General features: G+C 32.5%; 6 protein-coding genes across 20 annotated transcripts; 2 read left to right on the top strand and 4 right to left on the bottom strand.

Moving 5' to 3' along the window:
• The first annotated feature begins 3786 nt into the window (after positions 1 to 3786).
• Positions 3787 to 6392, top strand: LOC129316064 (NAC domain-containing protein 76-like). 3 transcript variants are annotated; one of them, XM_054960314.1, is made up of 6 exons: positions 3787 to 3972; positions 4242 to 4474; positions 4576 to 4782; positions 4974 to 5245; positions 5586 to 5717; positions 5877 to 6392. In XM_054960314.1, the coding sequence occupies exons 3-6, from the start codon at positions 4614 to 4616 to the stop codon at positions 6234 to 6236; spliced, it is 933 nt and encodes a 310-aa protein (XP_054816289.1). In that variant the 5' UTR covers positions 3787 to 3972; positions 4242 to 4474; positions 4576 to 4613; the 3' UTR covers positions 6237 to 6392. The 3 variants fall into 3 exon arrangements, with proteins under 3 accessions (XP_054816289.1, XP_054816287.1, XP_054816288.1); XM_054960312.1 differs by having other exon boundaries at positions 3789 to 3972; positions 5586 to 6392; XM_054960313.1 differs by lacking the exon at positions 4242 to 4474 and having other exon boundaries at positions 3789 to 3972; positions 5586 to 6392.
• A 20657-nt stretch (positions 6393 to 27049) lies between these two features.
• LOC129316894 (uncharacterized) lies at positions 27050 to 34786 on the top strand. The gene is made up of 22 exons (XM_054961293.1): positions 27050 to 27324; positions 27671 to 27834; positions 28409 to 28488; positions 28599 to 28685; positions 28781 to 28831; positions 28923 to 29040; positions 29304 to 29360; positions 29470 to 29534; positions 29714 to 29797; positions 29888 to 29938; positions 30023 to 30085; positions 30330 to 30376; positions 30532 to 30601; positions 30685 to 30747; positions 31700 to 31789; positions 31866 to 31904; positions 32027 to 32254; positions 32328 to 32413; positions 32653 to 32701; positions 32783 to 32863; positions 32963 to 33056; positions 34202 to 34786. Exons 2-22 carry the CDS (start codon positions 27717 to 27719, stop codon positions 34405 to 34407), a joined length of 1827 nt encoding a protein of 608 aa, XP_054817268.1. The 5' UTR covers positions 27050 to 27324; positions 27671 to 27716; the 3' UTR covers positions 34408 to 34786.
• LOC129316893 (ABC transporter D family member 2, chloroplastic-like) lies at positions 33244 to 42252 on the bottom strand. Of its 13 annotated transcripts, XM_054961281.1 has the most exons (12): positions 41852 to 42249; positions 41528 to 41765; positions 41302 to 41393; positions 40288 to 40614; positions 40010 to 40174; positions 38625 to 38853; positions 37944 to 38188; positions 37533 to 37854; positions 36342 to 36610; positions 35635 to 35865; positions 34118 to 34559; positions 33244 to 33586 (listed from the first exon to the last, which is right to left on the bottom strand). In XM_054961281.1, the coding sequence occupies exons 1-10, from the start codon at positions 41945 to 41947 to the stop codon at positions 35710 to 35712; spliced, it is 2139 nt and encodes a 712-aa protein (XP_054817256.1). In that variant the 5' UTR covers positions 41948 to 42249; the 3' UTR covers positions 33244 to 33586; positions 34118 to 34559; positions 35635 to 35709. The 13 variants fall into 13 exon arrangements, with proteins under 13 accessions (XP_054817256.1, XP_054817257.1, XP_054817255.1 ...); XM_054961282.1 differs by having other exon boundaries at positions 33244 to 34559; positions 37545 to 37854; positions 41852 to 42252; XM_054961280.1 differs by having other exon boundaries at positions 33244 to 34559.
• A 1234-nt stretch (positions 42253 to 43486) lies between these two features.
• On the bottom strand, positions 43487 to 43930 carry LOC129315227 (uncharacterized). The gene has a single exon (XM_054958799.1). The coding sequence runs from the start codon at positions 43928 to 43930 to the stop codon at positions 43694 to 43696; it is 237 nt and encodes a 78-aa protein (XP_054814774.1). The 3' UTR covers positions 43487 to 43693.
• Positions 43931 to 45266: 1336 nt separating this feature from the next.
• LOC129316076 (uncharacterized) lies at positions 45267 to 48467 on the bottom strand. The gene is made up of 5 exons (XM_054960327.1): positions 48089 to 48467; positions 47392 to 47526; positions 47224 to 47261; positions 47002 to 47068; positions 45267 to 45949 (listed from the first exon to the last, which is right to left on the bottom strand). Exons 1-5 carry the CDS (start codon positions 48293 to 48295, stop codon positions 45554 to 45556), a joined length of 843 nt encoding a protein of 280 aa, XP_054816302.1. The 5' UTR covers positions 48296 to 48467; the 3' UTR covers positions 45267 to 45553.
• A 6304-nt stretch (positions 48468 to 54771) lies between these two features.
• On the bottom strand, positions 54772 to 57772 carry LOC129314817 (serine/threonine-protein kinase AGC1-7-like). The gene is made up of 3 exons (XM_054958250.1): positions 57586 to 57772; positions 56311 to 57220; positions 54772 to 55802 (listed from the first exon to the last, which is right to left on the bottom strand). Exons 2-3 carry the CDS (start codon positions 56655 to 56657, stop codon positions 54941 to 54943), a joined length of 1209 nt encoding a protein of 402 aa, XP_054814225.1. The 5' UTR covers positions 56658 to 57220; positions 57586 to 57772; the 3' UTR covers positions 54772 to 54940.
• Positions 57773 to 61969: the final 4197 nt, after the last annotated feature.

Genomic DNA, 61969 nt, shown 5'->3' on the forward strand with positions numbered 1-61969 from the left:
TGTGTGTGTGTGTGTGTGAGACCCACCAACAAGAATTGTTAATAGAATTTAATCACACGACCTTTTGGGTTGTAAGTCAAATTCTTATTAGCTAAACCAACTTTTGTTGGTGTAGGTCTGACTTTTCTAAATCCAACTAAATCAAATTTTATTATTCAAAAATCTGCTTAATTAGTTTTTCTTTTAAAAAAAATTGAGAGAGTTAATGATATGCTGTGGGAGCAGCATGGAAGAGAACACGGAGCCATGAACCTGAAATTAGAGATAGATAAGAGAAGTCATTGGATTCTGGGATGAATAATGAAATGCCTGAAGAAACATTAATGTTTGATGCAGTGTCCGTAAAGATAACGGCACCACAACAAGCTCAAGTGATTAATTAAGAGTGTGGTAGATAATTATAATTAGGGTTACAATTAATTTCCATGATTCATCATTACACATGTACGTGTTTGACCAGCTATGTGCTGATAATTAACACTGTCATCTGAAGATGAGAGAAGTAATACGCAGTGAGGTAGCGTGAGAATCCATTCGATCGGTATGAGAGTGAGTGAATCAGAAGTGAGCAATCCACATCCATCCCTCATAGGCTTTTTGTTAATTGGGATTTTTTGGTCGTTCAAAAAAAAAATGGGATTTTTGTGCAACCGAGACCTTCATTTCTGTCCTTTTTATTCCATCCCCACGTGCTTCACCCACGCGCTTTCACAGGGCTTCCCCCCCCCCCCCCCCCTCTCGCTATATATATAATTTGCAAAAGTAATTATATATAGTCTCTTATCCAGTACTTGACCCTAATTTTGGAGCTATATTTGATTTTGGCTTTTCGGTGTTGCTAAAAAGAGTGTTATCAGGAGTAAGAGCTGGCCTACTTGAGTGTAGATTAGATATTGCTAGATGCTAAATAGTAAAAAAGAATAATAACTGTGATTAATTAAATGCTTAACGAGTTGCTTTTGGCAAATGCGTTCGTAATTACTTTTTCTTGGTTGATTTACTCACTTGAAATTATTATTGACTACTAGACTAGATCTCAATCGAAGTCATCTTATGGGATGCATGGACTCAAAATTGAAAAGTCATACTTCTTATGATTCTAATTATGAGGTATGTATTTTTCAATGATTTTTTTAGAGAGAGTACGTAGTACCAAAGTATTGAAAATCGGATCATGAAACCGATCAAAATAATAATTCAAAGGTCAATAGTAACTAACTGTGTCAACCTGACCGTTCATAATTCAAGTGATATAATTTAATTAAAATATATAAAAATATTTATGTATAAACCTGAAAAGGGTAATAATAAATTAAAATAAGTAAATAGAATGTTCATGTATAAATCATAAAATTAAGCAAATCAGAGTGACTAAAGCATAAATTTGATCCGACCTACCTGTTGTCCAAAATTCTTACGAATGATATGCAAACTTTAAATTAGAGTTACTTCGCAAGCCTTAAAATATCACTAATTATTCCATATAAGCATCGGATTCTTCGACTTGTTTCTTATCTTGCTTAAATAAACTTCAAATCTAAATCTCCCACCAACCCACCCACACACACACGCGCATACGCACACGCACACAAAAGACTATTTATATATATTTAACTATCTTATAAGACAAAAGGTCCCGGTGAATACAATACTTAGTAATTCACGTACGTTGTTGTGAGATATATATATATATATATATATATCCATGGCCATATTGTGTGTAAAAATTTACAGAAATATTATGCAGGAAGGAATCAGCAAGTATAAGTTAATTTAATTTGTTGGCTTTCACCACATTTCTGCATTGTTTGTGTGCGTGTGTGTGCACTCAAGACAAATCCAACCTAAAGATGGTCAAGGATATGCTGATATTATCCATGGATCACGTACTAGCAAACAAGCGTGGTCTAAAACTTCGAACGACCAAACAAAAATTGCTTTCATTTTTTCTGGGACTCAAGATAAATACCAACATATATATAAACAAGCGAATATATTAATTAGTTCAAACTTAGAAAATATCATAATCTGGACAAAGTTACGGTCTAGCTAGACACATTCCCTATGTAAACTTGTGGGGTTATATAAATGGTCGACTTATTTGGCTTCTTTAGCTTAATCCATTTTCAGATATTTTTAATATTATCTAGGATCCGGAATCACGATTATGCATGATGGCTGCATCCCAATAACCCAAAAAAATTAACTTAAATTCGTGATTCATTATTTGAATAATTAAATTTATAGTAGAGATGTTCTTGGCGATGAATAATAATGACTATATATGGGATATATAGAACCCCTAGGGTTTGACTACACTGAATTTGATGCAAATTCTCCACTTTTATGAGCATGATTCAAGGCTGGCCGCTGGATTCCTTGACTCCATATTTGCAAAACCCTATGTATGAAATATTAAAATATAAAAATAATCAAGATCAAGCAACATATATATATAGAGAGAGAGAGAGAGCTAACTCTTAAGGTTAATAAACGACGGGTCAAAAAGAACTGTTGAGCATATTTTATATAATATAAAAATAATCCTAACTAAGCACACGCTCACTTGTACAGACTCAAACCCAGGGAATAATTATAGCATAGATAATTGCAATAATAAGAATAATAAGAATGAGGGAGATTAAGTATTTTGGGAAGAGCTGAAATTGCTTGTATATCGTTATTCTTTGACTTGATCATGTGTCTCTGAACAAGGGAGTAATTTGAGGACAGCTTATCGATTTATTGTATTTTAATGAAGTAAAAAAAACAACAGCACGCATTTTAATTTATATTAAAATAAAAAATGAAGGAAAAACTAAAGAGAAAGAGTTAGAGTACGTAAATGTGTATATGGATATTACTAATTGACAGTTAAGCAGAATTTCTTCATTGTTATAAGGCGATTCTTAGGGAAGCAAGGTCTCCTATTCGACCAACATTTACCAAAGCCTATTTAATTAATTATTTCACAATGCATTCATACGTACTTAAAAATTAAATTATAATGATACAAGTACATATACACAAGAAACATAGAACACACACACTCCTCTAATTTTATTTGTAAATCACTTCTAATATATTTTATCAATATCAAAAAAAGCCTTAAACTTTATTTACTCTATCTAAAAATTTAATAAGTTCTTAACTTTACTCCTATTAAATATACACATTTTAATAACATATTTTTTTCTCTTCAACATTAATGAAAAAATAAAAAAGGAAAGTTTGTGATAAAAAATCAATAATGTAACTTATAAATGAGATAAAAAAAATCTTTTTTCTCTGCCCTATAAATAAGACCGAAGGGAGTATATAGCCCTTTAGCTCCATATACATATTGGCCTAATGAATTCTATTTATCAGGTATAGATATATTAATAAATCTAATTACAATCAAATTTTGTTAAAAAAATTATATGATGTAATTAGCACTTACGTTCATGTGATTGATCATTTATTTTTTTATAATATATATAGATAATTTTGTTGTATCATTGTCTTTTTTTAATCAACCTGTTTCAGTTTATTTTAAAAAAATACTTTTAGAAGTAAAATATATTCATGTTATAAAAAGTGTGCCTTTGATTAAGGACCCAGATAAAAAGGAGTCAAGAAAACCTTAAAGCTCCTCACGCCCATACTATAAGTATAAAACATTAAAACTGTACCTTTGATTGCTCATAATTCTTGTTCATTTGGTTAATGCAATATAATACAATATTTATTTATTTCTGTGCCCATTCTTGGTTGTCAGTCCTTGATGGTGAAGCTAGGTTTGCACTGATCCAAATACATCTCTCTGCGTCTCCTTCTCTCTTAAAAACCACGTCCGTGCCCTTGAAGCGAAGCAACTGAGTAGCGGCAACGTAAGCTTCGCATCGCTGTCTGCTCTTTTCCTCTTCCTTGTCTGCTTTCCTTTGTCCTTCACACCGACTCAATCCTTGCTTCACATACAGTTCACACAAGGTTTGTATTTTTCTCTTCTTGTACTCTTTTCATTAAACTTTTAACCTTTCTCCGCTTCGTTCCTTCTTTTTTCTGCGTCTCTTCTCTTTTCGTGGTTATATGACTCGGAACTTTATGCTTCCTTAATGGCCCAATCTAGCTGATCTTTAACTCTCCAGTGTTGGTTTCAATCAGACCCCATACTTCATTAGATTTGGGTTAAAAGAGAGTAGCCCAAGTTTTGTCATGTAATTTCATGCAGTTTTTTTGGTTCTTTTTCTTTCTTTTAGGGGAGGGCCTCATAATGAAAATCAAGTCATGAATATGAGTCTTCATCACCACACACATGAATGAGGTAGCTAGATGGAACTGTGTTTCTACATAGGATTGTGTTCTGATGTAAACATCATGCTCAACAAAAAGTTTTTGGCTTCGTATACGTTCTTATAGCAGACGCTTAAACCAAGATATGTGTATCAGTTTTCATACAGTACCAGAAGGTTTTATGGATCCACCACAAATGGTATAGTTGGTTAATTTACTTCGAGTTGAGCCATGGACATATATATGCATATGAAATCAAAGTATATCACATAGCTGTGTGAAACCTGCTTTGTTTCTCAGGTGATAGAATCATCAAGATCAGATTAAAAAGGCAGAGAATGATGCAAGGAAGTGGACACATAGCAGTGCCTCCGGGGTTCAGATTCCACCCTACTGATGAAGAACTTCTTTACTATTATCTCAGGAAGAAAGTCTCTTTTGAAGCCATTGACCTCGATGTCATCCGAGAAGTTGATCTCAACAAACTTGAGCCTTGGGATCTCAAAGGTCTGTTTATATACATACAACACACACACACACACACACATATACACAGTTGCATATAATCTACTAGTACTGCTTATATATGTTTCATGAGGTTCTCATCAGTCAGTCGCAATATGTCTAACTACATGTAAACCCTAGCAAAGTGAACGTCTAGTTAGCGTGATAAAGCATGGCTGGTTTTATGTGTGCAGAGAAATGTAGGATTGGATCAGGACCTCAGAACGAGTGGTACTTCTTCAGCCACAAGGACAAGAAGTACCCAACCGGAACACGAACGAACCGGGCGACGACGGCTGGATTCTGGAAAGCAACGGGGAGGGACAAGGCCATCTACCTGAGCAATTCCAAGAGGATAGGGATGAGGAAAACCCTAGTGTTCTATACTGGCCGTGCTCCTCACGGCCAAAAGACTGACTGGATCATGCATGAGTACCGTCTAGACCAAGACGACGCTGAGCTTCAGGTACCTCATACATCTCTAACTTGGTATTTCATCATCAGCCACAGAGTTGTGCGTGTGTGTGTGTGTGTGTGTGTGTGTGTGATATTGGAGTTCAGATCATTTTTCAGACCACGATTAAGTATATATGCAAGTGTTGTTATTTTGGGTTTGATAGGTTAAGCTTTAGTTTGTGAGAGTTAATTCACCTTGTTTTTAGGGCGTAGACTTTATTACGCACAAAAAAAACCTGGATATATATATACATATATATATATAAACTGCTTATTTTCTGGGTTTAATATTTATAAATTTATAGCAAGAATCTGGGAATTATACACTTGGTTTGTGAAATGTGAAACAGGAAGATGGGTGGGTAGTGTGCAGGGTGTTCAAGAAGAAGAACTTTAACAGAGGATTTCAACATGAAATGGAAGATGAGCAGATAATGAGCCACATGGCATCAACAAGTACTGCTTCTAGTAATTGCATGAAGGTACTTGAACCACTGAAACACCACCACCACCTTCATCATCATCATCATCAAGGACTTGTTCTACCTTATGATGATGACCACCATAATAATAATAATAATAGTAACTATAATAACAGTAATTATAGTAGCTGCTTTAATGCCTCAATGCACCTACCACAGCTATTCAGCCCAGAATCTGCAGTACCACCCATTCTTGCAACCTCCTCGTCGTCGTCAACTGCGACGATGAACCCCTTGGACGTCCTTCACTGCTCTCACAACTTACTCAGGCTGGCTTCAACAACTTCTTCTTCTTCTTCTCCTGGGGGACTCATTAGTAGTCTCATGCAACAGCAACAAGGTGATCAGAGACTCAATAGTGGAGACTGGTCATTCTTGGACAAACTCTTAGCTTCACAACAACAGCAACAACACCAGCCAGTGGTTCCTCATGTGGGGGCTTCTCATCCTCCTCCTTCTTCATCCCACAAATTCCCGTTTCATTACCTTGCTGGTGATCAGAGTGACATCTTGAAGTAATAATCTTTCTCCTCCTCCTCCTCCTCCTCCTCCTCCTCTTCTTCTGTCATGTGTTTTATGAATTAATTACCTCCACCAGTTAAGTTATATTCAAGTCCTGTTGATTAGATACTTGTCGAAATTCTACTATCAATTATCCAGTTTGTTAATTTGAAATTCTACTCTCAGTTATCGAATTTGTGCGTGTGCCTTTGTGTGTGAGAGCGAGAGAGAGAGCTTTAAAGTTTAAACAGGGAAGAACATGTGTGTGCATGTGAGTGAGTGAATGAGCTTTAAAGTCTTAAACTGTGAAGAAAGTGATGGATACATCAAAAATGTGAGAAATCCCAATCATGCATAATGATCATCCTAGAGAATTTAATTAGTCTAACTTGTGTGTGGTCACACAGTATCAAGAATAATTTATAATTATATAAATTCGCACATTTAGTATTGCATTTTAAAATCGGTTGGCAATAATAATTATTCCTAGCTTGCATGCAAAAATACAAAAAGATCAATGCATGTTCAATCGTATATTCCTTGCATTCATTCATTCTTATTTGCATTGGATGTTATATTATTATTAAACCGGCCTCACTCTAGTGATTTTTTCTTTTTGAAAATAATATATATAAAGCCGTGTTTCGGGGGGGGGGGGTTGTGATACGATATAATTATTGAGTTCATGATCATTTTGTTTGCTATTTATTGTAGTGTGCGTGTGAAATGTAATGAATTATGGAACTCGGAAGCAAGATTATGTGTGACTATAGGTTTTAATGTATGAGGTCTTGTCAAAACTTTTTTCCCATTCTAACTTTCATTGAAGCTACATGAATCACTTTTCTTTTTATTTTTATTTTTTTGATAAAATCATTACAAATGGCTGGTGAAAATAAATTTTCGGTATTATGTACTGGGGATCAAATAATTAAATCGGTTTGAATCATCAATCAATTTTAAAAAAAAAATTCCACTTCTTTGATCTCATTTTGACGGCTCTAAACTAAAAGAATTAAAGATCAGAAATAGGTAGAATCTACTTTGGCTTCGATTAGTTACTTCCCAATTATTCCCGCACTTTAAACGTTCACATATACGAGTATATACTTAGTACATAAAAAAAATTAAAAAAGTGAGTATATATACTTAGTACATAGAAAAAATCAAAAAAAGTGAGTATATATACTTAATACATAGAAAACATAAAAAAAGTGAGTAGAATAAATTCATATCAACATTATTTCGTTGACCTTGTGGAGGGCATCTGGTCCCTCAAACCTCTCTCGGCAGAACACACACATATATTCCTATGGCATAATCGAAGCGCACTTTGATTAATCTAGTCGAGAAAGTAAAATTAACTTATTTTAAAATTTCAAGTTCTAATTTTGAATATGTAATTACATTAAATAAGTATGTTAAAGATATTTTTAAAATACTCATAATAAGTGCGTGCCATTTTATGTGCTGTTTTAGTAACTGGGCTTGAATCAAATACTAATGAACATGATATTCCTTGGATCAGGGTATGTATTGAATTCTAGTTTGGATGACTTAAACCGAAATACTATTTTACTAAGTGGGCTTGGGTTTAGTACTGATAAACTCAACCTTCGGTGTGGTCGCGTAATGAGAATTCTAATACCCCCAAATAGTTTGTTATATGAAAAGGAAAAAAATTGTTTTTTTTAATACTAACTTACTGGATTAGATTCAGGTATTATGGGCTCTCCCAAAGACGTTTTACTCATTTTATTTTTTTAATTAATCAAATTGTGCATGGTAAATAGAAATTAGGTTGAGACGAGTAAATACTATATTATAAAATATATTCCATGCACAATTTTCGCATAATTCATAAGAAAAATAATTTTTTTAGCATAACTATATCTAGTATCATATTAACTAATTCACATGCATATATTATTACACTCGTTTAGAGGTAATAGGTTTCTCAACGTAATTTATTTTAATCTACAAAAGTTCAAATCTCAACCTTATTATATTATATCGAGTGACTTTAATTCGAGTTAACCTAAGGCGCAAAAGAATACATATAATATTAATTATCCAGCAGCAGACAACTAATAAGCAAAGTCATACAAAGTCACATTAATTAAATATTATATGGAGTAAAGGTGTTCGTCCAATTCTGATCCTTAAATTCGTCGACAAGTGACTTCACTCAGTGCAAGCTTAGTTGGTTGGCAGAAATTAAGGGAGAAAAAAAGGGGTGTGTACATACACTCAGAATATAAGAATGAGAACAAATTAAGGAGAATGAAAGGTGGCCAAAAAGTTTCACACGGCTTTAGAACTCTCAAACCTAATTGGTCTACGTATACATGCAACCCCTTGTCATCTATCACTAAAAAGAAATCAAAAGAAAATTAATGAAAATTGAATCTAGCAAAAATGGCTTCCATTATAACATAGTGACTTAAAATTTGAATACTAACTGAAAGATATACTCACATTTAGTATTTAATCATATCTCAAATATGATAATTTGCTTTCTAGAAATACATTTACACAATCAAAAGAAACAAAGCATGGATTGTTACATGAGATATTTCCCTTTTGAAAAAAAAATGAACAGCATATATTAAGCTCCCAGAGTTGTATATTGCATTTGATATTAGAAAAAAGTTGTAAAAAGTAGGAATCAATGGATTGATTATAAATATGCACCTTTTGTTCGATACAGTTTAAGTGATCACAAGCTTGCGTCGCTATAGTATCGGCAATAAATAGCATTATATTAAAAAACATCAGAGATGGGGAATTTCAAAGAAGATTATGTAACGATGGGGCGCCGATGAATGTAAAAGGAAGGATGACAATAAAGTCCTGAAACTGATAATTTACAATAATTAAGTGTTTGATAAAATTAAAAAATATATAAATATTAATTCAAATAATTACAAATAAAAATTTTAACTATAAATAAATGTTATATTTAAATTAAAATTTATTATTTATAGTTAAAATTATTTTTAAATTTATAATTATCTGAATCAATATTTATAATTAATTTTTCAAAAAAAAAATTATTGAAGACTTAAATGTCATAAATTCACTGTTTTTAGATTTTAATGTCATTCTTTTCATGTAATAAAGGATTCACACACACACATATATAAAAGATTAAAATATGTGAAAATAGAAAGCCAATTTTACAGGGACCTTTAATTTATGAATTGTATTATTAATTTTAATTCCAAAGACACTTGACAAATGACAATGTTATTAGAAGAGACAAACAATAATAGGGAATGAGCAGGGCGCTAAATTTAATGGTGATAGCAAAGGCATCAAAGCATGTCAGGGAAATCGGCAAGCAAACAATTCAATTAGTTGTTTGCGAAAATGTTTGTTGCACGCAACGCAAGTCGCATATTTTTCTCTTCATTTTCCTTCATTTTCTCAATAGTTACCGTTCATTAATTTTATTATTTAAAAAAATTATTTAATAAAATAATTTAAATGATAAAAATTGAGGAAGTGGAGACAAATGAAAGAAAAAAAGTGGAGACTCATTTCCAGTCGCATAACTCGTAGCACGGTGCTACCCTGTAGGGGTAGGTAGCCAGCCGCCCTTGGAAGTGGGACCCACATGATTGCCCTATCCAGCAGGGCCACGTGCAGCACAAAATTTTAGCGATTACCGCACAAGGACAATGGCAGTCTAAGGCATTGAATTTATAACACTTTTATTCTTGATAAATTTTTAAAAAAATAAATTAAAGGTATTAATTCAGATCATTATAAATTTAAAATTTTTAATTATAAATAATTATTTATATATTAAATATAATTCTTAAATTATAATAAAAAATTTTGTTTGTAAGTGTTTAAATTAATATTTATAATTTATTTTGTATAAAATTTTATTAATGATCTAACTATTATTAATTTATTTTTTAAAAATTTAACTGATATTCTCCCAACCACATAGGGGTTTCATGCAAAAATTTTGATTACCAAAAGGATCGTGCCAATGTAAAAATAATACTAAAATGAAGTTCTATGGGTTTTCATTGAAAAAAAAAAAGCCGAGTGCATTCACCAAAATATCCTCAGCTAAAAAAATTTAAAAAATTCTCTTCACTGATCGATGGTGGTGGTCTAGACAGCAATGATCTAGCGGCTGGCCAACTTGCGCCGCCGGCAACCGTGGGAAGAGGCTTTTGTTTTTTTTTTTTTTAATGAGGGCATCTTTTATATACGCATGCTAAAAATTATTTGCAATTAAAATCTACGGAATTTCATATTCATTTTGACATCTCATGAGACTTTTTACTATTAAAATTCTTATGTGGGATATCTGTGTGGTTTCCCTGATTTTAACTTTTCTCTCATGCCTAAATGAAAAATAATTTTTTAGTGTAAAATAAATTTAGATGAGTTAAATCTTAAAAATTTACTAAAATCAGGGCATATACGCCTTCAAGCGTAGAGTTTGAATTAGCAATCAAGTGTAGGGGGTGAAATATGTAATTTAGCTCTTGAATTTTTTTCTCAAACAAAAAAATATGTAAATTTATTAATCCTAACCCTAACTTTTTTTTTGGAGCTTATTTGAGTTTGCTTGATATTATTGACTTTATAAATCTAAATGACAAATAATTTTTTGTATAAAATAAATTTAAATGAATCAGATCTAAAGACTTTATTAAGGTCAATTAAAAAATGCTTCATTGATCACCAACTAACAATTAGGTCTAGTTATATTAATAATAACGAGATTTGAACTTACAATTTTATGAATTATAGATCATATCCTTATCTAACAGTCATTTAGTAAACCCTAAATGTGAGGAATATTGTCTAGGATGATATGCTAATTGAGAGCGACTTTGATGAATGACTTGGGGAGAATTTGGATTACCCATCACGTGGGGAGTGAATATTCTCCTATATGAATTTCTGACCTTGAAAGAATAAAATCTAAATTATAGTGAAGAACACTTTCAAAATTTCGTGCCTATTACGAAACTAAGCATGTGTCATATTCCCAAGCTAGGTAGTTGATTTGGCATACGTAGTCAAGGAAGACATCAGAAATAGAAGTTATAACTAGCCTAACTTGTGGGAAATTGTGATCCTCATTGAGGGAGAATTCAGGATCTCCCACATGCACACACATGATGTTGTGAAATCAAATTTCTTTACTCAATCTCCATATAGATATACATTTAAACATGTGGGGCCCTAACGCATTGCAAATTGAATCCTATTTAATGCGCAGCCATATACTCCTTTCAATCCTGTATATTAAACGCCTTCTAAAAAAATAATATGATTTATTTTATAAATCATCAGTAAATGATATTATTTTGTTTCAATTTAAATTACTCTTAAAAAGTAAGAGAGTGACAGACAAAAAAATAATATTATATAATTTTTTATTTTTTATTTGAGAGTTATATTTAAAATTTCACTTATTTTTATTAATTATACTTTTGGTGCATTGGTGTTGATAATATTGACAAGAATAACTTATAAATAAGACTGGATAGAATAAATAATAAAATTTAGCATTAATGCCATGAAATACATAATAATATATTAATATTGTTTGTAATTTTTTCTATATCGTTCTAATTTTATAGAATGTCCCTAAAGGCACACACCAAATTAACTAAGTGGCATGACGTTAAGGGCACGCCAAGCTCAACTTAACGGTGGCCATAGTCGCACATGAAGATGCCTCCTTCATGCAAGCAACTATTCCATTAATGCACAATCCTGTACCTACGTTCCATGTTTCTCTCTTTTCCCCTTTCACATTTTTGCATTCCTCTCTTCGATCAATATATTTATATGCATCATATATATATATATATATATATATATATAATGCCGCAAAAAAATCTCTTCATTTTTTATTGTCGTTGATTTATATGTTCTAATCCTGCCCAAGCTGGCCGGATGTCGTCTAGCCAAATCAAGACAATACAAGTCAAAACTAATTGCCCAATTTAAATTTGTATTGATACGTACCGTTAATAGTTGAGTCGTCGATGGGAAGAGATCTGATATTCTTGAATAATACAAATGATTCAAACTTATTTAATGGAAAAAACCATGTTATGAAAGTTACTTTCTACTTGATCTAATAATATAATACTCAAATATTATGGATTAGTTGGTAGTACCGATATCAAATGATTGTACCCAAAAAAAAACTCGAAAAAAATTATGGTGGAAAAAACTATATTGCTAATCAAGAAAATTTTTTCCCAACGAACAGAAACTTTGCAACGTAAAACTTTCGGTCACTAATATTTTTGCTTTTTAAGTGAGAACAAAAATAAAGAGTAGAGTGGTCAAATTCATTTTTTTTATTTGGTCTAATGATCAATAATTGAACACATGTATAATTTATTTTTTTCCCTAAAAGATGCACAGGAAAACAAAATTTTTAAATTCTTAAAGTTCCACCGAATTCGTAGTTTGGACCCTATATTTTAAATGGTATTATTCTAGTTCCTACGGTATCAAAGTATCAAATAAATGGTCCTCGTATACTTTGAATAAATTAAAATACACATGTAAGTTAAATAAAGTTGCATCCAAGATGTGTTATTCTTGTTTTTCACTATTACTTCTCAAACTAATACTAACTGTGAGGTTGGATTTTCTTTCGGTAGCAATACCGAATTTATTTTTATGTTTTGAAACCATTTCCATTTGATGTTTATTTGACATATTTAAAATATGAAGACAATTTACTAACAATGAAGGTTGGGTTTAGTGAAAAGACTAGCCTCTCATAATATAGTGAACAAGTATTTAAATCCTCATTGAGAGAAGTGCCTACATTTAGTATTCATAAGAGGACACTTATAAACAATCCAAAAATATATATAAAGATGATTACCACTTAACTTAGTTTGGATATGTAGTAATAAGGAACTCTAATTATTATTTAAATAAGTGGTAAAAGTCTGAATTTCAACTCTTGTATTTATAATAATGTAGTTTGGAGAAGATTACCTTTTGGCCTTAGGAAAAGATTAACTATGTTATTGACGGGGTATGCTCTTTGTACACGCACAAAATATAAGGGCAATTTATTTGACATTTTGAAATTTTAGGGACCAAAAATATCGATTAAAATGTAGGGGCCCATGTAAATTGGATGAATATTCAAGGCCAAAAGTTTCATTTTCTCAAGATACAATCTTTTTTTTTTATCCTTACTAATTAATTAAAAGCATGTACATTATTGTAATTTGAACCGAGATGTTAAGATTGTTCTTCTCTCTGAATGAGTAAAGATATTTAATAAAAAGAAATATTAATTGCAATATATATCTATAGAAAATTCATTCAATTAATATGATTGTTGAGAGATTATAGGTTTCGGCTAATAGGACATTGAAAAGTGGATTCCATAACATGCAAGTAATTTACTTGTCATTATTATTTTAGTTTACTTCCTTGTGATTATTTTGCTTTAATGTACACTTAAGTCGTTTTAGTTACACGATTTAATCATTTCATTGGACCACTCTGTAGATTTCCCCCGCTCTTATTTAAGCTAAAAGATCAACCCTATTCATGAAATACTCAACATTGTAAATAAGGTATGATATAACGTTAGGGAACAAAAGTCAACCTCCAAACCAAACTTAATTATTTTTTATTGAAATATTTTCCAGCAGACATAGCTAGCTTTGCCACGTTTTCATTCGACGCAATTTCATTCGAAGTGATTTAAAAGAATGTTAATATATTTTTTGCAACAAAAATCATCGTGCTTCAAAGGAAGAGTGTTTAGGGAAACAATTATTTATTTGATTTGTGTGTTTCTCTTTCGTGTTTTCTATAGTAAAGTCGGAGGGAGATTGTGCGTTTGGTTCTCATGCTTAACTCTTCTTTTAATTTAAAAATCCATGCAAGTTTTCATCTGTAAATGTTTGTATTATTTTATTATTACTACTCGCATTCAATAATTTTTATTATTATATACAGTATTTAAAAGCTTTGTGAACTAAACAAACTCTCAGTTTGCTTGGGATATCCTCTTCGATCTTTTTTGTAAGAGACATTATTTTGAAAGGTCTGTTTGATCTTTAATATAAGAAGCTTTTGACAGAATTTAATGTTCATTGTGATTTTCACAGGTACTCTTTAATAGTTTTAACCATCTATCTCTTTAATTTTATTGGAAAGAAAAAATTGGATATAAGAGTTAACAATTATTAAGGATATTTTTGAAGTGTATGTTACAGTAATTTTAGATAAAATAACAACTTGAGAAAATATAAGCGTGTGTGAAGAGTAAGGCGTCTTACATTACATGGAATTAGGAAATTGAGACAACCCATTTTCCCATACTTGTAATGGGGTCAAGATTAGAAAATAGATTAAGGGGGAAAAAAAAAAAAGCTTACAAGCGAACTTAAAAGTCCTAAGACAATAGGTTAAGCTTGGGTTGGCCCATAAGCCATATTTTTTTTAATTTAATTATTTTTAAATTTTTTTATTCTCACTGTCTAGCCCTAACTTCTTGTTTATACCCAAGTTCTAATCAAGTTCTAACCATTAACAACACATATAGACTCTCTCTTAATTAAGTCTTAAGTTAGGGGGCCGAGAGAGACATTACCTACATCCATAACCCCTTTTATTATATGTGTTTTGTTCTGTTTTTATTCATGCTTTGCATGTAAACTTTAGACTCTACATGTGAATCTTCAATTAGATTTTGTATTTTTAAAAATTTAAAAAATAAGCTTTCAATCTAACTCAAAGTCTGATAATTAAGATTGAGTTTTGAAAACTACTTAATTTAATGAAACAAATCTTTGGGCCTCAGGCCCTTAGCCCGATTGAGCTAGCTTAACTCATTTCTTAATTATAGTCTTACATTAAATAAATTTAAATATGTCACAAGGAATACATAAGTAACAAAAAACTTATAAACTCAGTTTCTAGACATGGTGGCGTGCATTATTAAAATTCATTTATATATTTCTTCTCATCACGTTCAATTAGAATAAAAAGGCACAATAGATCTTCACCAAACCCAACACCTTTTACTTTAAAAAATTACGGCATAGTTTTTGTTATGTGTTTGAGTGACATACTTTGTTGTCTTGCCATTAAAATTCTCTCAATATATTATAATTAATGGTCTATTGGTCTTAGTGGATCAGGATTATATGACTAATTATTTCCCCTAATCACATACGCAATTCCGGGAATCATATAATAAAGTTTAAAGTAAAAATATTTGTGCTTACTAATCCACAGTTTTTGAAATAATCGGAGTCAAATTCATTCTCATTCCAGCGTCTTCTCAAATGTTCAGTTAAAAGTTGGGATGAGATTTAGGCATGTGATTGAAAATAATTTAAAAGTGACAGAAAATAATAAACAGATAATAAAAAAAATAAAAGGACTGTCGGCAATAAAATCACGAAGGTAGAAGTATAAAACTTTCTAAAATATTCACGACTTCATGTTACTCTCTTGTACTAGTATATCATTTGCTTCAACACAACACATATAATTTAGGTATGGAAATATTTGTAGGTTAAATAAGCGTAAAAGAAAAAAATATATTATATAAATAAAAACAGAAAAGCATCTTTAAATATATATATATATATATATATATATATCAAAATTCTGGGGAAGAGCACTCAACCAATTTTTTTAATTTTTTTTCATTTAAGACCTCAGTCAGTTTTTATATTAATTACTTGACACTTGATAGGACATGTTACAGGCCAAGAAAAGCAGATCCTTGATAGGATAAGAATAAAGGTGAAAAAATAATGCACAAAGTTGGAGGAATATGCGCTCTCACTTAGTTACATGTATTGGATCTTTCAACGGTTCTCCGTCAAAATGAGGAAAAATAGTATATATTAAAGGATAAATAAATAAATAATTACTCCCTAAATTTTATAACCAGTAACATTATAAATTTTAAATTTATTTCTTATATAAATTATTTTTTTAACTTTTAAGAATAATATAATTTAGTATTTTTCATTAACAATAATTTTTATTCATTTTTTGTAATTTGCTTATCCTTATCAATAATTTTTGAGTTTTTATTATAATTTTTTGATTCATTCTCTATAATTTTTAAGATCATTTTCTATTGTTTTTTTAGTTATTGAATTAATAGTTAAAGTTAATTTTTTATTAATAACAGTAGTTAGATTGCATCATTTTTAAAAGTTGAGAGAATAACTTACATAGTAGATAAATTTATAATCTATTATGCTATTTGACTTAAAGCTCAAGAAATAATTTTATTTAATTTACACCATATTAAATATTTCTTTCCCATAATACCTATATGTTTATTGGCACATATATTTATTTCTGCACATTAAACTTTAATCATTAAATGGTGGGGTGTTTTTGAAAAAGTATCGTATTGATTACGAATAACTTTTTATATAAAAAAGAGAGATTATATGAGTTAAATTTAAAGATTCATTGAGGTTATAGTATAGTTTTGGACTCAAAAAATACTTATAAAAATATTAATAGACTGTCCACTAACAAAACCTTCTTATTAACAATAAAATTTGAACCTATAGTTTAGTGAATTATATTTATAAATTAAATCCTTATTAAGTGAATTAATTTTTATTGGTTTACAAATAATTAACTTGTCTTTTTTTTTAACGAATTAATCAAAACTATAGTAGATAAAAGACAAAATTAAGTGGATAAGATTAAACAAAAGTTTTAGGAATGTCAAAAGAGTGTTTTCTTTTGAAGATTTCATGGATGGTTCATCCCCCTTTAGCAAGTCCACTGTTTAGTACTTTAGTGTTTATATAAAAATATTATAATATTTTGTGGCCAAGTATTATATTATATTGAGGATAAAGGACTTGAAGATACTTGGATTGGAATCAAAGGAAATTTCTCGTTGCCGTCAATGGAGACAAAATAAAAACGTACTAAGTCACTCTCTTTTATCCATTTCAGCATCAAATTTCTGTCGTGTATACGTGTCATCCATTTAGGTGTTTACTTTGGCATAATTTCTTCATTTCCATATTATTATTTTTATAATATTAATCTATCTCTCCAACTATAATTTTTTCTTTTACAATATAATTAATCTTTGAATTTGATACCTCAAAAGATATCGTTACAACATTTAAGAACATATTGTGCATAACCACATGCACTCAAGTCAATTGGTTAGAGTTTAATCACCTTAACTAGATATCTTAAGTTTGACTTCTGGATATATATTCAACGTGATTAAATTTTCTTTGTGAATTGTGCCCTCCAAAAAAGTTCCTGCAAGCTGTAGACTATATCAGTTTAGATCAAAGGCCTACGACATTAGAGTGAAAGGGTTAAAAAAAAAAAAAACGTTGTGCAAGGAACTCCTCATGCTGTGATAAAGAGAAAAAAAAATGTTGTCATTTTGAATAAAATTTATGTCTTTATTTAATTTCAATTATTTTAATTATCTTTCACACATATTTAAACATATTGGTAAGTAATAATTATATGGTAGTGTATGTCATTCTGAGTTCTTACAAAAGAATAAACTTCAGCCATGTGAATTAGTTGGATGGTTAAAATTTATTTAGAATTTTATTTAACAATACTCGTATTTAATTTTATAATATCATATATCGTATGTGATGTTAAAAATTATTTAGAAACACTTATTTGCCTAAAAAATAAGAGATCCTGGATCTTTATAAATTTGTCTCAATTTTATGTACCGTATATTTTGTTGGAATACTAAAATGTGTAATAAAATAAATATTTTTATCAGAGTTAAAGGGCAATTTTGTTTCCTGACTATTCATGTCAAATAGCTTAATTTTCCCTTTACTGTTAAATAAGTTTGATTATTAGTTGATCCAAAAAATTATATAAAATAATTTTAAAATTTACATTAAATGACTCTATAACAAAATTAATATTGATTAAATCCCTTAAATTATAAATAAATTGTAAGAAACTAATATTATTTCTCATCCATATAAGAAACCAAAATACTAGTTGATCAGCCACTTTAATTAATTACCATATTACTGGCAATAATACTTGTAAAAATTATTAAATACTAAAGTATAAATGTTTTAATAAGATATTATTAAAGCAAATGTATATTTTTTAATTAATTATTAGTGTTGTTACCAACAATGATAATTGATAATCATTCAATAACCTATCAAAGAAGTTGATCAAAATGATATTTTAATCTTTTATATGATAAGAAATAACATCTCTTGTATTTATTTGTAATTTTATGGACTCAATCAATATTAATTTTGTATAGGATATTTATTTATAATTTTTTGAGTCTTTTTTAAAAACTAACTTTTAGGTTACTTTTTATTATTTTTTGAATTATTAACATCTACTAATTATATGAGTAATATTATATTATTTTTAATTATATATTGAAGGGGAATATTGCACTGTAAGAAAACCTTTTTAATATATTAATTTTGAACACGTGGTTCCTAACTATCAAAAGGGACCACCCAAGACACACCCAACTATTGATTGGTTTAAAAATAGTCCACCAGATTCCATCTCTTCTAATATTTTTTCTTATAAATTTAAAGATAAGACTATTTTATCCGAGAGTTTGAACAAAAGTTTGATTAGAAAACCTTGTATATAAATTTTAAAATATAAAAAAAAACGATGCTTGACTTAGCAAAAGCCAGGGTTGATTGCCATCACAGTAGGACTTGAATTTAATTACTTTAATTTTAGACCAGCAAAAAGTTCAATTTCATTGTCAGGATTTAAAAATAATTAAAATTCAATACTTTTTATTTAAGTTGAAATCATGAAGATTTTATTTCTTATAGAAATTTATTATTGTAAAATAACTTGATGTAATTAAATTTCTTCATCATTGTCACTCTCTTGGTCAAAAGAACAAAACTGGTTTAGGGATTGAAGAGTCAAGGGTCGGTTATACTAATAATGCTTTAGAATTTTGTCAAAGCCAATTTCAATTCATTTGATCAATTTTCTTGGAACGTGACTCACTCCCACGTATGATATGTGTGGACTGAAAGCAAATGAATTTGTATTATTTTTTAAAAATTCCAAAAAAAAATTGTAGTCTTTTTGACTTCAAAAGGTGAGAAGTCCTTAACTAAACCATATAGCATGCTTTCCTCCTATTGATACGGTGAAATCTGATCTATAATTGATAAATATAGGAGTAAAGTCGATTCATTATTCTTTAAGATTGGTGACTATATAATATATTAATTTTTTTTTTTTGTGTGTGCAAGCGCTTTTACTATTGATTATTATCATTGGCTAGCGCCACCAATCATCACTTGCTACCATTTGATTGGTTGCCGTCACTCATCAATTAACTACTTCTTTAGCTATATCATTGACTAACTATCATTGGCTGTCATCATCATTGTGACCAACGACCACATCATCAATTATTGCCAACTAACATTTATTGATAGCGGAGTGGCAACTAATATGCAATATTGGTGATTAGAGGTAGCTAGTGATGATGGTAAGTGAAAACTGGTTGCAACTTTGATGGGATACTAAAAGGTAGCAAATGGTTGATGATGATTAGTGACAAGTGGTGCTTAACAGGGGAAAGATATATTTTAAAAATATTGTTTTGAATAAATTTTTTTTACTCTTTTTTTTTCAAGTTAAAATAATGAAATGTGGTTTTTCAAATTCCAAATCTGCCCATAAAGATAGACAAATTTAATTCCTCAAAACTACGTCTACACAATTACATGTTTGATTTGTTTCGGAAACTACATGAATTTATCATTAAGTTTTGTCAAGCTAAAATAGATCAGATATTCAAAATATTCCTTCTCAACATTGCTAAGCTAATCATCTAAACCTTTCACTAACATAGACACACTTCATGTTACTGATGTTAACTTCTCTCTTTCCTTTTTTGGCTTTAGTTATGATATACAAGCTTTCTGTCAGACTCCATGCATTGCAATGTACGGAAAAATTAAATATACATGATTTTCAATAAGCGCAAAACTTATGTATGATTTAGATGAGACAAACATGTCTTGTTTATAAACATGAAATCTTTAACAATTCACATCATCATTATAAATTGAAAAAACGTATAAATTAATTTCAAATTCAGTATAACACACTAATAAACATGCCTAAACGAGTGGCTTGTTAGAGACTAGGATGGTATGAATCAGGTAAGGACCTGAATATGGTTTTCAATAATTAGCAACCAGTGGCATGTTGTTTTCTAACCACCCTATGGGCCAGAATTTTATTTACTTTTTTATTGGGTTTTCGGCCACCGTTAGTTGCTACAGTTACTCACATGATTTTTTCAAATAAAACAAATTCATCATACAAAAGTAAAAAAGATTAAGGGAAACTAATACCCCGGAATGAAGAAATTAGCACATAAGATCTAATAAATTCTTAATTTAGTTTGCGGACTCAAAGGCCTTACATACAAATATGTTTTCTAGTTAAAAAAACTCATTTGCCTTTCGTTTGAAAAAATAACATTGTGTGCAAAATATTATGTTGTTAATATACACCTAAAAACTTATACATTATATTTGAGGGGCGAAAATATATTTTCCTGTAAAGTCTTTGGGATTGCAGAATAAATTCAAAAATGTATTGGATTTTAAGTGTACATTTATTTGATTGAAGGCCTTGGATGCCATTCTCCCAAAGATTAAAGCACAAAAACATTGTGAGAGGTCCAGAGTGAGAAGCTAAAATTTGAAAAGGAATAATCATCATTTAAAACCCTAATGTCAAAACATGAAAGTAATTAAACCTTATTTTTTGTAATAAGCTTACTGTGAATGCAATCAGGCCTCAAGGAGGTTGATGAAAAATTATGGTTTTCCTGGCAATCAAGGGTCCACCATAAAGCTGATCGGAAGTATATTTGATGAATACATGCACAAAAAAATACTAGAGGCCTTAGGTTCAAACATAAGAATGCAACAATGTTGGTTGTAGAACTTTCATCTGGAAGAGTTATAAATTAATTTAATCCTCTGAATTCTCATTGAGTTCTTTCAACTTGATTGAGACAAGCTTAAGATACTAGATATTATAAATTATAGTAAATAATACTCTCATGATCCTATTTACTGGGCAGAAAGGACATTTGTTCTGATTATATTCATAGGATATTTCAATGATCATTTTATCTATCTTTATCCTCCTATCTCTATTAAATGCCGGAAAAGTTATTAAATATTAGGTTATTTTAGTTTTAATAAAGTATGTATATTAAATAAAAGTAAAGACAAAAATTTATTGAATTTTTATACAAAATTAATAAAGTTTGTGATTTTTCTTGATTACAGCGAAATATATACTAAGAGTGATATATAAATATGGCTAAAAAGAATATGTATTATTTTTTAAAACTCAGTAGCAACCAACAAGACGTGAAAAATGCAGCACGTGGGTGTCCAAAGTCTTGGCAGCAGGAGCACGCCTCAGTACTAAATTCAAAGGATTCCTGCAGCCTCAATCCTTGACAACCCACGAAATTAAGAATTATCCATTTAATTAAAATAAGACTATAATTCAAACAAAAAATATATATTTTTTGTTCACATTAAATGACAGAATTATTATTATCATTTATTATTACTTAGAGGACCCTCTCGACAACGACTCTGACGTTTTTCAACCGCATCCACGAATGAAAGTTTGGCATGTGCATTAAAATTCCAATTTTAATGCATCATCGCAATTTGTCCCCCACAATGTTTTTATTTTTTATTTCTTTTTTCCCATACAAATTGTAATAATCTATTCAGCTCCACCTCAATTCTAGTCATCCCCCATATTTTTATTTTCTTTTAATTCCTCATTGTTTGAAAATTCAGTTTGATTCCTTGTCCATTTCTCGGTATAATGATCGCGCATGATTCGTTGAAAAAGGAAAAGAAAACGAATACATCTCAGCATGCAAATCACACACAATAATTCATTTAATTTAATTTTAATTAATGTAATTAATAGCGATTTTAACGAAAAATAATCCGTGTAGATCTAATTGACCAGTCGTTTTGATAGATAGGTAGTTATTTAATCAATGTACGTACTCGTGTTAATTTGCACAACTTTATATAGGCTTTTTACACAATTATTGATATACTATAGTTTAAGGACCATACTAAAAGGTAAAGGTAAATAATAAAGCCGTCTTTTATTAAATGTCTGTTAAAAGATTTTTATATAAAATCAATGAAAATATCATTTTGGGCTTTTTTTTATAGCTAGCTAGACTAGACTAGACTTTAATTTATCCAATTATCCCACTTATGAAACAACATTTTTTAAATAAATGCAATGTGATAAGGGAAAATAGAAAACGTAACGATGCATTTGGTTTTAATTATATATATATATATATAGACTGATTATTTATTTCAATTGTGAAATTCTTTTCAGTATAATCTTAAGGCCTAACTTGACATGATCGTTTCTCAAATCATAACACCTGTTCACAAGTCAAAGTTGCTCTCTGCCATGGATGAAGACATTTTAGACAAATGGAACCCTTAAAAGAAACAATGAATTTAATTTCCACATTCAAAAGCTTGATATGTATTGATTTTGTGATGACCTGGCTCATTTTCTTTCCTTCAATTATTTATTTATTATCAATAATTATAATATCTATTCTTCAATTTTTTTTGGTAAAAATATATTCTTCAATTTTATGCACAATACCAATCTCAGTTTTTGTGAATTTTAAAAAAAATGATAAAAAGTATTAGCATCTAATTACTTTTAACTAATTTTCTTAATTTATATAAAATCGTTAACTAGTTCTTATAATAAAGAGTATTTAATTTATTAAAAAATAAATTATTGATAATTCAGTCCATCTTAGATTAATATACAGGAGTGTATGTGTGTGTGTGTGTCTAAGAGTTGATAGTTTACTTTATACAGCACAACACCACCTTACAATATATAGATTCAAATATATATCTTGGCTCAAATAGCGCTTTGACATATATTTATTCATTGTCCGTTAACAAGATCTCTATATCATTAGTGAGATTTAATCTCATGATCTTGTAGGTTATAAGTTAAATTTTTTATTAATTGTACTAACATTTGCTAGTAAAATAAGATTTATTGTAGTAGTATTAAGACATTGTTTAACAATACTTATTACCTTTTATCTAAAATATTGGTTTTTTTATGATAATAAAATATTGATTTTGTGGATTCATCATTTGCGTTGATATATGTTCTCTAACAAAATGAATAGTAAATAACAATAACCTGCTATGTGGGATTGCTATTAACGATGATTTTATAGGTACCTTGGGAATTAATGTTTATGACATATCCATTTAACACAACTGAATGTTTTAAGATAAACTAATTAAACTTTCTTAACTAATCAAACAAATCACCCTCGATTGTAATTTTAAAAATTTTAAAGTTCATTAGTTTTTTTTATTTTTTAAGGTATCTCCATAATTGGTAGTTGTAAGATTAATCTCTTGAAGAACTTGAGTATCATTTAAGGGGCTGTTATTTTCCAAGTGATGCTTTCCAATTAACTAAATTTTAAGGTGGGGGTGGGTGGGTGGGTGAGTGTGTGTGTGTTTTTTTTTATTAGTAATTCCTTATAAAAAGCAGCAGTATTCTCCATTTGATATAAAATATAAGCACTTTAAAAAAATGTATAGAAAAAAAGTCCTCATTCCTACGAAAATATGTATTATTATCTTTTTTATCTCTAGTTTCAATTATTAATATATTCTATGATGAATGAAAAATATATTTATACAAACATTAATAAATATAAAGGATAAAATGAAAAAAAAATTATATCTATTAAATTGTTTAATTGAAAAAAAATGTTATTATTTTGAATTGGTAGGAGAATTGTTTTCGGCGCGGCTCCTATATATGTAGTTGGGATGGAAACAGAAAAACGGTAGGGTGTTCGGTGAATACAAAGTCACATGCGAGGCAGAGCAGAGCCATGATAACTCAAGAAAATGAGACACTTGCACATGCATTGTCTCTTTCCCTACGTCATATTTTCTCTAACAAACGAGCATCATCACGCCTGCTCGCTTAGCCCTGCTCCCGTTAGTATATTTCCCATCTTTTTCATTTTTTATATTAACACACCCAGACACACTCCATGGTAATCAAATATAAGCAAATTTTAAATTTAATTAAATATAATAATCGTGCCTGAAATTAAAAAATAAATTAAATTACTCTCGTAATTACCTGAATAAGTTTATCTTGTGAAAATAAATTTTCATTTTATGAAAGACAATTTAAGAAAAATATAATAAACGATTCTAAATTTTTGTAGTTTTGGTTATATATATATATATATAAACTCTGAAAGTTTTTTAAAGAGAGCACTCAATACTTTTACTTTTTAATAGGAGTAATGTTATTATGTAAGTATTTAAAATGGAGCAATGTCGCTCTTTTCTAATGATTTTATAAAATTACTCAAAAACTGAATAGCTGTAATGCCACATGGCAAGTAACTTTTGAAAGGCGGATATTTTTTCCCAAACTCTAAAATGAAGAAGAAAGGTATGAACAAGGACGAAGAATGAGAGGGATTGCGTATATCCTCACATTTTAACCTACTTGAGTCGTTGCTGTTGGGCAGCATTAAGGTCGCAGAACTCAACCTAATCCCACCATCGCTTGCCCTGAGAACCATAGAACTTGGCCTGCCTCCCACCCATCGATGGATCTTTGATCAACGTTGCTTTAATAGAGCAACAACGCGATTGCAACGTTGTGAATGGCAATTGCAATCCGTTGAGGCATAGATAAAAAAGCATGTGGAGGGGAAAACATACCAACAACTTAGAGAATTAGTTGTCAATTCGGCCTCAAAGTTCAAGCTTTAAAATTCCTGACAATTACAACAAGTATGTGGTAGTTTCTCCTATAATAATAAAAAATAAAATGAAGGGACATTATTTTTAAGTCATTTCTAACATATTTTATTAGAATTAAAGCAAATCTTAAAATTCATTGATTTTATTTAAAAATTTAACAAATTGGCAACTTTGTCCTTGTTATATATGTATGTATAAAAATAACAACAACTGGAACAACATATACTTCATTTGTTAAAAAATGTAAAGTATTTTTTTTAGAAGTTAGATGTTAAAAAATGTAAGGTATTTTTAATCTTTTAATGTGTAATTATTACCTCTTTTTTAAAGTACCTTTATTGATCAATGAATTTATATTTATTATAGGGTGTTTAATAGAAGTAAATATAAAAAGATAATAGTAGTTTGAAAATAGATAACTACTTTATTGGAGGATAAAATTTAATTAAAAAATATCTTATATTTTTGAATGGAGAGAATACAATAATAATAACAACATATTTTCTTTCACCAATATTTAATTAATTAAGGATAAAATGAGAATAAATGATGTGATTTTTAAATAAGATAAAATTTCTCTCCCTCACCGTCTGATAAATAAGGTTAGAGGAAGTTAGTTTTAAATCTATCTACTAACTAAATTCAATACGAGAGATATGGACTTCTATCACCCTATACAAGTGGTTGAGTTTAAATCTCAGTATCAGTGTATCAAACAATTTAGTTAAGAAAAGTCTATCATTTACCTTTAAAATCTCTAGAGAGATGATCTTTCTACGAACCATAATAGAGCATACTCTTTATGCCCAAAAAAAAAAAAAGCTTTTAAATTTATTTATGACTCCCTCCATTTTTTAAACCTTCCTCGTTGCCGGGACCATTTTGTTGACTTTCTTTTTGGGCTAATGAATTCCCTCTCAAATCAATCTTCAGTTCTTCACAGTAACACAGTACTACACACACACACACACACAGGAAAATTTAAAAAAAGGTTCAATAAAGATGCAAGGAAAAGGATAATATAAAATATCACACCAAATCAACGTAATCTCAGCATGTAAGCCCGCGTAAGGCAAAACTGCAAGCCAAGATTTTAGGTAATCTTTGCCTAAACAAATTGGAAAAACCAATCCAAAAACTTTAACCTCATTAATTAATGACAACATAACAAAGTATCTAACTTGTTGGTTCAGTCTTTGTTCGTTTTCTAAGAATGCTATGAAGATATAATCCTGAAACTAAAGACTTCTTTGCCGGCTCAAACACTATTATCTCGCTCTGACGAACTATATAAATAACCAATCAACTTATTTGTTTTTCCGTCATGAGACATGGCTTCGTAGTATTTTCGGCATGGAGTCGACCACTTCTAGCAGCAACGTGTGGATCAATGGCAAGGGAAAGAGAGAGCGTGGTTAAACCGTGTCTCATGCATCTTATCAACGGCTAAGTAGCTGCCAAGTGTGCTTACTCTTCATGAAAATTCTCACTTGTCTCGTGTGAATGATTGACTCTGAAACAAAAAAAAAAAAGTTACCTTTTTAATTTACTTTTCTTTTTCTTAATCTTCTTTGTTGAAAAACTATTATGGAAGCAACCAATTAAAGCAAAAAGATTGTTCCCTCCATCAGAAAGTGAGCGAGAATCTGATACAAAACTCGTAAAGGGATTGAACAATTGATTATATATTATCAGAAGATAAATTTTTATATGTGTGTATATATATAAAATCTGATACTAAATATTCTGCCAGGACCGGGACTTTATGCGATGGGGGTTTATAGGGACTATCACGCTTAATCTAAAACTCCCATTGAACGGTTTATTGGGTATTAATTATTAAAGAAAGAAAAACGAGTATTGAGAAAAAAAAAAGTAGAGTTGTGTGCGCGTGTGTTGTGGGTTTTTGCTTATTTAAGAGCTGAAAGGTGAGAATAGCTTCCTAGCTCAGCGCCGCCTGGAACAAGAAGAAGAAAGAGAAGGGTGGCATTTTGGAAGAAGAGGCATCTTCTTCTTCAAAATTTTCTATATTATTTTGCTCGTGGGTTGGCTTAGCCATTCCAAGGTCTACAAGGGGGAATTTTTTTCACCTTGCCCAGGGGCTATAAAAGAGCGACCTTCCCACACAGAGATAGAGCCGCAGAAAGACATATGAAGGGATTGCAGAAAACTAGTAAGAGAAGAACCTTGTAAAGCCCGTCATTGTGAACAAGGTTTCTCATTATTCTCTCCGTTCAACTCCAAATTGCCATTGTTTCTCGTCTTGTAATTTACATTTTCTTGCCATGATGTCTATGTAACTGGCATCTGTTTCTTCTACCCCACATCCTCGCTTCCGTTTCATACCAGAAACCATCACTCTACATTTTCTAAATTGTTATGATCATCATTCTTAGCTTTATTGGGGGAAAGGGAAGTGGGTCTTGGTATAAATATATCCCATTGGTAGTGGTACTACGTAGCTTTGTCTGTATAGGTTGTGTTTTCTTTGTTATATCTTATAACTGAAGTAAAATCTGTGTTTCTCCTTGTTCTCTGCATTTTGGCTCGGACAAGTAGTGAAGGACCAGCCTTTTGTGGGGACTAAAGTGAAAACTAAGGAAGAATGAAGTACGTCTTGGTGACAGGTGGTGTTGTCAGTGGACTCGGCAAAGGGGTCACGGCTAGCAGTATTGGGCTTCTGCTTAAGGCTAGCGGTCTCCGAGTTACTTCAATCAAGATTGGTATTCTTCTCGTTCTCATTCCTTTTTACATTGAAGTCTCACATTGTTTTTGAAGGGAAAAAAAAATGGTTATATAAGCCAGGTATTCAATTGCAGAACTTTTTTTTTTTTTTTTGGGTTTGTGGTTTCCTTCTATCTAGGTTTAGAAATTTGCCATTGATTGGTTGGCGGGGTAACCAACTTGACCATTTCCTTGATTTCTTGAGGTTTTACATGAAAGGACATATTGTGCTTTTGAAAAAAAAAAAACAAAAAACAAAACGGGCTTCCCTTGTCTGACATGCAGAGGGCCATTTGCTTTGCCTGAGCTGATGTATCTTTCTTTCTCCTCTTTCCCCCTTTTTATTTTTAATTTTTTTTTGGCTTTCATATTTTCGTCTTTGTTTCGGGTTTGACGCTGATCCTCATGCCTTTTGTTCCTTTTTTCCCATTTGACATTTTTTTTTAAATATCAAAGAAAGAAGAACACCATTGATAACCCTGTCTTTCTCTGAAAACTATTGTTAGATAACATGATAATGCAGTTTATCCCAAATTTCTACTTACTGTGTTTAAACTTCACTGTCATGTGCAGATCCCTATCTGAATACTGATGCTGGGACAATGTCTCCTTTTGAGCATGGGGAGGTTTATGTTTTAGACGATGGTGGTGAGGTAAGTGAAATTATTACTGCTAATTACGTATGAGACTGTGCAAATTGCTACTTCCTTAAAAGCCAACTTGAGATTGTATCTATATCTTTAATTCCTTTTTGGTGTTGAAGGTTGACCTTGATTTGGGAAATTATGAGCGTTTCATGGATATCAAATTAACCCGTGACAACAATATCACCACTGGAAAAATATATCAAGTAACTGAACTCCCTACATTCTTATTTCTAACTAGCCTTGGGAATATTTGCATTTTATTTTGGTTAACTTGAAATTGTTTTTGAACGCATGCTAGTCTGTTATTGAGAAGGAGAGAAGAGGCGATTATCTGGGAAAGACTGTCCAGGTGTGTTTAATATTTCAGATTGTCCCTTTTAAAGTTACCTGCAGTGGTTAATTGTACGTTGGTTTTGTATTGAACTTCTCACTATTTGTAGGTTGTTCCACACGTAACAGATGCCATCCAAGAGTGGATAGAGCGTGCAGCAAAGATACCAGTTGATGGAAAAGAAGGACCTGCTGATGTTTGTGTTGTTGAATTGGGTGGAACTATAGGTAAATTGGTATTGTTAGAAAAATCTTTAGTTCAAAATTAGGCAGTATTTTTTCAGGAGTGGACTATTATAACTCCACTCAAATAATGCCATGTGTTTTTTTTTTTTTTAATAATCATGAGTGAGGTGTGAGAAGATTTTTTTTTCCTGCACAGAAAATCAGGATCAGGAAAAGTCTCAATTTTGGCAGTACCATGAAAATTTAGAATATCTTTATTATGAATTCAAAATTCAAAATTTACTTTTTTTTTTCTTTTGATGTAGGTGATATTGAGTCTATGCCTTTTATTGAGGCACTTGGCCAATTTTCGTACCGAGTAGGTAATGTTTTCTGTGTTCAAACCATGCAGTTTACTGATTCTGTTTTGTTTTTAATTTTATATTTGCTTCTCTGAGGCCATTTTGCTTATTTTACTATTTGTTATTATAGGCTCTGGCAACTTCTGTTTGGTTCATGTCAGCCTAGTCCCTGTTCTTAATGTTGTTGGTGAACAGGTATGCTGAAATATATATCTAATTGTCATCCGAGTAATGTTTATATATGCCAATTAAAATTAAATAAGAAATTAAAAAAAAACTTAGTTTAATACTTCAATTATAAGACTGAGAATTTTGGTTTATGTTAATTGTCGGATACTGTCTTTTACATACTTACTGATAGTTTTATTGTACAGAAAACAAAACCAACTCAGCACAGTGTCCGTCAACTTAGAGGGCTAGGTTTGACTCCCGATGTTCTAGCTTGTCGCAGCTCAAAGGTGTTTGCCCTTGTTGCTTTTTCCTATTATCCTGTTATTTCCATATGGAATAATAGTCTAAAAATAATTAACTCTTCTTGTCACCGCCAGGAGCTCGATGGGAATGTCAAGGCAAAATTGTCTCAGTTTTGTCATGTGCCGGTAATATGACATACACTGATATTTTTCTCCTTGCTTTTCACTGGAGTCTAAAAAATTTCTCTAAGCAAGTTCTTTTACTTGCAGTTACCAAACATAGTTACTCTTCATGATGTTCCAAACATTTGGCACATTCCTTTGCTATTAAGAGTAAGTAATTTTAAAGTTCTTTTGGAACTGTTTTATGTGGTTGTCATCTTATACTGATGGAAATTTCTCTATGAAATTCTCTTTTTTTGTTTCATGATTCAATTAATGCGATATCTGGTCCACTTTCTTGGGTAGTTGATTTGAGCCCCCCCCCCCGGGGGGGTCTCTCCGTTCTTATTCATCAAGAGATTAATCTATACAAGCACCTGAACTCTATTCTGTTCATATTTTCTGTAACAAATAGGATCAAAAGGCGCATGAGGCAATCTTTAAAGCATTGAACTTGACAAGGTTTGTTTGCAAACTCATTTTCTATTTGGTGTACAACCTCCTCCCCTAAAATTCATATTGGCAGTGGTTTGATGTTCTGAGAAGCTTTATACTTTTTTCTGTCGCTGTTTGCTTTATGGTTTCTGTCACGCCACTGATGTCCCTTTTATTTGCAGTGTTGCTACGGAGCCTAATTTGGAGGAGTGGACTGCAAGAACAAAAGTTTATGATTCATTGAAAGAACCTGTGCGTCTCAACTGCCGAATGAATTTATATTTGATTCTCTAAACTGCTGAATATTTAGCTCACAACTATCATATGCTGCACAGGTTAGAATCGCAATGGTGGGAAAATACACCAGCCTTTCAGATGCTTATCTTTCTGTTTTAAAGGTATATTGTTTGATTTTTATTTACCATGCCTAATAGTAATGCCTATCAACCCCCCTCCCTCTTTTTGAGCAAAGCCTATCAATTTCCGTTTACTTTGGCATTTTTGCAACTTGTGATCTTAGTACTTCATTTGACAAGGCATCATGAGTTTCTCCTGTACTCAACCTTCATGTCTCGCAATGTTTATAGGTATTAATAGCCAGTTTATCTTCTGTGGTTCCCATTTCTACCATAGATAGATTTTGTATGGCTTATCTGTCAGTCACAACTATGGACCTGTAGCAACCCATAAGTATCTGGTGCAGGGAGGCTTGAATTTAGACACTGTTCAGGGAGAGTTGCTGGAGGATTTAAATTTAAGCATCAAGGATCAAAGAAGATTAGGACTCTGTGGGAAACAATACGACTACAATTGGATATTTAAGAAATTATGCTGCCATATAGTTTTGGTCTTGAAGACGTGATCTCACGAAAGGATCTCATAAGCGGTTGGTAGTCACAAATTAAGACAAAATTATGCTCCACATGTACGTACATATTGGAAAGAAGATGGTGAACTGCTGTTCTGCTGTTGTCTCCTTATTTTTGAATTCTTGTGACTTCATGCATAATCTCAGAAGTGAAGCATTGGGGTGTATAGTTTTAGAGATTTCTATTTCTTCAAAACCACTGAAGAAATATTGTTCACGATATCTTCTCTGTCATCCCCATGGAACATGGCCTATCTCTGTAGGGCTAAGTTCTGTCTCGATTATGAATATCTTTACTTCGTTGTCTGCATTTATATTTCTCCTGTCATCAAAAATTAATTTAATTTTGCTTCAAAAAACGATACAGAACCTACTTTGATATCATTAATGAATCAGTTGCTTGACTTGGTGCATATATTGGCAGTGAATTTTCTTTGAATTCTGCTATATCATAATGTATTGAACTTCCCTTGTTTGTGCAGGCGCTTTTGCATGCTTCTGTTGCTTGTAAGCGTAAACTTATCGTGGACTGGATTTCAGCTGGGGAGCTGGAAGATGCTACATCTAAGGAGGTGATTTTTTTATATTACTGAACTGCATATGTAGGCAAACTTTTTGTCAGATCTCTGATGATTAATCTACTTGCAGGATCCTGAAGCACATAAGGCTGCTTGGCGTCTTTTGAAGGTTGTCCTACTAATTGTACTTTTGTGATTTTTTCAGTTTTCTTTTTATGTTGCTGCAAGTTGTAAAACATATATTCAAAAGTGAGGTTAAATTCTGTTTTCCTGAATCATCTTCCATTGCAGGGTGCTAATGGGGTTCTGGTTCCTGGGGGTTTTGGTGATAGAGGGGTGCAAGGGAAAATCCTTGCTGCTAAGTACGCTCGAGAAAATAATGTTCCATATTTGGGTATTTGCCTGGGGATGCAAATTGCCGTTATCGAGTTTGCACGCTCTGTTCTGGGTCTACATGATGCTAACAGCACAGAGTTTGATCCTGAAACGAAGACCCCCTGCGTTATATTTATGCCAGAGGTATATTATATTAGTACGATACAATAATCTTCCTTTAAGAATATAGTTAACCTGGATTATATTGTATTGATAGGGCTCAAAGACTCATATGGGAGGGACCATGCGTCTTGGTTCAAGGAGGACTTACTTCCAAGTCGCGGACTGCAAATCTGCTAAGCTGTACGAATTAAGAACTAGCTTAAGTTCACATGCATGCATATACTCACAATAGTATAAAATTCCATGTCCTAAGAAGATGAAACAATCTCTCACTTGATATTTGTGTTTATGAGCATATTCATCATGTTCAAGAAAATTCATCCCACATGTATCATAATAGATTCTCTAAATTCAAGGAATCCTTACCAAATAATGATTAGGCATATATTTATAATACAATAATTTGGAATTATGAACAGGTATAACAATGCAAGTTTTGTTGATGCACGGCATCGGCATAGATATGAGGTAAACTATATTTTCATGCGAGAACTTTCTTTATGGATGAAGGCGCTACATGTCACTTGAAATAATTGTAATTCCATTCAGGTTAATCCTGACATGATATCACGTTTAGAAAATGCCGGCCTGTCTTTCGTTGGCAAAGATGAAAGTGGGAGGCGCATGGAGGTTAGTATTTTCATGAATTCCTACTGGGGTGGATCTTGGGTTTTTCCCACTAATTAATAAATTTTAATCGTGATAAGTATGTATGTGATACAATTGCAGATAGTTGAACTTCCTGGTCATCCTTTCTTCATCGGCGTTCAGTTTCACCCAGAGTTCACATCCAGGCCAGGGAAACCTTCCCCGCCCTTCTTAGGTACTTTTCCAGAGAGCCACTTCACATTTTTTGACTATAAAATTCATTTATTGATATTTTTTATACAAGCATGCAATACACTTGTTAGTATAGTTATTCTTGATGAACACTTGATGACAATTAACCTTTTACTTATACATGTCTTTCAAATTGTAATTGGTAATTGGAATTCCTTTTGCAATCATGATGGTCTTCTTCCATATCATATGGCTATTTTATTCATGCCCTTCAATTGGGCTGAAGCATACATTTAGATGCATTGCCTAGGCAACAAACCTGTGTAAAATGGAAGTTCCATGCTTGGCTAAAAGCTTCAGTTTTTCTCTTAGTCTTTGTTGATCGAGTCTTCCTGCTAATCCTATATAAATTCCGGTATGATAGTGCACTTGCATGTCTCAATGGTGCATCGTTGAATCATTTCATGAATTGACTAAAATGATAATGCAACAACTTTAAAGGACTCAGATTGTTTTTCCTGTAATTTTAGTCTGAGATGATTGTTCTGGCATATTGACTTGGGCAGACTTGGCCTACAAAACGATTGGTAGATTAAGTCAATTATAAACAAATACGTAAGCATGTCAATGTAGGGTCCCATAAAAAGTTTGTCTGACAAGGCTATTCATAATTTTTATCGGTCTACAAATCTTTCATAAACAGTCTCTGCTTAAGAACTTTCCTCTTGTGATCTCATGTTCCATCAACGATATTGATCTTTTATAGATGTGCTTAAAAAGGTGAGCGAACAAGTGTTATGGAAAAAAAGACAGTGACCCTATTTTCGTTCTAAAAATGGTGAAATCTAGATGTGTGTGTGTGTGTGTGTGTGTGTGTTTTATCATTTTAAATTTTTAATGCTGTATGGTATGGTTCTGTTTCAATTTCATCCTTGTAGAGTTACTCAAATGTTAGTCTTCAAACTTTTGAGGACTGATTATTCAATGGGTTTGAAACATATTCGCATTCCCTAGTAATAAAGTGATACTAAAAAATCAATGGAATGTTAAATTGGCATTGACATAATCTTTTGAAACCTTTCCTATCCTCGTTCCCTTAAATACCTTTCCATTGCACCATACTTGACCTTTGTTTCTCCTCAGAGCAAGATTGGCTTTCTGTAAACTAAACGTCTTTCTGTGAAACAGGGTTAATAACAGCAGCATGTGAACCAAGGACAGTTCTACCACCAAGCCTTGGCCACGCTAATAAGTTAAGTAACGGAAAATATTATAGCAATGGACATTCAACAATGTTGAGAGCACACCACAGTGGAAATGGGTTCAAACCTTCCAATGGTTCATTAAATGTTGTGCTTGCCAATGGCGGTAATGGTCCCTTGTACGTGGGGTAATCATCATCTGGATCTGCTTCTTACCTCAACAATCTTGGCTATAAATTTCTGAAAGGCCTTTGTTTTTCGCGTGTCCTCGGTTACTCTGTACAGTTTTTGAGCTGGTAGAGAGATCTTTTAGCTCCAAAGGGAGGGGCCTAGGGACTTCTTTCCTGCATGAAGAAATTTTGAGTCTAACAGCATTTATTTCCAAAAATTAATAGGGGCTGAAGATGTAAAATTACCCTTGCAACCAAAAGTGTCTTGTTTTACTGAGTGGCCATTGGTTTGAAGGAGAATGTACACTGTTCTTATGTTATGAAAAATGGACGTTGGTTCTGTTTGGTTTAATGATATTTGTTGACAATGAAATCATATCTTTCATGTTATCAATGATCCATTAAGACTGTGGCAACAACTATATGTTGATATAGGTGGCAAAGCTATTTTTGGGATTTTTTTTCAGCTGCATGCACCAATTGGCTGCACAAAGATCATACATTTCTCAACCAGCTAAAACTTGCTTGTTTCAGGCGGTTCAGCGACAGATTCAAGCGTAGCCCTTGATTCTTGTCATACATTATGACAGATTCTGATGTGGAATTTTCTTGTATACAATTGGCTGGCTACTTCATTCTTGGGATGCATGTATGTGCATTAAAATGAAGCCACTTGTATTGTGAGATCAAATAAATTTACCGATTGAGTAATTATTAGTCAATGTCGGTACAAAATGCCTCTTATTCAAACATTCAAGATCATAACTATGTTTAAAAAACCCCAACCCCATCAAGCTTGACAATTTCAACAGAATTACTTTCTCTTCTATAAAGATACACCAAAAAGCCCCAAGCCTCGCACCCTCAAAATGATTGGCTGGGAACAATCAGTCAGACTTGAGAGACTCCAGAAAGTCTCTACAGAACCAAGTAGGAAAAAAAGGAACATCCTTAAAAGACTTCTAAAATAAAACACCATTAGTCTTTTAAGTTGGTTGCTGATGCAATTTATACAACTGACCCTAGTTAATAAGATAATGCTTGTTCTTGTTGATGTAAAATCCATCAGTCTTTCAACTATGAACATGTCATTAATGTAATAGAGTTCCCACGACTCTTAATTGACCTGGATATGAATCTTCGAATGTAATAGAAGCTACTTAAAAGCAGGGAGACGTCAAAAGACAAGAACAAATATTCAATATGCATGAAAATTATTATTCAATGAATTTGAAGCATAGATGTTTGCCTGACAACTCAGCATCCAAACAAGGCAATTAATTTTGAAGCCGGCTACAATCATGGCTCTGAAAAATCACGATAGTCATCTAATGGATTCAATGCACCAATCTGGCTCTTCACTATTGATATTCATTGTAGATATGCGCAAGATCCTGTTGTGGTAGCCGCATAAGGTTTGTCGGTGGCCAACACTGATGTATGTTATACCTGCTGCTCCAATCTTCTGGTACAAATGAAACTGTAAAGCCAAAGCACAATAGAAAGAAAGAACTTTAATGAAGGAGTATATCTTTTAGCTCCATGCGGTGAAGAGAAAAGAAAGCTCCATGCAATGAACTCAGGTAGTTCTGAAACTTGGATGAAACGTGAAGAGCCAAGTAATTTTTTTTTTTTTTTTGGGTTATGTCAGAACAGTACTCCAAACAGGGCACGTTAGAGTAATAAAATCTGTCTTGATCCTGAACCTAACAGCTTAAGTTCTTTCAAATGAAGCAGTCCTTGACACATCCATTTTTGGTTGATGGTCCTTAGCCTTGGTTATCACCATAACTTTTTGTGGGGTGGTGGGATCTTTTCTTCACAAGTTCTTCTCAAAGGTCATGTTAATATGTTATATGAATAAGACATGCCAGTATGGAGGATTGTAATTTGCCTATCAAATTGGATAACATCAACTTTTGTCGGATAAAAATTGAAATTGAAATTTAAAAGTACCTCATTGGGTTCATCAAGTGCACTTGTGGATTCATCCAATAAAACCAACCTAGGTTTTGAAAGCAAAATGCGAGCAAAAGCAAGCCTTTGCTGCTCACCCAGAGAGAGAACACTTGACCATTCATGGATGGAATCCAAGCTGAAACGAGCAAACAAATAGCCAAGGCGAACATCCTCCAAGACCGTTGTCAACTCATCTGACGTTGGATACCTAGGTCCTTCATTTTTGTCTCCATAGTTTGACGATTTCATGAAAAAAGGAAGCATGCCTGGAAGACAAGTCAAAATAACCTCAATTAATGAGCATTCTTGCCAATATTTTCCAGTCTTCTATTTTTATATTATTAAATAATTTATATCCAAAAAAAATTATATGATAAACGGAGTTCCCATGGGATTTTCCCATATAATCACAACATTTAAATGACAATCATGTGATTAAGCTGTTTGCTACAACCTATAAAAGGCAGCATTCAGGATTGGCCAATCTCACAGAAGTTATCATAGTTATAAAGTTTAAACACTTGTCAAGAGTGAAGAACATAAATGAGAACGTAAATTCATTTTTGTTCACCTTTCATCTATAGTTTGATTATTCATGATAAAAATAAGGGAAAGGTGACCATCTCTGCAGAATTCTGGATTGCATAGTGCTTCAGATACAATTAATGGAGCCAATGAATAACGAAAAGGAAAGGCACTCATCAGCCTTGGTTCTGTTATATATTAATTTAGCTATGCAGTTAATATTTACTTAATCAAAGATAAGCAAGATGCATTTCTGTCTGTTAATCTCTTGGTCAAAGATAACTTATCTATTCACTGTTGAATTAACTTCGAAAATACCGCCTGCACAACTTCAATGCTTGCTACATAAAACTATCTTTTAAAAAAGTAAACTTCTCTTCTCGGTCAGAAATTTCCCTTTATGTCTGATTACTGAAAGGCTTCCCACACAAAAAAGCCATTTTTTTCATTCTTACTATTGACAATACCACAACCTGCCATTTGATCCTTATAAATAATAATCATCAATATGGAAATGGTATAATACTAGAGAGGTAGCACATTTTGTATCAAGAATTCCACTGGCCAAAATGAAATGTAGACAGAACACAACAAAAGAATGCGGAGTTAATAACATAATTAAAAATGAGGGGTCTAATGAGAATGAAACTAGATATGACATACTTTTGGATTTACCACTATCATATGCAGGGATCGCATTGTCAGCCCAAGTTGGATAGAGTAATTGTTGACGGAGGGTGCCCAAAATCATATATGGCCTTTGAGGAAGGAAGAAAATTTGAGAGTCTTTGTCCATAGATTTTCCATGTATTTCACACGCACCATGGGCAGTATTTACCGTAGGAGCATTCACATCTGAACAAACAGGTTGCTGAGAATCTCCTCCATTTTTCTCATAATATGAGATTTTTCCAGTTCCAGTGTTCCATAGACCAGCCAAAGCTCTTAACAAAGAAGTCTTGCCACTTCCACTTGGTCCAATTATCTGTAAAATTGGTTATATTAGAAATTCAATTTTACAGCCTTAAAATGTTACCGCTTCAATCAAGAAGAAAACCTAAATAGATTGCTGACCAGTAAATGATCCTTTTCCTTGATTGTTAATGATAGCTCTCTGATAAGTGTGGCTCCACTTGGTGTATTCAAGGTCAAGTTTTTTACATCCAATAATGTCTCAGTTTTTTCTACGGGGTTCAACAATCCATTGGATTCCAATATAGATGATCTCTTTGAACATTTGTAAGTAACCAATATCTCTTCCAAGGTATTGGAGTGTAAATTAGAGATGCTGCTTCTGTCCAAGACATCATCAAACTCACCTACATATGCCATCCAGAGATAGTCTTTATCAGTGTGTATTTCAATATGCATAAATCAACAGACTAAACTGGTGAATATCACATTTCCCAGGTCCTGCATATAACATGATGATTGATAGTGCAAACAACACAAGAGAGTGACCAAAAAATTCATAATGAGTCAGCAGATAAAAGAAAACAGTTACAAAACATACATTAAGACTATAAATAGAATAAACGGATATTATAAGGACTGAAGATATAATTACTTTCGAACAACAGAAAATGCAATACAAAGAACAGTACAATGATTTTAAAAAAATGCAAGATTTATCAATGGCAAGATATACAAGAATCTCTGCTATCTGCAGGCTAAAAGTGCATTCGCTGATTAATGTTGAATTATTCATTAGATCCTCACAAATGTAATGATGAGAAAGATAGAGAAGAAAAATACCAAGCCGATTAATAACAGCAGAAAATGCACTTATAGCTTGAAACTTGAACACAACAAGGGAAAAGTCCTCAAGGATGTGATTAAAAGCAGAGATTGACTGATTGATCACACCAATCTCAATTTTTCCTGCAAAATACATGGGCGCTACAATGGAAGCAGGAAGAATTTGAATAAGATAGCGGTAGCCTTTTGTAAAGAACTGCAGATTTCTAGAAGAGATCAGCAATTGCTGCAAAATAAGAAATACAAAGTTCCACCATTCATCAGCGCATCATTGTAAGCTAAAGGATGAAACTGCATGATGTAACCTACAGCAAGAAGTACAACACTAAAAGGGAAAAGAAAAGATGCAGAAAAGAGGTTGCATGTAGTATTTCACAGAATAGACCAATTCCAATAGTTTAATGGCTGAGCTTAACTGATCCAAATCAGAGGGTTTTAGCTGCAGAGCTTCCCAGTTAATCCACTCAAACACAGCTGGTCTCTAGGAAGCATGGACACAAACACAGCAATGTGACAAAATCCAATGACGGTCCGACATATGTCAGATATGGGGAGAACTCCTTGTTTGTACTTCATTGGCTGTTCTAATCCAGTTTTCACAGTACATGATATTGTTGTTAGATATAGATCTATAATTAGAAGGCAGGGATCCAACAATTTGGCAGGGCAGGTCTCATTGACGCTGATCAGTCAAGAGATTGAAGTGCAGCATTTGTCTCACTTCCCATTTCAATATTTCATATAACTGCCTACCTTTCTAGGTTAAGTTTCCTGGTTGATTATGAATAAACTAATTTAAAGATCAAGAGTTTTGATGTTGGAACTTGTTAACATCTACATAGAAAGTATGGTTCCATGGATCTTATCTTTTTTGCTACATCTGCGAACTTGCAAAGAAAACTGATTTCCAGATTCCTGTACGATGGGATTTCAATGCACCCACCTTTCTGTAGCTTTTATATCTGAGATTGCAATACTTTATCTGGCAGTTCTGCAGTTCTTAATTCCTAAAACAGCATCTATCCTATTTTCTAAAGCGTTACTGAAGCCTCAAATCATTTCCACTAGGTATTACTTTAACACTTCTCATGACAATTGTCATATCATCTTAAATCCTCTGTTTTTCAATCTTTGCAAAGAAAACAAAAGGATCAGCAATTCAGCATAGCTTTAACTTCATTAAATATGGCAAAAGTCACTTACGCTATATCTAGAGTTTTAGACAGATATGTGTAACAAAAACTCAAGAAACAAAGATTAGTGTAGATGAATATGTGTACCAAAAAAAAAAAAAAAAAACTCAAGAAGCAAAGCAAGTTGAATTAGTGCAGAATGCCCTAATACATTTTTTTTAACTGTGATTATTCAAAAAAAAGTCTTACAGTTAGATTTTCGAAGGCACTTTTGAAGCTGAGCAGAAGAATTTGCATTTCACTTTCTTCACCGCCATAGAAAGCAATTGATTCTGCATTTTCTCGAATCCTTACAAGCCCATAACGAAAATCGGCTTCTTTTTTCTCTTGCAATAAATTTAAAGTCATCAATCCCTGTCATTAAGAAAATTTCAATTAAGAAATATGGCACTATGTTAAAGCTCCTCATATATTTTGTGGCTTTTGCCTTACATTCTCGATTGTCACTCAAAAAATAGACTCGTTACCTTTCCAAGGAAAACACTGATAGCTGTCCCACCGATGGAGTATATGAGAAGAACAACAAAGAGAGGAGGATAGATGTAATACAAGATGTTACTGAATGAGATTAAGTCTACAGCAGCATTAAAGAGAGTCAGAAAGAATGAGAGAGCTGTTGTAGTGAAAGAATTCACATCATCAACAAGTCGCTGGTCTGGATTATCAAGGGAAGATTGTGACTGAATCTTATAGAAAGTCTGATCCTTGAAATAGCGTTCCATATAATAGGTTGTCATCCAACACCTCCATCTCAAAGAAAGAGTTTCTATTGCATAATCTCTCAATGCAAAAAACTGCGACTCAGTGATGAAGAAAGTTAGGAACACGTGCACAATATTGGAGTAAGGTACTACAAAGCAAAAAATAAAAACACAAAAGCATCCAAATAGAAGAATTTCATGATACAAAATAATCTGAAAGAAGAAAAGGGAAACGGATTCCCTAGGTGTTATACTCTATTTCAAGACATTTGTCTGCATGCTTAATAAACGATAAGTCTACATATAACTTGTTGATAGCTGCTTCTGAAACATCTAGGCAGCCAACTAAGACACCTTCTGAAAATTGAAGCAATCCCGTGGGGGTTTGCTTCATTTTTTGGGGATAAAATATCTTCGGACTTCTACATATGTATATAATATATATATATATATATATCTTTACATACAGAGTTCTGAAGTCAAGAATTTCTTTATTCCAAAATGAATTACAGATTAGAAGAAAAATATTTGATGCACATATTGAATGTTATTACTGCCCAAAACAGAGAAGGGCAACATGATTTTTGAACCCTCAGAGGGCAGACAGAGGCCAAAAAACATGACATGCTGTAATTGTTAGTCACGTCTAGGTGATTTAAAAGCGTGTTAGTTCTATTTCATCTCTTGCATCTTTCCCATTTCCAGGTCCTTTCAGGTTGCATAGAAGACAGAATGATCAACATGGGAAGAACTAAAGCAAGGTCCAGCAGATCTATGCACCAGAAAGCCCATGAACGTGCTCACCGGGATTCCTCCAGCAAAGCCACCCAAGTAATAAAGTAGCTGCTTCTTGAATTGCACTTGGTCCTTGTCTTGCATTAACATATTTAAACCAATTCAGTCGCTTCCTAATAATTCAAAAAATATTAAAGCGAAATCTCGTATAAATGGCCAAATCATTTTGACAACACTAAGCAGTTATGCAGAGATATATACATGAACCTACTGGCAAGTGCATTATAGAAGTCTCGCCCAAGGAAATTGAAGCCCACACTGATACCAGTGGTAGCCAAGGTGAGAGCAAAAACAGCAGCAAGCCGTAATCTTGCTTGAACTCTGTCATCCGACGACCAGTAAGGAGTCGCCACTTTCCAGAACCTTCTGACAAGAGTTTGTAGATCATGGCCCTTGTCCTGTGCAGCCCCAGAATCAGTTAATTGCTCCTCCTCTTGCTGCTGCTTCTCCTGCAATTCAGCACATTTCCCAATTTCAACCCCGTCCATCATACATCAAGTTAAAATACATTAGAGAAGCAAGAACACAATTTAACCTTATGTGGTCGCTCTGATTCCTCCTCCAGCGAGAAACTGCTGATATGGTCGCTCTGATTCCTCCTTCGGCGAGCCCTGCTTTTATAAGTGGACATGATGGGCACTGTAACTTCAAACAAAATTTAAAACAAAACAAAAATGTGCATTGCAAAGATGGGATAAAGATGGAGATCAGTTCCTCTCCAGTACTGGAGCGGCTCGGTAAGAAAGAGAAGCGGGGAAGAATCTAGCACGACCGACTGGTGTAAGTCCCATTCTCACCCGCCATTTTCATGAGCCGGAACCCCACGACTGGAGAGAACGTCATTCTCTTTCTGGATTTTGATACGGTCTGAGCCACAGAAAATGGAATCCAGGCAGCAAACTAACTAGTGATTTAGCTCTCTATTATACTTTTCAGCCTTGCACACAAGAACCCTGCTTTGTGCTTTGTCTTGTCGCATGGAATCTTTCTAAATTATTCTCTGAAATTACTTTTATGCTTTGATAGGAAGAAAAGTTGAGAGCAGGAAAAAAATAAATAAATAAATAATATTATTTTTATTTTAATGAATGAGGGAAAATTAGGAGGAAAAAAATAAACACATGACATGATAACAACAATACTCTAAGTTATTATCTTTATTAAAATAAATTAAAGGGAAAAAATAAGATCATATCAATATTTTAACATTAAATAATTTGCAAGATATATTTTTTTGCAAAAAAATGTAATAACCCGTAAGAAATCAAATTAACTAATACCACCGAAAGATAAAAGGGCAAATATATAAACATTGATTTATTTTCCAACAAAAGGTCATGCTTATTTTTTTTAAAAACAAAAATGGAGAAGATAATAGTCATGAAAGATAAATACGTGTGTAATGTTGTTAGTTTAAGATAGTGTCAAAAAAAAAGTTGAGAATTAAGAAGATTAAAAAAAAGGAGGGCAATATCGAAATTATTTTTTTTTTTTTCCAAAATCTCTCCACATTGTGAAAAATGTGAGAAGGAAAAGTGGTGGAACTTACTTTTTATTTTCTTCTCAACTTTTTCTTTCTTTCAATTTTCTGTTTTTTTTTTAAATTTTCTTTCCTTATGATTTATGTGAGTTTATATTTTTTATTTTTTAAAAAAATTTATCGCTGCTTTTTGTTTAAATTCATCAAATTTTAGCAGAAAAAATCAACAAAATGGTTTTCGAAATTTCAAGAAAGTGGATCACAGAATATGTGACGCAACATCAAGTTCGTGCCTCGAGCTCTTGTCAATAGGAACCTCACTTGCACTGCACAACGTGCCCAGGGCAATATGTTCTCATATATATGTATATATATAGGGGCAAATTATATATCTTATATTAACAGCTTTATATATATTCAACAAATTTATATCTTATTGTAAAACACACCCTGTGTTGAGAATTTAGAATTGAATTGGATTTGAATTGGATTTGAATTGGATCCTTAATTCCATCAATTAAATCTGGATCTGCCCCGATGAAAATCCCTCGGCTATTTTTATATTTAATTTTATCTGCATTTTAGCCCTTTTTTTTTCTTTTATTATTCTCTATCCATCCCACTTGACAATATGACACCGCAAATATCTTTTCTAACAAATATTTATTTTCTTATTCATATGCTAAACAACAGCTACTGTTGATGGCGTTCGCTTCACGTCTGGTAATGAAAGTGATGCGTGGGAAATTTGAACAAGACGGAAGGCGGAGGGTTACACAGGCGCGAGGCAAGGAAACCGCAGCTTAAGACCAAGCACGCTCAATACTTCAAAAGAAAAAGACTTGCAATAACGATACACGTACGTATAGCTAGTTAGTTGAATTCATGATTAAGTAGCTAGCCAGTGCCAGTAACACCAAGGTCGGGCTTGTTTTCGTCTTTTCCGGCGCCGAACACAGGTCCACCTTTACCGGCGGGATCAGGGACCTTCTCCTGCAACTTGTCCACCTGAATGCTCCCTTGGTCCTCCCTCGAACGGAGGTCCGTCCTCGTCCTATTCTCTCCTCCTTCCACCGACTCATACACCGTCGCCGTTCTCGCCTCCTTTGGCTGTGCTCCTTGCGCCCCTGACATCTCTCTCTCTGTGGAAGGCTGTTTGAGTTCAGTTCAGTTCAGTTCAGTCCCGCCTTTATATAACCGCGGGACATCGGCAAAAGAAAACCGATCTGCTACCTTGCCAGTATCAACCTACGTGGCATCCCCTCGTGTTAATGGACTTACACGCGTCCCGACCTTTCCACGTGGTATGTTCATGCTCCTCTACCTCTTTCGAAAGATTACTGCTTGTTTTTCTTTAAAAAAATATAATAAATTTTTTAAAAAATATATAAATAATATTTTAATCTTTCAAAATATCATAATTCTCAAAGTTTTTAAAAATTTTTCTATCATTAATAAATTTATATAAATTACTAAATTATTCTTGTTAAAAATAAATGATTCATAACTTTTTTTTATATTCAAAGTTTTTCTTTTTATATTCATAACAATACAACAACAAATCACAACTTCATATGTTAAATTTTTTATTTGCTATTACGCTATTACAAATATAAAAAAAAGTTGTAAATTATTTATTTATAACAAGAGTAATTTGATAATTTATATAAATTTATTAATGACAGAAAAGTTCTCAAAAACTTTAAGAAAATTATGATATTTTGAGAAACTAAATTATCATTTATATATTTTAAAAGAATTTTATTATTATTTTTTCATCAAAAACAAATTCTTTATTTCTTTTGTTTGTCATCATCATATCACCGCGATGTCTTTTTTTTTTTTTTTGGTGATTTATCAAACCTTTAATTTGGAATGTTAGAATGGGGAGATATAAGACTAATGACAACTGGAATTATAATTTGCTTAGCTTTGTTTTATTGCAATTCTACAATTTTACACAGCATTATTAAGTTTGAGATGTTCGTTTACCACAAAATCTCAAGTTTCAATTTGCTTTGCATTTTGGCTGCTTTAACATAGATTAAGACTTGTCTTTATAATACAATTTTTTTTTTTTACAAAGTTTCATTTTCCTCCGTTTTGTTCGCAAGAAGCTTTTTGATGGATTATCGTCAAAATATTATCTGCTTCAACATTTAGTGCAACACATCTACAAACTTGTCACTCCATTTCATATGATAGAGTTAAATATTTCCCGTGATCTTCCCTTTTTCTTGCCTCCTTGCCCTTTCGACTTTTTCACTACTTATCTATTGTAAACCAGTGTTCCTTAATGTTATTATTGATTTTTTATAAAAAAAATTTTTGTTATTTTATTATACATAAAGTAAATAATAAATTAATAAATATATTAACTAAATCTATCATAAAATGAATTACATTATTAATAATTGATAGGAAAATATTGTATTGGTGATAATTTCTTTTTGTGTGACGGTTTCAATCATTGAAAGAACACACTGAAAAACATTTTATTTGTAAAAAGTTATAGAGATCTGTATTATGCAGGTGAATGCATATTTTAATGCTACAAACATACATGATTATGCAGATCTTAGAGTACAACATTCTTCCGGCAGCATTAGACCTCACATGTTTTTAAGATCTGCATATTTCAATGCTATAATCATACACGATTAAGTATCGTGCACCATCCCCCTCGTATATTTTTCAGTCAACAAGTGATACAAAATACGAGGAGGAATTATGCAGCAAAAGGATTTGATATTAATATCATCGCAAGAAATTATGGAGGAGCAGCCCAACTAAGAAACCAAGCACAGCTCCACCAAACACTTCATTCGATGTGTGGCCAACCGATTCTTTAAATGGGATTAAACCATCCTCACCAGCCAACCTGCAGAGTTCTGCTGCATCTGCTGCTGACAAGCCATATGAAGAAGATGGCTCCCCATCAATTTGAGTTATTGGTTTGTTTAATTTAATTGATAGGTAAGCATTCCTTAGTGTTGGATCCATGGAAGAGGCTTCTTGGCCTTTTGACACAAGGGGCTTAGAGGTGATCAAATTAGCATCTGTATTTTTGGAACGTATTGCAGAGTTTAATTGCGTCTGGATCAGTAGTTTGTTCAGTAACTTGGCATGAGTCCCCACTTCTTTTCTTACACCCTGCAAATGATCACCAGATCAAATCTTTTAAAATATTACTAGTTCAACAGTTTGCATTGTTCTGATAAACTTTTAAAAAGATCATGAATAAGAAAAAGAAAATGAGATGTCTCATTAACCTTAACAAGCTAAGGATTCTTCCTGACAGACCAAAACAAATATCGAATTCAACCAAGATTTTATCTTTGTGACAATAAATATGGTTTTAGAGCGTCCAAGTGAACAATTTAATCACCGGATCAAGCAAGAAGTTTCAACACAGATCACCAAGATATAAGAAAATTATAGGGAATGCAATACACAATGTGAGGTATGTCACTAGCAGGTTCGGGTCCCAGAGACATGTTGGAATTTAAGTGGGAGAAGGCTTTGAAATGCTTGAAGGAAGACAAGGACTTCCTAAAAAAAAAAAATTATTATTTACTCAAACAGCAACAACAACAACAACAACAACAAGCCTTTATCCCACTAGGTGGGATCCGCTACATGGATTGCAAGACGCCATTATGCTCTTATTTACTCAAACAGCAATTTACAAAAATAATTTTGACTTTTCAACCTCCTTCACTTTTCTGTCACTCTTCTCACGAACACACCCTCTCACACACCACCTAATACATATTCACACTTGCTACATGACATACACACGGTTTTGCTCTCACCACGACACTCTTACACGCTACCTAAATCTACATCTTTCTAGTTTATAGTGGGTGGCCTTTTGTTCAACAAGGTTTGAATTTAATCACTCTTAAACATGCCATGGAACCTGAATCATTTTACAAGACATGGCTAGAAGTAAGATCAAAGCCCTGAAGAATAGCCCATTCTCAACATATGAAAACCCAAACGCTTGTAATCTTTAATAAGGTGATATTTTTCTCCTAAAACTAAAAGCAGCCTTTTCTCTAGCATGATCAAACAAACACTGTCTAAATCCAAATTTGTTGAAAAGACAGAACATATCACAACCACATGATTAAAATGGACATCAAAAGAACCATAACTGTATATGCATGAAGGGGGAACAAGATTATAAGAGAATTCCATACCTGAGCATCGTACATAATAAGGCCAGTATACACAAACGTGATACCAAAAAAGGGATCGGAGAAGCCTCTGCATTTGGAAATTTAAACGGTTTCAATTAGCACAGCAATAAGACAGCCCGTCCAAAACATAACTTCATGCTAGATTCTTCAAGTTTCAGAAGATTATATAAAACAGAGAAATATTGCTGTGAATTATAGTCCATGCTAGCCGAATATTCTCACCTCTCAAGGCCCAACAATGTTGCAGAAGCCACTGTTGCCTATACACAGGGAAATGCGAACAACCGTGAGGTCAACACTGAAAACTAAACCCCTGAACTGGGGTATGAAAATAATCAATCAGTCAAGTGAGATAGACGAAAGCCAGATTAGGGGATGTATAGGCCTTACAGAAGAATGTGTTGAAGGGAATCCTCCAGTATCAATCACCGATCTGACGTCAAACTTCTTTCCATAAAGAAATACAGAAGTCAAGGGCTTAACAAGCTGCCCAACTAACGCAGAAGTAAAGGCTGCAATCAGAACCTTAATCATAACAGGGGAGGAAAATTTCAGTAACATAAATTAGATGGGGAAGAGAATCTTAAATACGCTTTGGTTCATATAAAATCATGAAAGTTTCATTTTGGTCCTCCACTTTTGATTAAGTTAGTGTTATCCTTCAATATTACAAGCCTTTTCATTTTAATTTTGTCCTCATGATAACGAGGGAGAGATGTTTGAATTGACTCACTCAAGTGATCAAGTGAGATGATTCTTTAGTCGTCAGATTTCCTCCTCAATGTCCTTTTCCCCCAATCAAATTGATTTTTAGAATCATTTCACTCGATCATTTGTCATCTAGTAAAATTATGTAACCCAAATACTGTTCTCTTATATGAGTTGACCACAAGTTCTTTAGAGACTTTTGTAACTTCTCACAGTTAAGGACACCAACCATATGAATACCAGATGATCAAACTGAAACTTACCAAACAATCTTGGAAACAACGAGATGGAGTTTAAAAAAAAAAAACAGAGAGAGAGAGAGCCCCCAGAAACTGTAGAGAGAATTGAAGCATTACACCATGAGCTCAACAAATGATACCTTATTAGAGGCTATTTGAGCGAAGGCATCGAACAATCCTGGTACGAAACAAGTGATTTTGAAGGAGGACGATCTGGCGACTCTGAGACGAGGAAGGGGTAGTTGATGGTGAAGAATTAGGTTCGTCTGCTTTTGCCATTGGCTGAGAGGAAGGCAAATCTGAGAAGGAGAAGAAGCCCCAGAGAAAGTGGAGTGCTGCAATATCATGGTCTGAGGTCTCTCTCTCTCTCTCTCTCTCTCTCTCTCTCGATCCGCGAGACGATTCCCGATCAAGCTGATCCCTGAAAACGTTTCAGCTTGGTCATCTTTTCAACCTTCATCAAATCATGACGATCTCGTCTCGTGCCAACTTTCAGACTCATTTTTCAACGTTTTTCAATAAAGATATCATTGGGTCAAAATGGAGCGAATGGGGATTCAACATTTAAATCCCAACTGGATTTTACACCACGTGCCATGCACGGATGTATCAAAACAAAAGGTAATAGGAAAAAAAATTGAGATTATAATTAGTTTAATTTTTTAAATTATTATTTTGTTAACATTAAAATTCGAAAAAGTTCAATGGATTGTATGCCTATTTTTTACAATTTATGTAAATTAAAATTTTAATTTTATCATAGGTTTCACGTACACTGTTTTAATTACAGGTTTTATATTTTCACCTATTTTTAGTATGGATCTTCAGCTTCCCTTATTTAATGAAAATTTTATACTCTTTCGTTCAAAAATATGAGACATTTTTTGAGGATTTAAATGTTCAAAAATATAAGACATTTTTAATCTTTTAAGATGTAATCATTATCAAAAGTGTCCCTATTGATAATGACTTTATATTTATTATAGGGTGTTTAATAGGGATAAATATGAAAAAATAAAATTAATTAAAAATAGATAATTATTTTATTGAATGTGAGATTCAATTAAAAATGTTTTATATTTTTAAATGGAGAGAGTATGTTGGTTTATTATATGAAAGTTAAAAATAAGACTGACTATATTATTAATATATAATATCTTTTTAAAGAATATGTCTTTACAAATTAACAGTTTATAAGAATGATTGCTACCTTAACTTTAGTCTTGAGAATGTAATTTATATTAAAAAATGTTCATCCTATTTCAAAGTAATTCATCATCAATTCAATTTGTACTTGGATATAGAATAGGGAGCAAATTAAGTTTTTTAAAAAAAAAATACTACCCACACTTTGAAGATATCTTGCACAATTTTGCTCTTGATCTTTACTTCTTTTTTTTTTTGGCTAAAATATATAAAAATTCTCTGAATTTTGAAATAGTTGTATATAACATTCTCACTTTTAAAAGTTTAAAATTAACCCTCTTAACCTTTAATTTTATTTTTTAAAACTCTCTATTGTTAATTATGTTATTTTTTCGTAAGGATTAAAATATTATTCAATTAAAAAATATTATTAAACAAAAATATTATATCAGATAACTATTTATAATGAATTTTTTTATTTTTTAAATAGTTGAGGCATCAATAACAAAAAATGTTATTATCATTATATAAATTTTAAATATTTATATTCATATTAGTTTTATCTATATTTTTTTTGTTATCAACGGTGCATGATTGTATTGCTTTAAAAAATAAATTTTTATTTATGTTTTCATGTTAGATTAATATAATGCACATGTTGGATTAATCTAATATTACCATATTAGATTAATTTATCTTTTAATATTAAAAAAATATGCACCATTAATGAAAAAAATATAAAAAATTAACACAAAAGTAAATATTTAAAATTTTATATGGTGATAGTAATATTTTTTTGGCTATTATTAATGCCTCAATTATCCAAAAAATATAAAAAATTTATTATAAATAGTTATATAATATAATATTTTTGTTTAATAATATTTTTTAGTTGAATGACATTTTAACCTTCATAAAAAAACATAATTAACAATAAAGGATTTTGCAAAACAAAATTAAAGATTAGGAGGGTTAATTTTAAACTTTTAAATATAAGGGAGATTATATGCAACTGTCTCAAAATTTAAAAAAATTTTACGTATTTTATTTTATTTTTTTCAAACAATCATTCCCGAGATCAAAATATTGAGAACAAGATGGTGCTAGATGTTTTTTAAACTATTTTTTTTTAAAAAGACGAGACACACATCAAAATGACAGAAAGAAATAAGAACACGACCATAATATAAGGATTATGTGGCATAAGCCACACCACTGCATTTACCCTTGTGAGCCCACATAGAGGTAAAGGAAATAGTTTAATCACTTGTGCTGCAATCACTGGAGAACTACACTAGAAATCTGACAGTAATTACAAAGGATGCGCGTGTGCGCACCATTATTTTAAATTTAAATATGAAAATTGTCACAGAAATTTATGTTTTAAGGAGTTCATGTGGTTACAATATATGTAAACTAAAACTCCATTTTACATTGCTGTAGAATTTTTTATTGCTTACTACTAATTACTGAAAGTAAACTAACACTTCAAGCACTGGTCAAAAAAAAAAAACTAACACTTCAAGTATTTGACTAGAATCTCTTTTGTGTGTTGACTTTTTACTACTATGAGCTTGTCCACAAGACCACGCCCCAAAAAGAAAAGAAGAAAAGAGAAAAAAGACGTGAGCTAACATTAGGGGTGTTCACGGGACGAGACGGAATCGAGACACTCCCGTCCTATGTCTCGTCCCAAAAAAAAAATTGAGACTGAATTTTGGTCCCATGTCTCATCTTATTTTGAAAGTCGTCCCGTCTCGTTAAGAGTTGGGACGGGATCGGAACAAGATCGGGACGTCCCGCCGTCCCGATAAATGAAATAATATCAAAAAAAGATCGGGATAATAACGTTCATTAAAATTTTAAATCATATAATTTATTAAGTTTAAAATCAAAATAATACAAGCACATAAATAATAATAATTTAAAATTAATTATTGAATTATATTAATCACAACTACACATTATAATAACAAATACAAGTGATCTTTATGCTATAAGATTAGCAACAACAGGCAAGTCAAATACAATATCAAATCATTATTCTTCTACTTTAGTGAAGATATACTAAGCTAATTATTCTTCTAAAAATAAGCAAGAAATATGTTGTAAATAAAAGTTATTAAATAAATAGATATAAGAATAAATTATATTAATATAATTAATATATTATAAAGAAAGATATCGCTATGTTTACTCCATGCCATTAAAATTATCAATATAAAAAAACTTTAGTTTTAAATAAGAATTGTAAGTATTAAAATTATAATTGATATAATTAATATAAGTATAAATTATATTAATATAATTAATATCTTTAAAATAAAAAATAATATATATAATATTTGGGACGGGACGAGACGTCCCGATGGTAATCCCCTATCCCATCTCATCCCGAACCCCTTTCCTGTCCCGTCCCATAAAGTCCCGTCCCGATTATTTTCGGGCCGGGACAAGGCCCATTCTGATATGATTGGGATGATATCGGGTCAATCGAGACAGGTCCAGACTGAACACCCCTAGCTAACACATTGTATATTGTGTACTATTTAAAATAAGCTGTACTTTTAATAACCATGAATGATGTCAGAAAAAAAGTTACATTTTGGATAATTTAATTTTTATTAAGCATTATCTCCTTGTACTTCCATCTCAAATAAATACTCCATATGTTAGGTATTTTTTGAGAGATTACACGTTTGAACATACAAATTATTTTTAATTTTTTAAGGTATAATTATTTTTTTTAAAACATCCCTATTTAATAAATCACTTTATATGTATTATAGGATAAAATATCATATTAAATAAGAGTAAATGTAAAAAGATAGTATTAGCTTGACGACAAGTAATTATTTTATTGGGAGTAAAATTTAGTTAAAAATGTTTTATATTTTTTAATGAAGGAGTAATGCATGCTATTCAGGATAAAAGCTTGTCTTTTTGTGGTTTATATTCCTTAATCCTGGACATAAGACTTTTAAAATTTTGAAACATGATGAATTGGTGCATACTCTCAGGGAATCAAATAATTTTGGTTAAAGAATACATTTAATTTTTTAACTTTACACAACATTTTGTTTTAATCACTTAATTTGATAAAGCATTTTTTTAATTTTTTAACCCAAATACTGTTAGTTTTATCCCGATAAATTTTTACATTGGACTTTCAAATATTGATTAAACATTTTTAAATGTTGACATATTAAGTTTAATAATGATTGACATAAAAAATAATCATTTGAAGCTAATGGTGTTAGGATTAAAAAACTAAAAAGATACTTTACAGAATTAAAATACTAAATTAAAACCTTATATAAAATTAAAGGACTAAAAGTATACTTTAAAAAATAATCTTTTATCTTTTAGCAATAGGTCACATTTGGTTATTAGAAAAAAAATGAAATTGAATGAATTGAAAAAATAAGGATAAAAAATAAGATAATCAAAAAGAATAGTAGACCACATTCATAAAAGAAGGGAGTAATTAATTAGTTCATGAGGTTGGAAATAATGATTCACGAAATTTTTGAAAGGTATGATGATTCTCACATTTGTAATATATATTAATGAGTTTTATCATATTTACTATGAGAAGGAAGGATGATTTAATTTATTTTTGCATTAATTTTTTCAATCAATTTCATTCCATTTCTTTTTAGTAACCTAACGTAACCATATATTATTGCTTATTATAACTTCTCCAGAATCTTTCATGGGTACATCATACATTGTTTTCACCAAACCCACAGGTTGATTTGAATTTTGAATACATTCTTGTTTTGCCACAGAATTACTACACAACTATATCAAATTAAGTTTACTCCTCAACTGTTATTATATTATATTATCTCCATCTCAAATTATAAGGTATTTTTAAAAAAAATTTAATAACAAAATATAAAATGTTTTGGGTAGATTAAGGTTTCATTAAATGTTTCAATTCTAATATTACCCTTTCTCTCTTCATAATTAATTTATGTTCTTTCTCTTTTTAATATATTAAAATGATGGATATTTTTAAAAGTTTATATTTTTATTTTGAAAAGATAAAGTTATTAAATGTATTTAATGAGACTTATTAATATATAAAATTTTATTTAAAAGTATCTTATAATTTAAGATAAAGGAAGTATTATATTATTATCTTTTACATGTAAATTTTAAAAGAATTTCTTTTTCTGGCATCATAAGGTATCTCTTAACTCAACATAGAAAGAACTTTTTTTAAATGACAATTATCTCCGCCGCCGCCGAATCTGGTTATTAAATGAGATAGATAAAATTGCTCTTAAAACAAAAACAATTAAGATGCGTACCTCATTGGAAGCAAATAAGTAAATGGTAGGCTTTGACGTGTGATTACTCTATTTGAGTAAATCAAACCCTGTACAATGTTATTGGATTGATGGCCGATTAAGCATTTCTTTGAAGAATATATTGAAGAAAGAGTTGTAGAATTGTTGAGAGTAATATGAGAATATATGAGAAACTTGAAAGTAAAAGTGGAAAATCTTTGATAATCTTTAAATTTCTTGAAGATCAATGAAGGACTCAATGGGCCTATTTATAGTCCTTTTGACGCCTTTTTAACAAATAATTCATCAATGAACTCAATGAATATAGTATCTCTCACATTTTTCCATTTAAAGAATACATCCCTTAATTTAATATTTATTCTTTCAGGCCAAAAAAAATTAATATTCATTTATTAATGAATTCAATAAATAGATGTAGTTCAATGTTCAGATTCAAAGAATGCATCGTTTTATATCCTTGATAAACTCAAGAATATACATTTTAATTACAGAAAAACTCTGAAGAAAGAATCTTACTAGTAACTACGTCGACGCTATTTTTTTTTTAGAATAAGGAAGTAAGCAAAGCTTGAGAGTTTAAGGAAAATTACAGAAAAGCGCTAAAAGAAAGGCTAGAAACCTAAACAGCTACCAAATGTTGCAAATCATCCTAAAACAGACTCACACAACAAGTAGGGACTATGGGTAAGATAACTATATCAAAAGGACCATCATGCGCAATTTTGGCAATATTGTTAGCACATCTTAGAACCTTCGGAGAACAATGAAAAATCTCAATTTTCCAATCATGAAAGAGCAGCTCTCTAGTTTCAGCAATCTCTATTCTCAAGGGATGGTTAGGACCATCCTCTCTCCAAAGACAATTAAAGGCTTCTAGTAAGTCAGTACATAGTTGAATTTTCTTGAAATTGTAGAGCTTACCAACTTCTAGCGCAATCTTAATAGCAAGAATGTCCGCAGCTGTTGAGGGTTAGGATCCTAAGTTCTTGAAACTTAGGATCCATTCTCCTTTGTCATTTCAGACTGTTCATCCACAAGCCACTTCAAGGTTTCTTCAAACAGAACTATTAATGTCAATTCTCATCACCCTTGAGGGAGGTAGGGAAAACCCTATGATTGAAGCAGTCTTTAACAACGATAACATTTAAAAGTGACGCTAGCTTGTGATTCAAATGAGGGTATGCCAGAAAAATTAGCTTTAATTTGTGTGTCGCTATCTTTTCATGACATTGCTAACCGATGTAAAGGTAGCCTTTTAACATGAAATCTAGCTTTAGATACAAGGAAAAAAGCACTGTTACCAACCAATTGATTATAGAACTTTATATTCCAAAAAACTTATCCCATAGCCTAAACTCAACCCGTAACCATCAAAAGTTACATTGGAAGCTGAAAGTAAAGGAGATTCAAACGGATGAATATACATGTTTATGCATACAACATTTGTTTTCCTAAAGTTTGTGATTTCATGTTGGGTTGGTTCTACACTGTTTCTTCTTTCCAATGACTCCAAATCCAAATTTGCAGCTAAAAATACTCAAAATCTATGTACGAGTTATAAACACCATGTTTGTTTTGATCTTTTAAGATATCCATCATCCTCTTATCCTTTGGGACTAGTGCTTCTTTGGAAGCATACTGAGTAATATCTACAAGATTTGGTACATGTGGAGGCAAGGCACTTCTTATTAGAGCCCAGTTCACTCCTTCAAAAAAAGAGTGTTGTTTAACCTCTGTTGCTCCTCTAGTATAGGCAAGTCTCTTGTTAGGTTCTTTCACTAACAACCCTTTTATAAGCTCTCTTGCTGCAGAACTCACATGAGGAGCTTCTGGAAATCTCAATGGCTGACATATGACATTGAAAAGCATAGCACGATTTCCTGCACCTTTGAAGGGTGTTGTTCCATGCAAGAGTTCATATAAAAAGATCCCAAATGTCCACCAGTCCACTGCACTGCCATGTCCCTCTCCTCGGATAATCTCAGGAGCAAGATATTCATGTGTCCCAACAAATGACATTGATTTTACATTTGTTGGCTCTGCCATCAATTCAGGAAGAGGACCTCCAACTGGACCAAATTCAAATTTTGATTTGCGAGACTTCTTTGAAGGTAGAATTCGCGGGAAGAAAGTTGGTTGCTGAATACAACCCTGCACTGCATATTCATCCTCTATCATGCCCCCATAACCATTATTGTTACTCACATGATGAGTAGATGAAGATTTGACAAGTGTTAGATTGACTGAGCAACGAAGTGATAAATCGAAGTCTGACAACATGATATGGCCTGCATCTCTAACTAGGACATTCTCTGGCTTCAAATCTCTATATACAATGCCTAACATATGGAGGTACTCTAGAGCTAACAGAATCTTCAAAGCATAAAACCTAGCCGAAGAAATATAATAGCACAAGTTGAGGTCAGAGAGTAAGTTAAGTACAACTTGTTACCATATATGTTAAAAGTAGAAAAAGATCAAAATTCACCATTGCTAGTGGAAAAAGATGCTTTAAAAACATGTTTCCTTGTATGAAAACCAACAGAGATATTAATTCCTATTCAGTCATGCATATTTAAGTGAAAAACATAACTAATCAACTTGTATCTTCATTCTCTGAACGTGTTTACAGCCAAACTAGCTTCGGTAATCTCATAATCCAAAATCAACAAACCCTCATATTACAATAAAAACTCAATTTGATGTAATGCTCTTATCCAATGGAACCCATTAATCACTATACCCTTTATGCAATGATTTGATAGTAGATGGTAATCAATTACAAGTCAGCACAGCATACACACACACACATACACACACATGTTCAAGATTGTCTATATAACTATTTTAAGTGCAAGTGGAGCTGTTAAATCAATAAATTTGATTAAGTCACTAACCTAGCAGCTTCTTCAGTAAAATGCTTGTTAGGTTGCTTTTGTCGAAGAGAATGAAGATCACCACCACTGTAGAACTCCATGAACAAATAGTATAACTTCTCTGTTTTGAAGTAGGCGTATAAAGTAGGCAAGAATATGTGATCAAGAAGTCCAAGAATCTTCCTTTCCATTTGTGCTCTTAGTAACTTGTTTCTGCTAGCTAGAGATTCTTTATCCATTACCTTCATGGCAAAGTAGGTCCTAATCCTTTTAAGTTCCACAAGATATACACTTCCAATGTCTCCATACCCAATACGCTTAAGAAACTGAAAATGGGTAAGATTAAGAGTGATGCCCTTCGAAGTCATTTGAATTGTGTCCTACCGCCCATCACCACCAGTATGTGGCTTAATAGGAGGACAAGTTCCCTCTAAACTATTGCTACGAGAGCTATTGCAACTCCCTTAGCCATAACTATTAGTCTTCACATTTCTTGGTGAGGTGGAAGGATCAGAAGCAAACTTGCCTTCTAGTTTCTCAGGTTTAGATGTACTACTTTTTGAATATTTAGTTGATTTGGAATTTTTTCCTGCTTTATTTACCATTTGGGGATCGCTAGGAGAAATATTTGCTAAATTGGCATTACTATGAGCAACATGATATGTTTTGGGAGGTTCTTGTGACAAATTGTGGTTCATCTGTACCAATAACCATACTGATTCTTTGATCAGAACAAAGCACGCGCACCTCAAATATATCAACAATTCTGTCATGGCTACAATGATTTCACACTAGATTGTCTTTGAAAAGTATGGGTGTATTAAAATTTAAAAATGAACAAACATAGAGCAATTACCTCAATTGACTGAGGCCTCTTGCAGGTTTTAACGCTATCAATGAACAAGGCAGCCACACCCCTCAAGAGGAATATCTTAAACAACACAGAAGGAGATTTTAATTCAGATGACCTATAAAAGCACTAAACACATATAAACATGAAAATAATAGGAAATTAGTGTCTGAGACATTACATCAAACAACTACAGGTTTAAATGCAAACATATTTGAGGCAAAGAAGAAGAAGAAGAAGAAGAAGCAATTCAGACACACAGCATGATGCGTCAAATATAAATCCATATAACTATCAAAAGAATAATGCTCCTAAATAACTTGTGATGATCAAATATATGCAATCTATAAGAAAATGAAGCCTTGTGTTTGATGAAGCATTCTCCCATATATAGACGTCAGATCATCAAGAGGAACCAAAGCTTAATTTGACGTTGCAAGATATACCTGAAAACTGCAAAAATCCTGATAACTTTTTAGGTTTTAAGTCATATAAGCTGATACATTTTCCCCCGTTTGGCCTCTGCATTGAACAATTTTCTTTGAACTTGCAAAATAGAGAATAGGAGAGAGAAATGAAGGAGCAAAATCTGAATTAGGAGGGAGAAGACATGTGGGTTCGTCTTGATTGGAGCAGTACAAAAGGGGGATGTTAGCAAGAGACCATAAATAGGAAAACCCATTTTTTTAATATATAAAAATAACAAAACCAAAACGGTGTGTGTGTGTGTGTGTGTGTATAAACTTAACGGGATTGTTCACTAGCAAACAGTGTAGAATAGGGAAGAAATATGAGAGGAGAGAGAAAAATGGAGCTGGTCGTTGCAAAGATGACGGATATTTAGGCATCTAATTCTCGGCGAAACGCTCTACACCCCCTCAAACAGAAGCAGATTTTCCTTCCCTTGCAGTTTCTCCGTGTTTCTTTTCCATTTTTTTTATTCCTCCCATGTTTTGGCCGATGTCACTGCCATTCTCTATTCATACTTCCATATCCATGCTTGATAAGTTGATAGAGTGATAACTGCTTTGTTATTACATCGTGATTTAATTGTAAAGTTTGTTAGCATAATTCTGTGTTCTAATATATATTGTTCTTTTTAATTAATTTTATGTGCCGTTCCCTTAATTTTGTATTGTCTTAAATCTTTTGATACATAGCAATAACATATCTTAATGATAAATTCTTGTGAAAATGATTCTACATTTATCATGAGGATATTAGGGATTAGGCTTTTTGAATTATTCTCCTTATTTACAACAAAATCTTCACTTTGATCTTCATTATTATGATCTCTTCTTCCGTTACGACCCGTGAGTGCAGTTTTCCTCTAGTTATTGTAGCTTATTGTATAGGTCCCATATTCAGGCCCAATTATGGCTTATTGTGGGCTTTTAGTTCAAGACTTGAAGTACCAATATGTGGTTCGTTTGATTTCAGGAGGACCTAAGTAATTTTGGTTCCTTGTGCTCGGGCCACTTTTTTTTTTCCTTATGAAAAGATGATCCATTACTCAAATGTGAGATTATAGAACAAGCTGGATTTAGCTCAACAACTTCCCCCATCCACTACTTTTCTATAGTAAAGTAGAGGTTGATCAAAAGTGTTAAAATCACCAACCCTGTCAGGGGCATTACTAGCCATATAATGCACACAAAAATTAACTTTCTTGTGTATGAATTCTAAATATGCACACCAATCCTTATATGAAAGTGATTTGAATTCTTGAAAAAGGTCACTAAGAGGATGAAAATCAGTCCCATGTCTTGAAATAAGATTCAAAGCTTCAGCTCAATCTATGAAAACTCAAATTCTTCTAAAGCTCTTGTTCCAACACAGAGCAAGGCCTTGGAAGATTGCAACTGTCTCAGTGATCGTTGATGGAAAATTACCAATATTCACATTAAATCTAATGATCCAGTTAGCATTACTATCGCGTATAACATAGCCACACTTACCAACACCATTCTTATAGGATCTGTCTACATCCAAGCAAACTACTCCTCCTTTATGGCGAAACCATTTACTTCTGTAGCAACATATTAAGATCTGTTCTTGCCTTGTATAGAGTAGCAATTCCAGATCCCACACTCTCGTCCACATCCTCAGATGATTAATGCAGAATATATATATGTAATGCTCAGGATATATTATAATATTAATGGAGTAAAAACTGACAAAACCAACGTTCACGGAGCGTATTACAATTCAGAAATTGATAAAGGCACTACAGCAGGAATAATGAGAAAATGACAGCAAAGGCACGCAGAAAAGTATAGCAAAAGCAGAAACGTAGAGAAGGTTCAGCACAGAGAGAAAGAGAGATATTCCAATCATTTCACACCCCCTCACATAACCGTATTTGTCGTTATATAGCCTCTTCATCCAACTCGCGCAATTTCCACGTTTTCTTCCTCGTGCACTGGCTCCTTCTTCTAGCATCCAATGTGGGCTGTAGAATTGGGTTATCCGTTGTGATAGTTGGGCTCCCACTTGGATCTATATCATTTGGGTTCATTACAATTCCCGCCTCGCTAAAATGGACCTTGTCCCCAAGGTCAAAGTGTGGATACAAGTGACTCATGGTGACAGCATCCTCCCAAGTATTTTTGGTGGACCCATTCTAACGAATCCAAACCTGGGAAACCCATTTTCCATTCCGTTGAACTAGTCGTGTGTCTTCCACTGCCATAGGCTGCAACAGGGGACCATCTGGAACTGTAGATAGGGGTAATGGCAAGTAAGACCCCTAAGGTTCTTCTCCGTGAAATTTCTTCAAAAGTGAAACGTGGAATACAGGGTGGATGCGTGCATGATCTGGAAGTAGAAGTTTGTATGCCACTGTCCCTATTCGCTCAACGATTGAAAATGGGCCAAAATATTGTAAGGCTAATTTTTAGTATTTCCTTAGTGCAACAGAGTGTTGATGGTAAGGTTGAAGACAGACCAGAACCAAGTCGCCTACTTGGAAAGAAACTTCCGATCGATGTCTGTCTGTAAATCGCTTCATTCATGTTTGAGCCTTCAATAAATTTTGTTTGAGCACCACTAAAAGTTGATCATGTAACTCCAATTGCTGATGGACTTCCCAAGGCGTATCTTCTTGTGAGGAGTGGCGAATCAATGAAGGTGGGTCTCTCCCATAAACCACCTTAAATGGGATCATGCCGATAGCAATATGAAAGGCGGTGTTATACCAAAACTCTACCTAAGGAAGAACTTATAGCCAGCGACGTAGGTATTCATGCACGAAGCACCGTAAATACATCTCAAGGCATTTGTTCAAAGCTTTTGATTGACCATCCATTTGAGGGTGGTAGGCTATACTCACACACAACTTTGTACCCTGTAACTTCATTAAGTGGCGCCAGAAGGCACTGGTAAAAGTCTTGTCCTTATCAGAGATAATCATTTTTAGCATTCCATGTAGTTTAACCACATTTTAGAGGAAAGCTTCAGCAACAATGGGGTTGGAGAAGTGCTTGGCAGTGGAATGAAATGGCCATATTTGGATAATCGGTCAATAACCACAAGAATAACAGAAAAACCCTTAACTGGTGGCAAGCCGGTGATAAAATCCATGGCTATACCTTCCCAAATGTGATTAAGAATGGGCAACGGATTCAATAATCCAGCAAGATGAAGCTGAGACAATTTTGCTTGTTGGCATACAACACAATGTTGAACAAAGTTTCTTATATCTCGTCGCATATGAGCCCAGAAGAAAAGTCGAGTAATGTGATGAAAAGTACGGAGGAACCCTGTATGTCCACCTATTATTGAAGAATGAAACTCATGTAAGATCTTATGAATCAAATCTGGCTAATCGTGAGGTATGACCAGGTGATTCCCCTAATATAAATCTTGCTGCCTTATCTGATATTTTGGCATAGACTGTGGGTCACTTAGCACTTTGTTTTTAAGATCAAAAATCAGAGGAGATTCTCGCACCTTGTTATAGACTTCCTCCATGAATACATTTTCTATCTGTGTTAAAGCCATAATCATAGTCCGTGAAAGAGCATCGACAGCTTGATTGTGCTTCCCAGGCCAGTATTCAATATTAAATTGATACCCCAATAATTTTTGAAAACATGCCTCTTGTTCTGGGGTCTGAATCTTCTGATCTAACAAATGCTTTAGGCTAGCATGGTCTGTCCTGATTGTGAATTGGTTTCCAAACAAATAATGTTGAAATTTTGAAACTGCCTCAGTAATGGCATACAACTCTCGAGCATATACAGATTTAGCCTGCATTATGGGTGAGAGTTATTTTGAGTAAAAATAAATCGGATGGTTGTCTTGGCTCAGAATTGCTACAATTCCTACTCCAGACGCATCCGTTTCTAACACAAATGGTTTAGTGAAATCCGACAACGTGAGTACTGGCGCTTCAGTCATTGCCTTTTTTAGATTATCGAAAGCCTCTTGGGCCTCTGAAGTCCATATGAATTGATCTTTGGCCAGGAGTTTTGTAAGTTGGCCAGCAACTTGGGCATAATTTTTTTATAAACCTTCGATAATACCCACTCAAGCCTAAGAATCCTTTAAGCTGTGTGACATTTATTGGGCTCGACCATAATTGAATGACCTTCACCTTTGTGTTATCCATCGCTACCCCTTGAGCTGAGATGACATGGCCCAAATATTCTATCTGGGACTGGCCGAAAGCACACTTAGTCATTTTGGCATATAATTGATGTCGTTCCAGTATGCTTAAAACAATTTTCACATGCTATAAATGGAGATCCCATCTGGCACTGTAGATTAGTATATCATCAAAAAAAATCAGGATAAACCGCCGGAGAAATGGTCGGAAAATTGAGTTCA

This window comes from Prosopis cineraria, unplaced genomic scaffold, assembly GCF_029017545.1.
Source record: "Prosopis cineraria cultivar Desert tree isolate PC_DT_omini unplaced genomic scaffold, ASM2901754v1 PC7, whole genome shotgun sequence".
Taxonomy (NCBI): domain Eukaryota; kingdom Viridiplantae; phylum Streptophyta; class Magnoliopsida; order Fabales; family Fabaceae; genus Prosopis; species Prosopis cineraria.

Bases quoted from the DNA above. Each gene is read 5' to 3' on its own strand.
- LOC129316064 (XM_054960312.1), top strand. From the start codon at position 4,614: ATGATGCAAGGAAGTGGACACATAGCAGTGCCTCCGGGGTTCAGATTC. The intron at 4,783-4,973 runs GTCTGTTTATAT...TTATGTGTGCAG, and splicing joins TGAGCCTTGGGATCTCAAAG to AGAAATGTAGGATTGGATCA. The intron at 5,246-5,585 runs GTACCTCATACA...AATGTGAAACAG, and splicing joins AAGACGACGCTGAGCTTCAG to GAAGATGGGTGGGTAGTGTG.
- LOC129316894 (XM_054961293.1), top strand. From the start codon at position 27,717: ATGAAGTACGTCTTGGTGACAGGTGGTGTTGTCAGTGGACTCGGCAAA. The intron at 30,377-30,531 runs GTTTGTTTGCAA...TTTTATTTGCAG, and splicing joins AAAGCATTGAACTTGACAAG to TGTTGCTACGGAGCCTAATT. The intron at 32,414-32,652 runs GTACGAATTAAG...AATTATGAACAG, and splicing joins GACTGCAAATCTGCTAAGCT to GTATAACAATGCAAGTTTTG.
- LOC129316893 (XM_054961281.1), bottom strand. From the start codon at position 41,947: ATGTCCACTTATAAAAGCAGGGCTCGCCGAAGGAGGAATCAGAGCGAC. The intron at 41,766-41,851 runs GTTAAATTGTGT...GCTGAATTGCAG, and splicing joins AATCAGAGCGACCACATAAG to GAGAAGCAGCAGCAAGAGGA. The intron at 41,394-41,527 runs GTAGGTTCATGT...TGTTAATGCAAG, and splicing joins CTTCTATAATGCACTTGCCA to ACAAGGACCAAGTGCAATTC.
- LOC129315227 (XM_054958799.1), bottom strand. From the start codon at position 43,930: ATGTCAGGGGCGCAAGGAGCACAGCCAAAGGAGGCGAGAACGGCGACG.
- LOC129316076 (XM_054960327.1), bottom strand. From the start codon at position 48,295: ATGATATTGCAGCACTCCACTTTCTCTGGGGCTTCTTCTCCTTCTCAG. The intron at 47,527-48,088 runs GTATCATTTGTT...GTTATGATTAAG, and splicing joins CTCAAATAGCCTCTAATAAG to GTTCTGATTGCAGCCTTTAC. The intron at 45,950-47,001 runs GTATGGAATTCT...GATCATTTGCAG, and splicing joins TTATTATGTACGATGCTCAG to GGTGTAAGAAAAGAAGTGGG.
- LOC129314817 (XM_054958250.1), bottom strand. From the start codon at position 56,657: ATGACTTCGAAGGGCATCACTCTTAATCTTACCCATTTTCAGTTTCTT. The intron at 55,803-56,310 runs GTTAGTGACTTA...TTCTTCGGCTAG, and splicing joins TTTACTGAAGAAGCTGCTAG to GTTTTATGCTTTGAAGATTC.